The sequence below is a fragment of the Takifugu rubripes genome, chromosome 1, assembly GCF_901000725.2.
Source record: "Takifugu rubripes chromosome 1, fTakRub1.2, whole genome shotgun sequence".
NCBI classification, from domain to species: Eukaryota; Metazoa; Chordata; class Actinopteri; order Tetraodontiformes; family Tetraodontidae; genus Takifugu; species Takifugu rubripes.
In genome coordinates, this window is record NC_042285.1 from 9,557,268 (window position 1) to 9,620,492 (window position 63,225).

The 63,225-nt window shown below is 43.4% G+C and overlaps 6 protein-coding genes, 2 long non-coding RNA genes and 1 other non-coding gene across 11 annotated transcripts; 6 read left to right on the forward strand and 3 right to left on the reverse strand.

The window, feature by feature from the left end:
* Window positions 1-472: 472 nt before the first annotated feature.
* Window positions 473-543, reverse strand: trnag-ccc (transfer RNA glycine (anticodon CCC)). Its single transcript has one exon. It is a non-coding gene; the product is annotated as a tRNA-Gly (tRNA).
* Window positions 544-5,857: 5,314 nt separating this feature from the next.
* On the forward strand, window positions 5,858-7,952 carry LOC115252008 (piggyBac transposable element-derived protein 3-like). Its single transcript, XM_029846168.1, has 3 exons — window positions 5,858-6,124; window positions 6,245-6,385; window positions 6,553-7,952. Exons 1-3 carry the CDS (start codon window positions 5,941-5,943, stop codon window positions 7,950-7,952), a joined length of 1,725 nt encoding a protein of 574 aa, XP_029702028.1. The 5' UTR covers window positions 5,858-5,940.
* A 7,835-nt stretch (window positions 7,953-15,787) lies between these two features.
* Window positions 15,788-17,167, forward strand: LOC115252010 (serine/threonine-protein kinase pim-1-like). The gene is made up of 6 exons (XM_029846176.1): window positions 15,788-16,205; window positions 16,278-16,372; window positions 16,464-16,511; window positions 16,625-16,831; window positions 16,941-17,093; window positions 17,156-17,167. Exons 1-6 carry the CDS (start codon window positions 16,001-16,003, stop codon window positions 17,165-17,167), a joined length of 720 nt encoding a protein of 239 aa, XP_029702036.1. The 5' UTR covers window positions 15,788-16,000.
* A 32-nt stretch (window positions 17,168-17,199) lies between these two features.
* Window positions 17,200-17,735, forward strand: LOC115251196 (uncharacterized). The gene is made up of 2 exons (XR_003889759.1): window positions 17,200-17,383; window positions 17,501-17,735. It is a non-coding gene; the product is annotated as an uncharacterized lncRNA (long non-coding RNA).
* A 7,971-nt stretch (window positions 17,736-25,706) lies between these two features.
* On the forward strand, window positions 25,707-29,020 carry LOC101074463 (bone morphogenetic protein 2-like). Of its 2 annotated transcripts, XM_029842332.1 has the most exons (6): window positions 25,707-26,017; window positions 26,277-26,685; window positions 26,903-27,042; window positions 27,239-27,355; window positions 27,451-27,610; window positions 28,491-29,020. In XM_029842332.1, the coding sequence occupies exons 2-6, from the start codon at window positions 26,370-26,372 to the stop codon at window positions 28,901-28,903; spliced, it is 1,146 nt and encodes a 381-aa protein (XP_029698192.1). In that variant the 5' UTR covers window positions 25,707-26,017; window positions 26,277-26,369; the 3' UTR covers window positions 28,904-29,020. The 2 variants fall into 2 exon arrangements, with proteins under 2 accessions (XP_029698192.1, XP_003961590.1); XM_003961541.2 differs by having other exon boundaries at window positions 25,924-26,685.
* A 10,730-nt stretch (window positions 29,021-39,750) lies between these two features.
* LOC101074239 (eukaryotic initiation factor 4A-6-like) lies at window positions 39,751-40,807 on the reverse strand. Its single transcript, XM_011605858.2, has one exon. It carries the CDS (start codon window positions 40,770-40,772, stop codon window positions 39,861-39,863), a length of 912 nt encoding a protein of 303 aa, XP_011604160.2. The 5' UTR covers window positions 40,773-40,807; the 3' UTR covers window positions 39,751-39,860.
* A 5,033-nt stretch (window positions 40,808-45,840) lies between these two features.
* vstm4b (V-set and transmembrane domain containing 4b) lies at window positions 45,841-53,625 on the forward strand. Of its 2 annotated transcripts, XR_003890981.1 has the most exons (9): window positions 45,841-46,003; window positions 47,051-47,458; window positions 51,430-51,483; window positions 51,652-51,759; window positions 51,929-51,962; window positions 52,058-52,182; window positions 52,776-52,831; window positions 52,958-53,149; window positions 53,243-53,625. XR_003890981.1 is itself a non-coding variant. In XM_003961364.3 (8 exons), the coding sequence occupies exons 1-8, from the start codon at window positions 45,952-45,954 to the stop codon at window positions 53,081-53,083; spliced, it is 963 nt and encodes a 320-aa protein (XP_003961413.2). In that variant the 5' UTR covers window positions 45,841-45,951; the 3' UTR covers window positions 53,084-53,625. The 2 variants fall into 2 exon arrangements, 1 of the variants encoding a protein (XP_003961413.2); XM_003961364.3 differs by having other exon boundaries at window positions 52,958-53,625.
* A 2,228-nt stretch (window positions 53,626-55,853) lies between these two features.
* LOC115251129 (uncharacterized) lies at window positions 55,854-56,512 on the reverse strand. The gene is made up of 2 exons (XR_003889690.1): window positions 56,322-56,512; window positions 55,854-56,180 (listed from the first exon to the last, which is right to left on the reverse strand). It is a non-coding gene; the product is annotated as an uncharacterized lncRNA (long non-coding RNA).
* A 799-nt stretch (window positions 56,513-57,311) lies between these two features.
* On the forward strand, window positions 57,312-60,642 carry lrrc18b (leucine rich repeat containing 18b). The gene is made up of 4 exons (XM_003961540.2): window positions 57,312-57,338; window positions 58,537-58,739; window positions 58,884-59,130; window positions 59,508-60,642. The coding sequence occupies exons 2-4, from the start codon at window positions 58,732-58,734 to the stop codon at window positions 59,955-59,957; spliced, it is 705 nt and encodes a 234-aa protein (XP_003961589.2). The 5' UTR covers window positions 57,312-57,338; window positions 58,537-58,731; the 3' UTR covers window positions 59,958-60,642.
* The last annotated feature ends 2,583 nt before the right edge of the window (window positions 60,643-63,225 follow it).

Sequence of the window (63,225 nt, forward strand, 5' to 3'; positions counted from 1 at the left end):
GACGCTAAAATATGCACAGATGGCAGCTGGGACTATGAAACCCTTCACGTAACAGGGACACAAAGGAGGAACATCAGTAAAAACTCATTATCACAGCTAGAATCAAAAATGCTGAAGAATGAATTTGTTTTGACATGACAAATGAATAAATGAGGGAACGCTTCTGGAAACACAGTATAAGTTACCCAAAAAGGATAAAATCTCATGTAGGGGGTGTCCATAACTGATGTCAGCTTGGCTAACATCCTCCTCTCACCCACCTCATCAATGGAGTCCAGAGAACAGTTCAGGAGTGAGCCAGCCCTTCTGACCAGTTTGTTAAGTCTCTTCCTGTTCCTCTCTGAGCTTCCACAGCTCCAGCAGACCACAGCATAGATGCTGATCGATGCTGCCACAGAGTCATAAAAAGCCCTGCACACTCCAAAGGACCTCAGTCTCCTCAGCAGATGGTGACCAAGGTCCTCGAAAGAGCTGCGCCGCCCGGGAATCGAACCCGGGTCACAAGAATGGGAATCTTGCATGATACCACTACACCAGCGGCGCTCTTTTTGAATACAATTAAAAAATATGTTTGTTTGAGATCTAGATTCAGAGCTAGCAGTGCAAGGATTCAGTTGGAAAAATAAGCTGGGTCAGTATGCGTCCCATTAGGGACAAGCAGAACAGTAAAGAAACTAGTGGAGAGTGAGGAAGCAAAAGGGATTTGGTTCACATGCAGCTCTCTCAGAGAGCTACAAATCCAGATTAGGTTTGACCACAACTTCGTGTTTACACCAGAGGTTTGTGTTTGAGGAAAAGCATTGTTGCATTAACGAGAGCTTATATGAGCTCGCCTCACCGAGAAATTACCATGGAGACACGTGTCTAAAGAGGAAATTAACATGCAATGAGTGTTTAATCCATGAGCACCTGAGCTTCATCATCAGCTTCATATCTGCTTACAGAATCAAACTTTCTTCTGAAACTGATGCAAGAAAACCATCTGGTAACCAGGTCAGACTTGTTGAGGCAAGGCAGCTTTATTTGTGAAGGCGATTTAATGTGCTTTACACCATCAAATGATTCAACAAAACCAAATAAATGATTACAATCATTTCGATTTGATGTATAAAAGTGTATTTTTAAAAATAGTAGAACATGAAGTTCTCAACCTGGATTTAAAAGGATTCGCATTTCTGATCTCAGATCTGTGGAGAGTTTGTTCCATTTCTGTGCGGCATTAATGTGAAATGTTGCTTAATCTTGTTCAGTCTGAACTCTGGGCTCGAACAGCTGACCTGAGCAAGAGGAGTTCAGTGCTCTAAAATGTTTAGATTATATAAATATACCTTAGCCACATTTGCAGACCAGTAGGAGAACTTTGAAATCTTTTCCATATCTGATGGGAAAGTGCCAAATAAATATGTGCATCATCTGCATAACTGTGAACCAACAATAGCTTTCAGTAGAATAACACCGCAAGGCGTATACAAACTAAACAGAAGAGGCTCAAGGACCGGCTCCTGTGGGACTCTACATCCGCTCCATTTGATAAGATTCCTGACCTGTTCCATTCGGTCCTTGACTTATTACCACCCTCTTCACAGTATGTTTCAGTCCACACTGTCAAATGCAGCACTTAGATCCAATCAGACCAGAACTGGCACTCTGCAGGTGTCACTTGCCGGTGTCACTGGTCAGCCACCATTAAGTTAGCCTGTGCTAAACTGATTTCTAAATGAATAAATTATAAAATATGCAGTAAAGCCCAAATTTTTAGCTTTAGATGAATACCGATTGCTCATTCTCACACATTTATGTTAAATGTTCACCTACCCAGGCAAATAAAAATACTGAGGTTAAACAAAGTCCGAGCCATTTACACACTCACATGATGTTGATATGAGCTCATCACCACCACCCTGTTGCATCAAATTTAGTAAAGTCTGTGTGACCGACTGCATTTCGTCTGAATTAAGATGCTTTTTTCTGTTGTACGCCATGCAGCTGGACCTTCCTGGTTTGGTCCAGAATGAATTTGGGGCCGAAGCCAACAGCCTGCTGGAGGACGAATTGAAACAACTCCTATTTTCTTTTTCTTTTCCCTCTGAGTAAAATCATCGCAGGGTTGTGGCTGAGAGAAAATGGACCGGACAAATTGAAGCAGATAGGCAGCCATCCAGCTTCTCCCCGCACCATTTGTCAGAAGAATTTTTCAAACTGGTGACCAGTTTATTCAAATAAAGAACACACAAAGGCAGCAGCCGATGCGTGGGTCAGATAGCAGGCCTCTGCGTGATGCATGAGCCAATTTAAATACCATAAACCTTCATTTCAGCTGGAATCTGGACACACACCCACGTGCACGAGTATATAAATACACATATGTACACACTTACAAACATGCGCTCGCACAGTGGAGCCACACATCTGTACTCCATGTGCGAGCTTCTTTGAGAACTCCTTTGGTCATAAGAACATTAGCTGGTCACATCTGTCAGGTCATTCCTCCAGAATGTTGTTGAGGTGCATGAATGTGCACAAATCTATTCGATTTCACTCGGAACATGACATCTGTCCACATGCTCATGTTTCATTTTATTATCGCATCTTTTTTCAAGAGCTGGAGAAGTTTGTTTCCAAATCCCAAAATGAAGTCTGTTAGAGCCAGCTTGGCTGCCTGACTACAGTAGTTTCGATGACCTCATGTCGGCTTTTTTTCCCCTTTTTTTCATTTGAACACCAAACCGTCAGCCCACAGAGAGACCAGCACCCCTTTCAAACAGGGTCAACATACAATCCAATTTAAGCCACATAAGGGCAGGATCGAGGGAGTCGACCCTGCGCTCGGATGAGACCTGAAACATCTCCAAAAAACAAAAAAGAGGTCTAAACCTAGTGTAAACTGGATGACTGAGGGTCTTCACCCAGAGCAAAGTCACATGAGTCTGCGTGCAGTTTGTTTGTTCAATGTGGATATATTTAGAAATGTGAACTTACAGTTCAGTTTTTTTTCCAAAAACTGATCTAATGTTATTTAATCAATATTTAAGTTGCGTTCAAGGCTGTCAACTGTTCCGATCTACTGTAGAGCAACCGGGGCTTTAGTCACACAGGCCTCTCACATGATTATCACGCCATAATTACAACACATTATAAAACATTCTGTTTTTGACAATGGATGATTCCAAAGGGTACCATCAACAGCATGCCTGAGTGAATTGAGCTAACTTTCTTCTGAGTGTAAATGTATTTGTGTTCATAAACATGACTTTGCAACCGAAAATCTACTCGAAGAGGTTGTTAAATGACTATGAAGCAAATATGTGATAAACAGGAGGGAAATGTTGGAACCATTATAATAAAGTTATCTCTTATTTGCTTATACCTTGGTATATTCTTTATTCTTGTTATATTGTTTCTCATTACTTAATGTTTCTTATTATTTGATAATGCTTAATATTCATGATGCTTGATGTGTGACCTCGTACTTCTCTGGTCAAGGGCGACAGAAATGCAGCTGCTGTGGGGAAGTGACATTGACTAGAGATAGCGCTGCAGGGCATGACCCAGGAGCTGTTCTTTTAATCTGTCTGATATGGAAGAATGTGCTGTGTGCGAGCTAAGCTAATCAAATCAGTGAAGACCTACACTCACCATTATGATTTACAGTATTTTGCTTTGTATGGGACCTGTTATCTTGTGTTTCCCCCTCCCTTAGACACATTTGATATCTGTGTAACTAGGGACTTCCTAATTTCAATAAAAGAAGGATGGCGGAAGTTGTGCGTCAGGACGTGTTGGAAATCTGTAACCGAGCACATCTCTCCATCCTCCTTGCTGCAAGTAAAATTCAAAACTGTTGTCTTTGCCTCATTTGTTTCTCTCATGTTTTAGGTCGTTTGAACCCAACAGGATCATATTTGAATCTAAGCTCACCTACGGTCACAGCAACACCGTGCAGGTGGCGGCCATGATAACAAAAAACATAAATACTGCAAATACTGGACGAACGAGGGGCGAGGGCACATGCAGCGAGGCGAGCAGTCGCGTACTTCAAATCAAGAACATGATCTAAACCACAATCATTTGAGCGATGAAGTAGCGTCTGGCTGGCTTAATGGCAGAAAGGTGAGGTCGCAGAGCAGGAGAGGTTTTCACAAAAAGGACAAATACAGTGACGTGAGATTTAGACAGTGTGGGATGTTCTCAGAAACCGTCTTGCAAGAGTTGTGATCACATCTGCTCTTTTGTCTCAGGTCCACATCTCTCACTCTCATCTCTCTGTGTCAAAGTCTCTCTCTTCTGCCATTATCTGTAGATATCTGCTAGTTTGATGACCTTTCATCTCCTAAGCAGCCATTTTGGGCTCCTGTTACTACGCGATGTCTTAAGCCTCGTCTTCAGTTTTGAGGTTTATATCCAGCAAAGACAAGATGGGGACTAGATGGACCTTAAACAGAGAAAACTGGGTAACAATGAAAGTTCCACATCCTCAGTTCATTCACACCACAGGAATTATCAATGAATGAATTAATGAATCAATCAATCAATCAATTTTTATTTATATAGTGTCTTTTACAGTCAAAATTGTTTATAGGCGCTTTCCAGAATCCCAGGGCCTGACCCCCAAACAAGCAACAGTGGCAAGGAAAAACTCCCCTTTAACAAGAAGAAACCTTGAGCAGGACCAGGCTCATGTAGGGGGACCCTCATGCTAATGGCCGGCTGGGTAAAGAGAGAGGAGAAGGGGGAGGACAGGTAGAGGAGAGGAGAGGAGAGGAGGTAGAGGAGAGGAGAGGAGAGGAGAGGAGAGGAGAGGAGAGGAGAGGAGAGGAGAGGAGAGGAGAGGAGAGGAGAGGAGAGAATAGACAGAGATCATAGAGAATACATACAGAAGTACATTATATTAAGTAAATTGTGCTGCCAGTGGAGTCAATTTGAGTGGGTCAGCGGGGTCGGAGATCAGTATGCAGCTCTGAAGGCGGCAATACCTGTAGATGAATACAGAAGGGGGGGCAGAAAAACTACACAAGAAATAGCATCACTAGTCTACTTGATGAGGAGAGGAGAGGAGAGGAGAGGAGAGGAGAGGAGAGGAGAGGAGAGGAGAGGAGAGGAGAGGAGAGGAGAGGAGAGGAGAGGAGAGGAGAGGAGAGGAGACCATTTCCCAGTGGGGTGACAGAGGCCTGTTAGGTGATCATGTTTCTGGACCACGGCAGCCTTGGCCTATAGCAGCATAACTAAGATGTTAACCTAATGATTAGACAACCCCCTAAGTATTATAATCTGTCCGTCTAGGATAGTAACTGGGACTACAGAATTAATGACAGTAAGCTTTTTCAAAGAGAAAGGTTTTAAGCCTAATTTTAAAAGTAGAGATGGAGTCAGCCTCCCGTACCTGGACAGGGAGCTGGTTCCACAGCAGGGGGGCCTGGTAGCTAAATGCTTGGCCCCCTATTCTACCCCTGGAGACTCCGAGGACCACAAGTAAACCAGCATTCTGAGAGTGGAGCGGTCGATTGGGATGATAAGGTTTCACTAGCTGTGATGGGGACATCTGGTGGACAACCGAAGCCATAGAAACCTCCGAAGAGCACGACTGAAGCACCGGCACTGTTTCAATCCCATGACGCTAATAAAAGTTCATTGTGTGGTCATCCAGGTGTTTTGTTCATTCATACCAAATAATGATTATATTTCCATTACAATAAAATATGCAGATACTCTAAAGATAAAGATAATGGTTTGTCATTTGTCTTATGTTTGATTTGGAATGATTTTTCACAGAAGCAGAACAGTTATTTGTCCTCACAAACTCTAGAACGTCGCTTATTGGTGGTACTTGCCATGAAACTTGCCAAAATACTCTCACTCTTCAAATCTCTATCTCCTCACAAACCAACAATTTTATTTCCAGAGCGATTTTCTCTTCAAAGAGCACTTGAATTGCTCAGTGCAATGGATGGGGACACGTCAGAATTAGATTTATCTGACAATGATGACGACATCCTGGATGCCAGTTATCAACCCCAACCTCAGGAGCAGAGCAGCACTGAAGATGAGAGCAGTGGTGATGAGTACCCCATCCCACATCCCACTGAACAGAGCAGGGGACGTAAACGTCTCCGTGGCGAAGATAATGGTTAGCAAAGACTTAGTGGATATTTGTTTATTTTAGGGCTTTAGGGCTAAGTAAATGTTTTAGAGGAGTACATAAAGGTACAGCACCATTCAATGTTTCTAGCAAAATGCCAATTTTCAGGTTCAGGCTCTGGCGCGGCCAGATCCAACACTCCCAGGAGTAGCTGCCGAACTCGGCATGAGGCTGATGGCTCAAATGATGGCCCAGAAGAGCCAACAACAGGACCAAGCCCTAATCCCAAGCAGGGACAATCTTATAAAGGTAATAATAATAATGGTTCTTATTTTGGCATGCCTTGAAGGCAAATCATAAAATTTCATATAAATGTTCACTCAGATTCAACTATGTTATGCACTAATACACCTCAGTGAATTGCTTGTGTGAGTCACTTCGCAATAAGCACAATTTGTATTTTGATTCTTGTGCAGGACGTGGAATGCGCTGGAGGGCAGCTCCATTTATGCCCAACCTCATGGATTTTACGAATGAGGATGAAACGGAGCATGATCGGAATGGCTGGACCCCACTGAACTATGTGGAACAGTACATAGATCACAATTTGATAAAAAACATAGCTGATTGCACCAACGCTGTGTCACTGAGTAGGAGTGGGGACCTACTCAGAACATCAATAGATGAGGTCTACCATTTTTTTGGTGCCTGTATCCTAATGTCCTGTCTCCCATACCCCAAAATAAGGATGTACTGGTCCAGGTCCATCAGTGTCACTCCCATAACGGAAAGATTCACTCGGGACAGATTTTTCAGGCTGAGGCAATCATTAAAAGTCTTGATTGATGATGGTGTGCCAGAAGACCTCAGGAAGCGGGACAAATTTTGGAAGGTGCGACCTTTCGTCGATAGGATTTTGCAAGGCTGCAGGTCTCAGGCTCGGCCTGAATCTGTATCCATCGATGAACAGATGATTCCCTTCACAGGAGCCTGTCCATGTAGGCAGTATTTGCCCATGAAGCCAAACCCTGTTGGTATTAAGAACTTTGTTTGTGCCACAACAGATGGCATTGTGCTGGACTTCGACCTCTATCAAGGTTCAGCTGCATTGCACGAACAGGTCGAAGAACCAGAGGGTCTGGGTTTGGGAAGTTTGGTTATGGCGCGTCTGTGTAAAACCCTGCATCGTGGCACAAAAGTGTACTGTGACCGGCTCTTCACCAGCATCCAAGGTGCGGAGCAAATGCTGAAGAAGGAGCTGTACCTTACCGGTACAGTAATGAAGAACCGGGTCACTGCAGCGGTGCAGAAGTTACCCACAGACAAAACTATGCAAACTTCCGGAAGAGGAACTTCCAAAGAAGTTTCTAGTGAAGATGGACAGTTGTGTGTCATTAAGTGGTTCGACAACAAACCAGTTCTAATGATCTCAGCTGTTCATGGGACACAGCCTGAAGATATCTGCCAGCGCTGGGATAAAAAACAAAAAAAATATGTGTCTGTCTCCCGACCATGCATTGTTCGGGAGTACAACATGAAAATGGGTGGAGTTGACCTGATCGACAGAATGATCAGTTATTATCGCATGAGCAGCCGTACCAAGAAATGGACAATTAGGATGCTCATGCACTTCACAGATCTGGCTTTAGCCAACAGCTGGCTACGTGTGGGGCACCAAGGAAGAGCATCATGCAGTTCCTGGAGTTCCGAATGGACGTGGCCAGGACCTTCTTGGCCCAGCATCATAGCCAAGAAGAGGATGCAGACTCTCCAGAGCTGTCAGAGGGAGATGATGACTCTTCAGAAAGTAAAAAACAGGCAGTGCCCCATGTGTCTGTCCGCAGGAGGGCGAATGCACATCTCCCAGAGATGGTAAATATGAAGAATGCCGCACGGTGCAGAGCAGCAGGCTGCACAGGGAGAACCCGAGTGCGTTGCGTGACCTGCAAGGTGTTCTTGTGTGTACAAACCGAGCGCAACTGCTTTTTAGAATTTCATAAGTAGCTATGTTTGTATGTGTTAATGTGTTATTATTGTCATTGTTGTTCAAAAAATGTTCAAAACTATGTTTGTATGTGTTATTAATAATGTGTTGTTATTATTGTAATTACAGTATAACTTGTTCAAAAAATGTTCAAAACTATGTAAATATGTGTTATTAATAATGTGTTATTATTGTAATTACAGTATAACTTGTTCAGAAAATGTTCAAAATTATGTAAATATGTCTTATTAATAATGTGTTATTATTGTAATTACAGTATAACTTGTTCAAAACATGTTCAAAACTATGTAAATAAAGAGTTTTTCATTCTATTACACAAAAACTGTATTATTGATTTTATTGTGCTTTATGGTGATTCAGACCCAGTGTCCACATATGTTTTCTCTAAAACTACATCATGTAAAAAGATGATGCTTAGTTTTTATACTTATTGGGTTCCAATAAGTCCAAATAGCAAAGAGAAATAAAAATTGCATATCAAAACAAGAGCGTGGGTCTTAAGAGGTTTTAATGAAAACCATAGCAGATTGCACAAACGCTGTGTCACTGAGTAGGAGTGGGGACCTACTCAAAACATCAGTAGAGGAGGTCTACCATTTTTTTGGTGCCTGTATTCTGATGTCCTGTGTCCCATACCCCAAAATAAGAATGTACTGGTCCAAATCCCTCAGTGTCACTCCTATCACTGAAAGATTCACTCGGGACAGATTCTTCAGACTGAGGCAATCCTTAAAAGTCCTAATTGATGATGATGTGCCAGAAGACCTGAAGAAGCGGGACAAATTCTGGAAGGTGCAACCTTTCCTGGATAGGATTTTGCAAGGCTGCAGGTCTCAGACTCGGCCTGAATGCGTATCGATAGATGAACAGATGATTCCTTTCACAGGAGTCTGTCCATGTAGGCAGTATTTGCCAATGAAGCCAAACCCTGTTGGCATAAAGAACTTTGTTTGTGCCACAACAGATGGCATTGTGCTGGACTTTGATCTCTATCAAGGTTCAGCTGCATTGCGTGAGCAGGTCGAAGAACCAGAGGGTCTGGGTTTGGGAAGTTTAGTAATGGCTCGTCTGTGTCAACTCTGCATTGTGGCACAAAAGTGTATTGTGACCGGCTCTTCACAAGCATCCAATGTGCGGAGCAAATGCTGAAAAAGGAGCTGTACATTACTGGTACAGTAATGAAGAACTGGGTCACTGCAGCAGTGCAGAAGTTACCTACTGATAAAATAATGCAAAATTCAGGAAGAGGTACTTCAAAAGAAGTTTCTACCGAAGATGGACAGTTGTGTGTCATGAAGTGGTTTGACAACAAACCAGTTCTAATGATATCTGCTGTTCCGTCTGGCAACTTGGCTGCATCCTCCTCCAACTAATGAGTAAAATGATTGACTTGTTCGCAACAGGGATGCAGCACTGCGAACATTTCCTCACGTACACCATAATGGAGTTGGAAGTGTCTGAAGGATGCTACTAAAAAGATGCTACTGCTTGAAGTTTTTGAAGAGCTGTTTCCTATTCAACCCGGATCAGCGTATTACCCTGGAACAGATGAGGTGCCACCCATGGTTCAGTTCAAGTGTCCTGCCAGAAGCGCACCCCTGAGGTTATTTGAGAGCCGATGTCCCTCTTTTTTACTTTTATTTTCAGGAAATGTGAACCTTACAATGATATGTACCGTATTTTCACAACCATAAGGCGCGCCGTATTATAGGGCGCACCTTCAATTAACAGCCTATTTTAGAAATATTTTCATACACAGGGCGCACCGTGTTATAAGGCGCATAGCATAGAAACTGCGTAGTGCCTGTGGTTTCATGACGCGTTCACTAGATCGAGCTGCGCTAAAAGGAATGTCAATAAAACAGCCAGATAAGTCAGTCAAACTTTATTAATAGAATACAAACCGTCGTTCTCACAACTCTATTCACTCCCAAAACGAATAAACAGCTGTTTTATTATTTTTCCCGAGTGACGTAGTGTTTTCGCGTAACACAGTTCGTTTAATAACAGCGAGTTATAACAGGCAGTGCAACATTTTTATCACAAGTGGATAGTGGAGTTTAATAAATCTTCGATTTAGTGCAACATTTTTATCACGTAGTACCGTTGCGGTAAATCAAACGTTAGTGCAAACACAATATACGGTAACTCGAACTCTCGAAGTAGTGCAAAGCGATAGCAATAGCAATATAACAACGTTGTTCAAACGGTAATTTCCATATTCACAGTATGACCAGCCTTGTTAAGTTGTAAACACACAAAAGAAACACGTAAAGATCACTTTATCAGTTCATTCCTCATCCAGGAATCCCTCGAATTCTTCTTCTTCGGTGTCCGAATTGAACAGTTGTGCGAATACGGCGTCCAACATGGCCGGCTCCGTCTCGTCAAAGTCGTCATCAGGGTCGGTGTCGCTGGTGTTGTCTGGCATTTCAGTGACAATCCCTGCCTTCCTGAAAGCTCGGACCACGGTCGATGCCCAGGCATTTACGATCCACTGGCAGATAGTGACGTATGACGCTCGGCGCCGTCTCCCCGTCTTGGTGAACGTGTGTTCGCCGTTCGTCATCTACCGCTCCCACGCAGTTCGCAGTCTAGTTTTGAATGCCCCGTTGACACCAATATCTAGCGGCTGGAGTTCCTTTGTTAATCCACTTCTTGCTTTGTTTCCTCGGAAGCTCCGTTGAGTCTTCTTTACCTGGCGCAGGTCGTCTTGTTGCTTCCTCCACTTCCGCACCATTGATTCGTTCACGTTAAATTCTCTTGCCGCTGCTCTATTTCCGTGTTCAACTGCGTGACTGATAGCCTTCAGTTTGAACTCTGCGTCAAAAGCGCGTCTCTTGCAAGGAGCCATTTTGGGGTCTTTACAGACAGAAATGGTTTGGGACTGAATTTACTGCTGTTACCTCGGCCACGCCTACTGACTACGGTAGCCGCGATTAACCAATATTACCGTAATCCATACAAAAGGCGCTCCGGGTTAAAAGGCGCACCGTAGATTTTTTAGAAAATTCTAGGCTTTTAGGTGCGCCTTATAGTCGTGAAAATACGGTAACCCTTTATCACTACTGTCTAAATATAAACACTATTATCCTACATGTCACAATATCGGAGAAAATGACTGGTGTCTGGTCTCTGCTTTGTTTCTAAGTAACTATTTTTATTATACACCCAGCCCAGATGGGCCAACATGGGGACCATGTGGTGGACTTGGGCCTGGGTGTATGGTTTTAGAGGTTGCTCAACAAATGTTACCCATGTTTTGGTGTCTAACTGCTGAAAAAAACAAGTCTTCCAAGTCTGAGGCTCTGAACCAAAAGAAACCCAGGTGGCTTTGACAGACATTCATTTAGTGTAAATTTTAATAACACGTCATTATTTATTCTCAAAATTCAGAAGTAAAACAAATTCAGGTACTCAGCAGCTGAAAGAAATACAATAAAAACACATTAATACAGAAACAGAAAACAAAAGCTTACACCAATTAACATAACCAAACTAACCTAAAACATACTAATTAATTAAAATACCGACCTAAACCATTATCATAAAAATTAATGATGTCCGACCATGGTTCTGGATTCCCTCAATCCGTGAACTCAACACAACCAGAGACCCACAATCGCTGTCCAAGGGATGCAGCAGCTCCAACATTCACCACCCAATCCGGTGATAAATCCCGCCACCAAAGAGGAGGAGGTGCAAGGAGCCCAACGATCGCACCAGGTCCAGCAGGAACGGCAGCCACCAAGATAAGGAACACCCGGCGTCCGAATTAATCCAGCTGTCACCTCCGTGCCCACGGGCCTGGAAGCCACCGAGCCAGCACCAAAGCCCTCCGCGGCAGTCCCACAGCCACCAAAGATCCACACCACAAAAGGCAGCACTCAGCCGGCAGCCACCCGATCAGGAGCAGCGAGCATCAATGAAGCAGCCACCCTCCTGTGCTCACCTCGCGATGGACTCCACCATACGTCGGGACCAAACCCTCGGGAAAGAAGCACGTACCCAAAGGCCAGCGGTCAAACAATGTCTTTCCTGCTGTGACACAAATCAGGAATGGTTTAACGACCCGCAGGACATTGTCAGTCAGGGACCAAAATGGGATGCGGCAGCCAGAAAGCCAACGGAAGCAAGCACCCCACAGTAAAAGACAAGCCTTTGGAGTATTTTCAAAAGAAAAAACATGAACATGAAGGGCAGAAGCAGTTACTGATGGCCACCACGTCAACAAATCCGAGTGCACTGACAGCATCATATTTGGTGGCTAACCATATCGCTAAGGCCAATAAGCTATTCACTATTGGTGAAGACCTTATCCTACTCGCCGCCAAAGACATTTGCCGGGAACGTCTAGGAGAGGCTGCTGTTAAAAAGATTGCACAAGTGCCTCTTTCAGCGAGCACAGTCACTCGGCGCATTGAGGAGATAGCAGAGGACATTGAGACACAGCTGTTGGAGAGAATTAATAATTCACCATGGTATGCCCTCCAGGTTGACAAGTCAACAGATATTGACAACAAGGCACTACTTCTTGTTTATGTGCGATATCTTTATCAGGAGGATACGCACGAAGATATGTTGTGTTCACTGTCGTTGCCAACTAAAACTACAGCTGCAGAATTATTCAAGTCGCTGGATGATTATATGTCAGGAAAACTGAAATGGACCTTTTGTGTCGGCATATGCACGGACGGAGCTGCTGCCATGACTGGACGGCTGTCTGGTTTAACTTCTCGGATCAAGGAGATTGCACCTGAATGCGAGTCTACGCATTGTGTCATTCCCACGGAAATGCTGGCTAGCCCAAAAATGCCACAGGAACTAAGAGGCGTGCTGAATGATGGGGTTAAAGTTATCAACCACATTAAAGCACACGCCCTTAACTCGCGCCTGTTCAAACAGCTTTGTGAAAAAATGGATACGGACCACAAATGCCTTCTCTTATACACAGAGATAAGATTATCCCAAGGGAGATTGCTGGCCAGAGGATTTGAATTATGAGAGCCGCTGCAGAGATTTCTCTCTGAAAAAAGGTCACCGCTGGCACCACACTTCAGTGATGAGGAATGGATCGCAATACTGGCTTACTTGTATGACATATTCAACCTGCTCAATGAACTGAACTTGTCACTTCAAGGGAAAATGACAACTGTCTTCAAGTTAGCAGATAAAGTAGCTGCTTTCAAAGCCAAACTGGATTTGTGGGGATGGCGTGTGAACAGAGGCGCATTTGGCATGTTTCATACACTGGCGGGGATTTTGGAAGAGACTGAGCCTGCGCCTTTGTTCTCCCAGCTGGTGCACGAACACCTGTCCCTGCTGTCAGAAGAGTTCGAGCGCTACCTTCCAACCACAAAAGATCCACGAACTGCCAAGGAAAGGATCTGTGACCCATTTGTCAACAAACCGGGTGAATCCAGCATGTCGATGTGTGAAGAAGATCAACTGCTGGAGATTGCAAATGACGGACATTGTCTGTGACCGGTCAGACCGGTCCGTGGTACAGAAAAGGTTTGGGACCACTGCCTTATGCAATAGACGGAATTGTCTACACAGGGAGGCAGCCACAAGAGGAGATTAAGAAGAAGCTTGGGGAGACTGTTGTCCAACAATTGTGCAGTGGGATCAGAGGGACAGGTGAATGAAGATTATCAGTTCTATCCATGTTTACAGTCTTTCATGTTGTGTAATTTTATTATTATTATTGTAAAGGCTTCTTTGTAAGCAAAATAGAATACAATAAATAAGAATGAAAAAAAGAATTTGAGGTCAGTGAATTTATTTTTTAATTCTATGTTGTATACTGATAAAGTGCAACCTTTTTTTCCTCCCATAGGCCGCAATATCACGATTGACAACTTTTTCACCAGTGTCCCTTTGGCTGAGAAGCTCCTTGAGAAGGACCTAAAAATTGTAGGCACTCTCCGACAGAACAAGGCTGATATCCCACCTGTGATGAAGCCATCCAAACTGCGTGAGATCTACAGCCCAGAGTTTGGATTCAGAGGCAACATGACCATGGTGAGCTACATCCAAGAGCACACCCGTACTCCAAAAGCCCATCCTAGAGGCTATGGGAAGATGCGGGATCATAAAATAAAAAAACAGGGACCACACAGCAACAGGAGGACATCAGGCAGGCCGGCCAAGGGAAGAGGAAGAGGAAGAAGTGTGCAATCTGCACAACTTCCAATGACAGAAAAGCCAGCAGCTGGTGTTCCCAGTGCACCAGGCCTGTGTGGAAGGAGCACAGACATGTAGTGGTCATTTGTGAGGAATGTAAGAATTGAATTTATCTGCTGTGATCAGATGTGTTATGTTAGTTTAAATTAAATCAAATTAGTTTAAATGTAATCAAATCAGATTACATTGTTAAATTATCAGTTCAATTTTATCTACTGCACTGTGATCAGTTGTTATATTTTATTTGGTCACAAATCAGATGTTAAAATATCACCTGTTCAACTCTTATCAGAGGTATGTGTCTACAGAATGTTCATGTTTGTGTACGACAAATAAACACATTTCAAATATAAAATATATGATTATTTAGCCCAAAGCATTGCTGGAGTGATTATTTGAAGCAAATTATTGTTATAGTTTGAAGTAATTTAATTCAAAATCACACTTGGATAAATGGGTCATTTTTTACCCATGTGGTGTATTGTGGTGTCCAAAATCTATTTTTATTCCTAAAAATATAATCAGACAATGGAAGCATTGACCTTGTACTAATCCAAAACAAGATATTAAAATTATACAGCAAAGAAACACTCGCCCAGCCTGAAAACACATGGGAAATGAATGCGCATTAGGGGTGTTCATATGTTGTGCATCAAGGGGTTAACTATGGTCGCTGGAGTCGCCAATTACCAGGGTCGGTTTCTCAGCGGGTGTGTCGCCGAGTGGGGAAAAACGATTAGCCACGGGAAGCGGGTGGTGGTGCACCGCGGTCCTTTGGTTTGCGAACCGTCACCCAGCCGCCCTGGCTAGCCGGCTGCTGCCGGGGGACCGCTAGCTGTAGCTACGCTAGGCAGCTCCGCCGCAGCTAGCTTCTCCTGGCTACCTGACGCAACTCTAGACAACTCCAAGCTGCGGAACAGTGTCTCAAGCTCACTAAGTGTCACCCCCAGACCCGTTAATAAACTACCTTTTCTGCACCTATTCCCTTCACTAAAGGAGGCAGAGGAGTAACTAAACGTTTCACACACTGAACAGACACATGGTGAGACAGACGGTGAGGCCATGCTAATGCTAATTATCGGTCAAATCGGCGGACTCCTGTATTTGTTTAATATGAATCATTTCTCCTTGTTGTTATCGAGTGACTAGAATTTCCCGAGAATTCAATTTTAAATAAAATGAATCCAACACACACCATGCACAGTACACCAACGAATTCTATTGAGAAGACGGGAAGTGACGCAATACGTTACTCAACGGAAAGGGGGCGAACATGGGCATAGTCTAGCAAAAGCATAAAGACTTTGTTCAGAGTCAAAACATAAAAGAAACACCAAAGCCATTTTCAAAGATATACACGAATATGTCAAAGCCAAGATTAAAGCCAATGGCATTAAAGAAAAGGTATAGTCAAGAAAGTTTCTCTGCTAAATATAGTAATACATTGTTCAACATTGGCTGTTGAACTGTGGTACAAAGTAGAAATGGGCATCAATTCCAATAAACGCAAACATGAGGAATCCTCAAAATCAGGTGACTACACCATCAGAAAAGCCAAATCCACGTTTTTCATGCTGGTCTGATTCATTTAATACAAAAGTTTAAAGCAGACTGCTTTTACCTCACAATCAGAGAACAGCACCAGTCCATCCACCAGCGCAGGGGACCACGGTAGGGTGTTGAGCAAAAAGAGGAAGGTCAGCTCTGAGTGCAGGCGAACGGCAGCACACAGAATGGTTTGCAGCGAACCCTCTACTCGAGTGGGACCGAAGGAGGTGTATAACCCAGGCAGAAAACGAAAGGCCCAGTCAGACCCAGAAGCTCTCAGGAAGAGACAGAAGACTGGATCAGTGACGGTTCCCCTTGTGTCCCCTTTTCCTGAGCTGCAGCCATCTACCCTACCAAAGACCAAGCATGTCTTGGTGCCCATCAGCAGAGGTGAGCTTATTATGGAGGGTGTGTGCATGTGTGTTTGTGTGCACTACAGCTGTAGTAAATCTGTGTTTGCAGAAGAATATCAGAAAAAGTATGCAGAAGTTGACCAACTGGGAGAAGGAGGTTTTGGAACAGTTTATTCTGGTTATAGAAGGGACGATTTATTTCCAGTAAGTATTTTTATTTGAATCACACCAAACACACACATACGCATAATTGTCACTCACACACTAACCCTTGACACATGATTCTTTCCTGCAGGTGGCAATCAAGCACATTGATAAAGACTTGGTCAAATACCAGTCAGTGGTAAGGCTAACTTTGATCCTACCATCGGCTGTTGAACTTAGTGTGGAGCTCTTCCTTTTTCATTGATGACCAGCAGTAAACCATAGACGAGCATGTTGTGTTCCTCTCTTCAGGTGATAAACAGTGAGCTCCACTGCGTCCCACTGGAGATGATGCTTATGGTGATGACAGCAGGGGACTCTGTAGGGGAAAATGCCATCATATCACCATTGGCATGGACCAGCCTGGATGATGAAGTCCTACTCATCATGGAGAGGCCAAAGAATTGCACGGTCCTGTTTGACTACATCGACCGGCAAATAGACGAAGACCTGGCTAAGGTAATAATGCTGGCTCGTGATCGTGTTACAGTGGACCGCCTCCCACTGCTGCAGAGCTTGGACTGATAATATCTTTGGATGTTCTTTAACTCTTCTTTCTGTCCATCAGGAATTCATGAGGCAGCTGGTGGAAGCTGCAATTCACATCCATAAGGCAGGCGTGTTCCACCATGATCTCAAACCCGAGAACATACTAATCGAATACGATGAAGCTCGGCTCATTCCTCGAGTGCGCATCATTGACTTTGGTTGTGGCTGTTTTGTGACGCCGGGATATCACGGCTACACTGAACTCATGCTGACGTCTGATTGGAAGATTTTCAGTGGACACTTTAATTCAAAACCGTTTTCTTTCTTTCACAGGAACCTCTTGCTATCAGCCTCCAGAGTCTAACACCCAGGGAACCTATGAAGCTGGCCCGACCACCGTCTGGCAACTTGGCTGCATCCTCCTCCAACTAATGAGTAAAATGATTGACTTGTTCGCAACAGGGATGCAGCACTGCGAACATTTCCTCGCATACACCATAATGGAGTTGGAAGTGTCTGAAGGTAAAAAGATGCTACTGCTTCTTTTCTTCATTAATATTTTGCAATTGTCTGAACTTGTAATTAATGAATGCAGCCTTTGTGCTAAAGGTCACATTTCTCTCCGTCTACCCTCCTCAGACTGTAAGAAGTTTCTGAAGAGCTGTTTCCTATTCAACCCGGATCAGCGTATTACCCTGGAACAGATGAGGTGCCACCCATGGTTCAGTTCAAGTGTCCCGCCAGAAGCACACCCCTGAGGTTATTTAAGAGCCGATGTCCCTCTTTTTTACTGTAATTTTTAGGAAATGTGAACCTTACAATGATATGTAACCCTTTATCACTACTGTCTAAATAGAAAAACTATTATCCTACATGTCACAATTTTGGAGAAAATGACTGGTGTCTGGTCTCTTCTTTGTTTCTAAGTAACTATTTTTATTATGCACCCAGCCCAGATGGGCCAACATGGGGACCATGTGGTGGACTTGGGCCTGGGTGTATGCTTTTAGAGGTCGCACAATAAATGTTACCCATGTTTTGGTGTCTAACTGCTGAAAAAAACAAGTCTTCCAAGTCTGAGGCTCTGATCCAAAAGAAACCCAGGTGGCTTTGACAGACATTCATTTAGTGTAAATCTTAATAACACGTCATTATTTATTCTAAAAATTGAGAAGAAAAAAAGTTCAGGTACTCAGCAGCTGAAAGAAAAACAATAAAAACACATTAATACAGAAAAGAACAAAAACTTACACCAATTAACATAACCAAACTAACCAAAAACATACTAATTAATTAAATTACCGACCTAAACCATTGTCATGAAAACCGTCATCAGGTGACACAGACCTGCACCACAAATTCACACACTCAAACATCCAATGTCCGACCGTGGATCTGGATTCCCTCGGTCCATGAACTTAACACAACCAGAGCCCCACGATCGCTGTCCAAGGGATGTAGCAGCTGCAACATTCACCACCCAATCCGGTGATAAATCCCGCCACCAACGAGGAGGCGGTACAAGGAGCCCAACGATTGCACCAGGCCAATGTCCAGCAGGAACGGCAGTCACCAAGATGAGGAACCCCCAGCCACCAAATGAATCCAGCTGTCACCTCCGCGCCCACAGGCCTGGAAGCCACCGAGCCAGCAACAAAGCCCTCCGCGGCAGCCCACATTTGTCAGATCCGCAGCCAAAGATCCACACCACCAAAGGCAGCACTTAGCGGGCAGCCACCCGATCAGGAGCAGCGAGCATTAATGAAGCAGCTACCCTCCTGTGCTCACCTCTCGATGGACTCCGCCATACGTCCGGACCAAACCCTCGTGAAAGAAGCACGTACCCAAAAGCCAGCGGTCAAACAATGTCTTTCCTGCTGTGACACAAACCACGAATGGTTTAACGACCCGCAGGACATTGTCAGTCAGGAACCAAAACGGGACGCGGCAGCCAGAAAGCCGATGGAAAGAACCACCCAGGAAAGGAGAGTCATGGCGAGAGCAAGAGAGTTCTCAGGGCGCGCGAACGACATGCAAAGGCCTATTATAGCCTCCCCCAAAGACTATTAGGCTAGATTGCCAACTAGAGGCACCTGTCTGGCCGAGCTGGGGGCAGGTGCTCAATCAATCAATCTTTATTTATATAGCGTCTGTTACAATCAAAATTGTTTCTAGGCACTTTACAGAATCCCAGGACCTGACCCCCAACAAGCCACATGGGCAAGAAAAAACTCCCCTTTAACAGGAAGAAACCTTGAGCAGGACCAGACTCATGTAGGGGGACCCTCCTGCTGATGGCTGGCTCGGTAGAGAGGGAGGAGAAGGCGGGAGGACAGGTAGAGGAGAGAATAGGTAGAGAACATAGAAATACATTGTATAAATTAAAATAAGCTGCCAGTAGAGTTAGATTGAGTGGGTCAGCGGGGTTGGAGGTCAGTAGGTCAGCATACAACTATGAAGGCGGCAATACCTATAGATGAATATGGGGCAGTGGGTGAGAAGCAGAAAAACTACACAAGGAATAACATCACTGATCGACTAGGAGAGGAGAGGCCCATAGCCACATAACTAAGATGGTAACCTAATAATTAGAGGACCCCCTAAGTATGATAATTTGTCTGTCTAGGATAGTAACTGCAACTACAGAATTAATGACAATAAGCTTTTTCAAAGAGGAAGGTTTTAAGTCGAATCTTAAAAGTATAGATGGTGTCAGCCTCCCGTACCTGGACAGGGAGCTGGTTCCACAGCAGGGGGCCTGGTAGCTAAATGCTCGGCCCCCTATTCTACCTCTCTCTGGGTCTCTGGGGACCACAAGTAAACCAGCATTCTGAGAGCGGAGCGGTCTATTGGGCTGGTAGGGTTTCACAAGCTCCTCCAGGTAGGATAGAGCTAGGCCTCTGAGGAACTTGTAGGTCAGAAGAATAGTTTGAAAAATTATTCTAAATTTAATGGGCAGATAATGAAGGGATGCCAGATCAGGAGTTATGTGATCTCTTTTGTCAATACCTGCATTTTGGATCATCTGGATGCTTCTTAAAGAGTTGTTTGGACACCCTGATAATAAAGAATTAAAATAGTCCAGCCCGGAAGTAACAAATGCATGGACTAACTTTTCAGCATCATGGTGCGTCAGTAGTTTCCTGATCTTTTAGATGTTCCTCTGATAGCTAGAACTTTATCAGTGAAGAAGCTCAGGAAGTCTTCACCAGTAAGGGAAGAAAACACTGTGACTCTTGGTTAATTTGGCCACAGTGCTGAAAAGAAACCTGGGGTTGTTCTTGTTTTCTTCAATTAAAGAAGAAAATAAGTTGTTCTAGCCTTACGGAGGGCCTTTTTGTAAACTACCAGACAGTCTTTCCAGGCTACATGATAGCTATCTATTTTACAAGAATGCCACTTCCTTTCTAGTCTTCGCACTTTCTGCTTGAGGGTCCTAATGTGTGAATTATACCACGGGGCACAACTCCTCTGATTTACTATTTTCTTTTTCGGGGGGCAACAAAATCAAGCGTGATTCTCAGTGAGGCTGCTACACCTTCAGCAACAGAGTTGACATCGGCAGGCTACGATTACCGTATTTTCACGACTATAAGGTGCACCTAAAACACTGAGATTTTCTCAAAAATCGATGTTGTGCCTTATAATATGGAGCGCCCCGTGTGTGGACTGAGTTCCAAAATCTGCTGTGCGCCTTTGGTGGGTGCACTACGGTAAACGCTCCGCCAATCAATTAGCGGCACACCTACGCGTAAGGATCCCCTAAAATGGCGCCGGTCAAGCGAGACGCATATGAATGAGGCTTACTTTAATCTCTCCATACGCGCAAGTTATGCCACCATATGCGGGTGGATTGTAGATGCATGGGCTATGATACCGTCTTCTTGTATTGTAAGAGCTTTCACAAAATCAACGCTGAAGCGGAACCGGTCGGTGAGTCCAATTCAGATGATTAAGAAGAGGAATTCGGGATGTTGGACATTGAAATAGGGCAGCTGTTTAATTCAGATACAGAAGATGAAAACCTTGATGGTTTTGTGGTGGAAGAATGAATATTTTGTTCAATAAATGTGTCGAAACTCACTGTTTTACTTACGTTGTCATTTTTTACTGTATGTTTCAGCATGCGCCTAATAATACGGTGCGCCTTATGTATGTTTTAAATATAGAAATAGCACCCATAACTGAGACTGCGCCTTTTAATACAGTGTGCCTTATGGTCGTGAAAATACGGTGTAATGATTGATCCCTGTAGAAGCACACAGTGCTCCTGGGATTAGCACAGGGATCACTTCCTTAAACTTAGCTACAGCATTATCTGAAAGACATCTGCAATAGTAAGACTGTGCTCTGAGCATAGGAGAATCCTTAATCATAAATGTAAAAGTGATCAAAGAATGATCTGACAGAAGGGGGTTCTGAGGGAATACTGACACATGTTCTACCTCAACACCATAAGTCAGAACTAGATCTAAGGTGTGGTTGAAGCTATGAGTTGGTTGGTTTATCTGCTGGAGGAAAGTAACTGACTCAAGTAATGAAATGAAGCCATTTCTAAAGCTGCCATTTACAACGTCTACATGGATATTAAAGTCTCCAATGATAATGACTTTGTGCGTTCTAAGGACCAAATCAGATAAGAAATCAGAGAACTCAGGCGGGAACTCTCAATGTGGCCCAGCAGGGGGCCGATATACAACTACAAACAAAAGTGGCTTTTCTGCCTTCCAGTTCAGATGGGTGATGCCAAGAGTCAGACTTTCAAATGAACTGGAACCATGTTTTGGTCTGGGATTAATTAATAACTTGAAGTGATAGATTTCCGCCACTCCCCTTCCTCGACCAGTAACACGAGGAATATGATAATTAAGATGGGTAGGAGGAGTAGATTCGTTTAAGCTAACATACTCCTCCTGAAGCCAGGTCTCAGTAAGATAAAATAAATGTGATGATCTGCTATCAGGTCGTGTACTAACAGGGATTTACACAAAAGAGATCTAACATTTAATAGTCCCCATTTAATTGTGATGTTAGTTTCTCCAATTTGTGCTTTTGTATTAATTTTATTAAGATTATGGTGATTGATCGCTCCCCTGGTCTGTGCTTGGTGAACTTTTAATCATGGAACAGAGACTACCTCTATAGCATTAAATATATTATTGTTGGTGGATGAGGGTTCTATGGAAGCAGCAGTGTGTAAGACTACAACTCTGCTTCCTGGTCTGGACCCTGGTTTGTCAGGTCACTTTGGGTCTAATAAAATTAGCCAAATTACTAGAAATGAGAGAGGCACCATCCCGTGTGGGATGGACACTGTCTCTGCTAATCAGACCAGGTTTTCCCCAAAAACTGCTCCAATTGTCTACAAAGGCCACCTGGTTTTCATGGCACCACCGTGACAGCTAGCGATGAAGCGACAACATGCGACAAAACATTTCATCACTGACCAGATTGGGGAGGGGACCAGAGAATGCCACAGAGTCCGATATCGTTTTTCGTAATTGCACACAGACTCTATGTTAATTTTGCTGACCTCCGTCTGATGAAGCCGGGTGTCGTTTGCTCCGACGTGAATAATAACTTTAATTAATTTACGTTTACTTCTCGCCAGGAGGTTTAGATTGGCCTCTATGTCTCCCGCTTTTGCCCCGGAATGCACTTAACTATGGTCGCTGGAGTTGGCTTAACGTAGCACAAAACAGAGTCGCCAGTTACCAGAGTCGGTTTCTCAGAGGGTGTGTTGCCAAGTGGGGAAAAACGGTTAGCCACGGGAAGCGGTTTGGTGGTGCACCGTGGGCCTTTGGTTTGGGCTACGCTTCCAGCGAACCGTCACCCAGCCGCCCTGGCTAGCCGGCTGCTGCCGGGGGACCGCTAGCTGTTGCTAGGCAGCTTCGCAGCAGCTATCTTCTACTGGCTGCCTGATGCAACTCTAGACAAGCTGCGGAACAGTGTCTCAAGCTCACTAAGTCTCGGGTCCATAGCCGTTAATAAACTATACTTTCTGCACCTATTCCCTTCACTAAAGGAGGCAGAGGAGTAACTAAACATTTAACACGCTGAACAGACATCGGGTGAAACAGACGGTGAGGCCATGCTAATAATCGGCGGAGTCCTGTATTTGTTTAATATAAATTATTTCTCCTTGTTGTTATTGAACTTTGACCAAAATCTCTCCTTCAACTCACACATTAAAACAATCTCCAGAAGTGCCTTTTTTCACCTGAAGAACATCACAAAGATCAGGAAACTACTGAAGCGGCATGATGCTAAAAAGTTAGTCCATGCATTTGTTACTTCCAGGCTGGACTATTGTAATTCTTTATTATCAGGGTGTCCAAACAACTCTTTAAGAAGCCTCCAGCTGATCCAAAATGCTGCAGCCAGAGTTCTGACAGGTATTGACAAAAGAGATCACATAACTCCTGGGCTGGCGTGTCTTCATTGGCTGCCCATTAAATTTAGAATAATTTTTTCAAACCTTTCTTTTGACCACAAGGTCCTCAGAGGCCTAGCTACAACTTCCTGTTAAAGGGGAGTTTTTTCTTGCCCCTGTGGCTTGTTGGGGGTCAGGCCCTGGGATTCTGGAAAGCGCCTTGAAACAATTTTGATTGTAAAAGACGCTATATAAATAAAGATTGATTTGATTTAATCTGATTTGATTAGATCGAGTGACTAGAATTTTCCCAAGTTTTCAATTTTAAGTAAAGTGAATCCAACACACACCGTGCACAGGGTACCAAGGAACTATTGAGAAGACAGGAAGTGACGCAATACGTTACCCAACGGAAAAAATTATCAGAAGCTTCTCTCACAGGAAGGCCCTCTGGGGGCCTCATACAGCTCCTTTTTCATTGCAGGGCCTAAAACATGTGTCCGCTGGTTGGGGCCATTTGCTTTTTTTAAAGCTCCCAAAGATTTTTTTCTGGAGAAGATCCCTGGAACCACGGGAGGCTGAGATTAGGCCTTCTGTCCTTAATGGAGATACAGATGTTGGTGTCAGGCTTATCAGAGTTATGCAGCAAACCTGTTAATGTCCTGATCTGCCCCCAACCCCCAAATTCCCCCGGCAACAGAACATGTTCTTTCCCAGCGTGTTGATTTATTCCTGTGGACGCAAAGAACTGATGCAGCATACGTGATGAGATGATCTGAGACGTTTCTGACAGTGTCCCAACTGTCCTAACCTGAGTCGTCGTCCAATGGTGAAAGATGGCACATCTCCCCTACTTGAAGTGGACGTGTCCAGAACTGAGAAGACGGCTTCATTAGCTCACCAGCAGGTCGCTGGAGTTCTGAAATCACATTAGATTATGTCCCACTTTGATGGTGTTCATGTGTTTCCACTTTTGCTGTGGTTATATTCCTCTTCATTACTTGGTGAGCAGGGTTCCAGCAGTGGTCAGCACTGGCAGCAAATGCCTTCCATGTGTCTCTAATTGCGTGAGCATTTAACACAAGATGAAGACATTAACACGTGGACGCGGTGTCAGATGCGGAGCCAGATGGACCCGACTACCACAGCATCGTCCACAGGGCCTGTGGGTTTCTTACCAACAATAACACAGGTTAAACAAAAATCCAGAAGTTTCTTCTAGGTTCCGGTCCACAATGATAGCTCAATCAAATCGTTTGTCCTACATGTCCATGTCTGCTCCACCATTGTCCACACATGATTGTAAAGGCTGCGTTTACACTCTGTGTCCACGAAACTGCATCAAATGTAAGTTCCTGAACCTGGAAAAGAGCCTTAGATCTTATAACAGAAGTGACCAGTCTGAATAAAATGGAAATGACTGGAAGTGGATGGCATGAATGATTCTTTGGTGCAAAGTCAAACTCTCCAAATTCTGCTGACGAAGTACAATGGCCAAATTTAGAGAATATCTTGAAAAATTATAATCTAATTCATAATTATTGTTTAGAAATGATGTATTGATCCATGCTCTTTTTGACGTAAAATGAATAAAAACTAATTTAATCCCCTGAAAAGCTTAACCCTCATACCTGCAACAAGGTCTCCATCTGCTGTTTGAATTAATGTACTGCATCAAAAAAATAATTAAGAAAACATTTACTGGTATAAAATTAACTAAAAGCACAGCACGTTCATTTATTTCACTATATTGATGGATTTTACAGGATTCGTGCAAATAAAAATAGATCACATTAGTCATCTGAATACAAATGTAACAAATTAATAATGTTTCTGATTTTTTTCTCAGGTAGCTTTTTGGATAAGGATAAAGAACATAAAAGAAAAATAAATAAAAACTAATAAAGAGGATTTACAGGCAGCCGGCTGACGTCACCTCGGGGCAGCCCAGCATCTCCCAGGTGTCCCCCGCGCGCGGGCCTATCTGCAGCAGCACATGGTCACTGTCAACATTGGAGGACCCCTCTGCGCACGAGACAGATACCCCCGCATGGATCACGTGCCAAGTGTCACGCAGTGCACGTGCACACGCGGAGGACCACAAGGGCTTCCCTACGTTCTTTTTTGTTAAGTAAAAAAAACGTATAATTAAAGGAATATTTCTGATCTCATGGCATATATATATAGATATATATATATACTAAATTTACTTTCATATATACTTTCATATCCATTTCTTCATCAACCGAGTTGAAAGTGTGAGAAGAGCTTTCAAAAAGCACGAAATGTTTTGAGCAAATCCAATCATCTTGATCTGATATCTTGTTTACACTGTTTACAGCCATAATCCCGTGGTTCGTCTTTAAGGCCCCAATGCACCCCGTCATACCCCCCACCAAATGAGTAATGGCCCCTTAAATGAGGGGATCATCGTCCCTGCGTCATTTGATTAATAATAGTTGTTAGACAGCAAGTCGTTGATCAGCGCAAAGTGCGAAGATCTTGACAATTTGATCCCTTTTGTTCGAGCTGATTGATTGAAGATAATCTCGGATTCAATTTTTTTATTTGATTTTATTTTTTGGGAGGGGGTTAAACACTGAGTCACTGGCTGCGTGGAAATGTGCGCATTAAACTCAGACAAAGCGCTGGATTTGCGTCACGGCCCGGCTCTCCGTTTGCTCTTTCACCAACTGGCCTCGTACTGATAACAGACCACCAAGACAAAGCATCATCTATGTGTTTGTCTCATCTGGATAAAACTATTCAAGTGGCATTAAACGGTATTTACATCTACAGTGGCGCATGTTTTTATCTAATATTTATCAGTTTTGTATATTCATTATTAATTTACTTTTACGAGGTCGCGGGGTTTTTTAATATAAAGTTGTCTTCATCTGAAAAGTAAATAATAGTTTTCATATATTTAAGGGAAATTGGTCTTTTGGTTTTACAAGTAAGCCATTCTCGGTTCGTTTGCACCTATGCTTTGTGTTTTCCGTCATCATCAATCACATCTCAGTCATCATCTCCACGGGTCAGGCGAACACAGGCGCGGGCATAATCAAAGCCATCAGACCGCCCTTATCACCGGGCCTCCCACGGGTGCAGATCTCAGTCACCCTCGAACCAGAAATGTCTGCGGGAGCGCTCTGCCTCTGGCTCGTTCTCGCTCTCCGGCACGGCTGCGTCACGCCACTCGTCGTTCCGGACCATGGGGGGCCAGAGGGACGACAGGAGCGCCCGGACTCAATAATAAACGCTGCCACCGTCAAGCAGGAGGCCCGGTTGCATCTGAAGGATTTACCTCGTGGTCCAGCAGTGGCCCCTAAGAAGAAGCCGCCGCAGTTTATGTTGGATCTTTTTAACGCGGTCTCGGTGTCCCACGACAATCCGAAAAGCCAAAAGGAGATTCTGGAAGGAAGGATTGTGCGGAGTTTCGAAGATAAAGGTACGAAATAAAACCATTTACCGACTTCAGAGATATAATTTTTTTTTAATTAAACAATATTTTAGATAGCAGAATATTTTTTTTCACAGCGGTTATTTCGGCACGAATTTCCAATTACGCACAATTACGCACGCAGAGACTCCAATATATGTTGGATGTCTTCTTAGAATCACTTAACTCTTTCATAAATATGTTCTTGGCTCGCTCTTGTCTGCAGGTCACGCTGGAGAAAGGTTTCACTTTTTCAATCTTTCGTCTTTCGGCAGAGAAGAGAGGATGATTAAAGCGGAGTTCCGTTGGTTAAGAAAGAAGCAGAAGATTTATCTGGGAAAGTTTTACGCTCTTTATTTCTGTAAGGTAAGCTGGTACACCGTTTAATCTAATTTCACAAAATTTACACATCTCCAGCTTTCAGAGACTAAGATTCTGAACATTGATAATACATTGATATTTACATGACCAAACGGATTCAGTGATCAATCAAATACCTTTGAGATTAAATGAACTAATAATAATAATAACAGCAATGACGTGAACTTATTGTTGTGTTTAGGTTGATATGTACGAGGTGCTGGACAGCCGAGTGAAACCCTGGAGAGGAAACCTCATCACCTCCAGACTGGTGCCCCTTTACACACAGGGATGGGAAGTCTTCAATGTCACTCAGACTGTAGGATCTTTTTTTTTGACTACACTGTGTTAACACTTCAATCAAATCTGCAATCTCACATTGAAGGTGTGTTTAATTACGAATTATTCTCTTAGGTGTCAAAGTGGATCCTCGACAGCCAGGAGAATAATGGCATCCTCATGGTGATCACGCTGCCCTCTGGGAGCTGGATGGAGTCAGTGGCGGACACGAGTGCCTATCTGGTGATCTTCTCTGATGAAGAAAGGACAGTGGAATCACATCAGTCGTACCTGGGTAAGAGCCGAAAACACAAGGTGGGAGTCAGACGACCACTGCGAATGAACTATTTCAGCCTGTATACTTTATAACAACTCAAACTATCATGGTACTATTGTAATCAGTCAGTCAATCTTTATTTATATAGCATCTGTTACAATCAGAATTGTTTCTAGGCGCTTTACAGAATCCCAGGGCCTGACCCCCAACAAGCAACAGTGGCAAAGAAAAACTCCCCTTTAACAGGGAGAAACCTTGAGCAGGACCAGTCTCATGTAGGGGGACCCTCCTGCTGATGGCTGGCTGGGTAGAGAGAGAGGAGAAGGGGGAGGACAGGTAGATGAGAGAATAGGTAGAACATAGAAATACATTATATTGATTAAAATAAGCTGCCGGTAGAGTCGGGTTGGGTGGGTCAGCAGGGTCAGAGGTCAGTAGATCAGAATACAGCTTTTGAAGGCGGTAATACCTGTAGATGATTACAGAAGGTGGGGGGGTGAGGGGGGGGCAGAAAAACTACACAAGAAATAACATCACTGGTCTACTTGGAGAGGAGAGGAGAGGAGAGGAGAGGACAGGAGAGGAGAGGAGAGGAGAGGAGAGGAGAGGAGAGGAGAGGAGAGGAGAGGAGACCATTTCCCAGTGGGGTGACAGAGGCCTGTCAGGTGATCATGTTTCTGGGCCCTGGCAGCCTCGGCCTATAGCAGCATAACTAAGATGTTAAACTAATGATTAGACGACCCTCTAAGTATGATAATTTGTCTGTCTATGATAGTAACTGGAACTACAGAATTAGTCATAATAAGCTTTTTCGTAACAACATCAATACGGGGATATATAATAGTGTATAAATAACTAAGGCCTGATTGATGTTAGACCTTCTTTCCTATTTCAACAGAACGAGCCCAAAGAGCAGAACCCACTCCCAAGTTCCACAACGGCGGTGGCAGAACCCGCCGTGCATCTCCAGATGTATGGCCCCGTGACCACTCCCAGTCCTGCCAACGGGTTCCGCTCTTTGTTGACTTCGAGGAGATCGGCTGGTCTGGCTGGATCATCTCCCCCCGCGGTTACAACGCTTACCACTGCACCGGCTCCTGTCCGTTCCCTCTGGGGGGCAACCTCAGAGCCACCAACCATGCCACTGTGCGCTCCATCATGCACGCACTCAAACTCTCCAGCGACGTTGGGGCGCCCTGCTGCGTTCCCGAAAGACTCCAGTCCATCAGCCTACTGTACTTCGATGATGAGGAGAACGTGGTCCTGAAGCAGTATGACGATATGGTGGCGCTGAGCTGTGGCTGTCACTGACTGGCTGTGCACCTCCTGCACTTTTAAATACTGAGACAGGAAGAAGTTTGCTTTATTTAAGTTATTTCCGCGCATATGTTTTAAATATTTTATTATTTTGACAAATAAAAGATCTATTCCTCAAACAACAATGTTTATTAAGTATGTCGATAATTATTTGACTTTGATCAAATTAGATGGGCTTGCCTGTGTGGGACAAGCATGAATGTGCACTTTAATACAAAAACAACTTTTATTCCATGAAACCTAAATCAAGCCAGCTGACAGATATTTTAAACATAGTAAATATAAGCCATCTCTTCATGAGGCTCCACGATTGACACCATATTCAAAGGGTTGAACACACAGACCAAATAAACGGCCAATGCAAAGATTTTATGGTTGCAGCCGTTGTTTTACTTCCAAGCACCAAAGCATTTTTAAAAACTTACTGTCATTTCTGATCATGAATGCAACTATGCTGAAAAATCGATCCTCTCCTCTCTTCCCCTCCTCTCCCCTCCCCTCTTTTCTCCTGTCCTCCCCTCCCCTCCCGTCCCCTCCCCTGTTGTGGAAACAACACTTTCTGTCCACCTATGTTAATATTTACATAACTATCTTACTTTTTAGGAAGAAAAACATGTTTGGAATGCTAAGATTATTACACATTAATAACAGAGAGAGGCTGTAATTTAATTCAATCAGTCACAGGCTTTTTATGAAAGCAACAGTTATCTTTATTGGAATGATACAGACACTACAGATCTGCTTTATTCTGGTAGTTTAAAAAATATTGCAATGCATCAAGCCGTCTTCGAGTTCATCCAATCTGCTCTTGAATATGGTGTAAATAAAACTTTTGGGGTATCACAGATGCCAACAAACGAACTCCGAGCATGTACGTGATCTGGCATGTTTATTTGACATTGTTTTCAAGTGTGAACTTAAGAAATTGGATATCACACAGTATAAGAAAGCCTCTAAATTTACTACAAATATTCCACATTTACATTCAAGCTTTCCTTCTGTGTTTTCACTTAATGAAATTATGTACATAACATCAAAGAGCAACCATAATTTTTACACATATTCTTTACCTCTTGTCAGTTTCTGCTCATAAATAAAAGGTGCACACTCTCCATCTCTAGAATTCAAGTCAGGGAAAGAAAGAGCTCAAAACTATTAAACAATAATCCATCCTTGAAACAAGTCAAGCACGCATGTCCAGAATGGCTGTAACGGCATCTAGATAGGGATCAAATGATTTAATGAAGCTTCACGACACGCAACTAAATTTAAGTGAGTGATGAGTTTGATGATGATACAGTAATGTAATAAACCAAAACAGATTTCCATTCAAACATCATCTTGAAACAGTTTTTAAGTTGATTTTTTTAGCATGACAATAAAGTTGAAAACATAAATTGTCCCTGGAATGCCTCAAATGGCACAACATAGTTCATTTAAAAAAAAAAAAACATTTGCAGAGGGCATGTTGTTCCAGTCTAATCATGTGGCCTATCAGCTCAAACAGTCCAGTTCTTCAGTGCCTCTGAACTCCCCTAATGTGTGGTCATGTTGAGCATAAACTGGCTCTAAGTAGAGTTGTCTGTCCTTACTGTGCATCTGCTGAGACTTCTCTGTGTGTCTCTGCTCAAAATCCTGCGGTGCTGTGTGAGTGGCTTGGATGGTGCCGTTCTGGGCCAGTGGAGACAGCGGCACTGGGACAAAGCTGTGGTAAACAACTACAGGTGGGGTCAGAACCTCCAAAGCCGATGCCTGAGTAACAGCCCCCTCTGGTGGCTGCACTGGCAACTGCAAGTAGCTCCCAGTTTCAGGATCAAAGAAAGTCTTTGTTTTGACTTGGATGGGCATGTCTACAAAGAAGTACTGGCCTGAATCGGGATCCTGGAGGAGCTTCCGTTGAGTCACTGGGAAAGACTGAGTGACGATGGCGTGTTCAATGCTAGGCTGCCTTGAAAATTTACTAGTGTGGCTTGACTGGCGGGACAAGGTTGAAGGATGAGCTACATCGCTGCCGTACACATCAATACTGTGACTCCTTCTTAACGGGTGCTCTCTGCTCACTTTGTCTCTTGATCGGCCTCTCTGTTGAAACCCCTCCATGATGGATTTTTCGTTGCACTGTGTCCTCGGGTCAAGCTTCTCGTTCGCTAACATGTCAGTGCTCAACCTGCGCTCTGCTCTATCTGCCATGTACCTGTCGATGCTCTGTGATCTCTGGAATGTCCTGTCCGGCGTGCTCCTCTGGCTGCTATGTGCCTTGTACACAGGGACATTACTGATGACCCTGTCGGTACTGTAGTGTCTCTGCTGTGGCTTATCTGGAACATGTCTGTTGCTGCTACGACCTTGCCTCTCCGTTGCACCTCTGAGCAGCGGGTCACCGGATTGGCTACTGCCTTCCACCGAATCGGTGCTCTGTCTCCGAGTCTTGGGGCCAGTGTCGTTTGTGGCACGGTGGCGTGTTTCACTGCGTCCTCTTCTGTCATCACGTGAATTCTTACCTTCATCCTTAATGTTTTTGTCGCAGCTTCTGTTGTGATGTTGGCCGGCTTCAGTCTTTTCCCTTTCGGTATGTTTCCCACCATTTTTGCTGTTTTTAGTGTTGCTGCTCTTGTGCTCAGTTTTGTCACTTTGGTGTCCCTCCGCTCTCTGCCTGCTGCTGCTGCTGCCGCTGCTCTGGGCTGGTTTGTGAGTGGACCTCTGCACGTCCTTCTTCATCCTTCTGTTTGTCAGCTTGATTGCTCTGAGAACAGCCTTTTCAGACTTTGGTAAGACTGCCGGTGGTTTAGGCAGACCTATTTGGCTGTCATTGCCGCTGCAAGTGGATCCAGACCGTTCACTGGGGACCTTTGAAACTCCTGAATTTAACCCAGTCTCATCGCCCGTGTCAGCAGCGCTGGTCGTTAAACTCTCCAGAGCTGATGAAGGACTCACCCCTGAAAACCTGTCCTCCTCTTGGGGCACGGTGAGAAAACCTTCAAGCTTTTCACCTTGTGGCATTGAAGGAGTGTGCAGTAGGGCAGTGGGGATGTTTGAAGAACTCTGCTGAGCGCTGAAGGTGTCATCTACAGTTACTGTGCTGTCAGCGACGATGGGTTCATTTATCAGAGGGAGATCTGGGTTTTCTTTGAATCGATGTGTTTCCTCCTCTCCCCTCTCTGAACCACTCAAACTCCCTCTTGGAGACCAGGGATGTGTAGTGTTCTTCTTATTCATTGCTGTATTATCTTTGACCTTAAATAAGGCAGGAATCTCCAAAGGTGGGGAGAAAGTGGTGGGGGGTGACACTGGTATTCCACCTTGGTCTGGAGGTCTGGTTTCCCCATCTGTGCTCTCCTCTTGGCATAATTCTTTCTCTTTTTGAGGTGTAACATTTATCTCTCCTTTTGTGTCCTCAGATTCTATTTCAGGATCACTTAGACAGTAGTAGTCTAGAGCAGTTTTCATATTTTTTGGCATGTTTCCAGGTTCCTCAGTGAACTCTGCTTCTCCTGTTAAGTTCTCCAGGGACTGGTACACATCAGCCTCGGCGTTTCTGTGCAGTGCACTTTCCACCGAGAAGTAGGAAGACTTTGACGACTGGCTGGATTGATCAGGTGGATTTTGAGTAATGCCAGTTCCATTTATGGACAACAAGGGTGAAATTACATCTCTTAAGGTGTCCTTGGAAGCCTCCGCACCTTCAGTTGTTCTCACATTTTCTCCATTCATTTTATCAGGTTCTTCTGGCACCAAATTCTTAGTGATTGTGTCATCCGATGCGTTTGGAAGGAAAGGAGCGTTCTTCTTTTGACTGCGTGTTCTCTGCATGTTCTCATTAGCATTTTTAAAAGTGGTTTCTATGGTGTCTGCTTGCAAGGCCCTTGACTTATTCTTATTCTGACTAATGCCCTCTGAAAGAAATTGAGTTTCAAATTTATTTTCAGATTGAGGGCATTGTGAAGGTAATTCAAATGCTTGTTTTAGGTCAGCTGAAATCGTGAACTTTGTCTTGTCTGTCCCGTCCCCCCTCTCTTTATCAGAATCTGTCTTATTTCGACTAAGCAGAGCTTCATTAGTGGACTGCTGAACTGCTGCTTCCGTTTCCCATTTCTCACCCATGAATTCTGCCAAGTGGACCTGGCCATCGTAGATCTCGTTAGCTGCTACGCTTGTCATACTGTCCACTTCCATCAAAACACTTGAATCTCTTCTATTTCCTGCCTTTTTGCTGCGAGGAGGAACAGGAGGAGTTTCGCCTTTGTTGTCTTCAGGCTCCTGAAACAGATTTCTGCCACTTTCCTTTTCCTCTGATCCACAGCTGGGATCAACAGGATCATCATCGAGAAGCTTGTCTCTGCCAATCAGGACTGTGTCTGGATTGTTGTCCCTGCCAGGACAGCCTGGTATGTGAGTCTCCCTAATTAGAGGTTCAGTCTGAGACAGCACCTGTATCATGGGATTGTGGTCTCTCATATCACCTATCTTCTCTTTTAGGTCTTTTTGCAGCTGAGTGCCCACATTGGGCTTCTCATCTTCTGACGCGAGAGAGTCTTTCGCTTGTGTAAGTCTCTGTACGGCACTTTCATCTGACAGTGCCAAATGATTCTTTTTCTTTTCTCGTTCTGACATAAAGTCTTCTAGTGCTGTTTTGGCTTTGTCATAATTCTCATTAACAAGTGCCTTGTTTCTGATGCCATTGTTGTCTGTCTTTGTAAAAACATGCTTGTTTTGCTCCCTGTCTTTCTTTGCAAATAGGTCTCTCTTTGCTAGCGTATTGCCCCTCATAGACAGCATCCCTTTCTTAATATTCTTTAGCTCCCTAGAGATTAAATCATTCTTGGCCTTCGCCTCCTCATCTATATTAACGAGGCCTAACTTAACACGATCTCTGCGTCTGGCTCTCTCTAACGCCTTCAGAGCATGCAAATCGTTAATTATATGTCCGCTATCCTTCATTTCTCCAGGCAACAGCCTCTCCTCATCCACCTCCGTTCTTTTGTCGACTTTCCGATCACCTACATCTAACTCTACTCTGTTCTCATCATCCACCAGGGAATATCTCTGAGACTTTATATAGCTGTTCTGTCTGGTTGAGAATAAATGCTTGGCTTTATCAGGTTTCTGGACATATTTTTCCTCATCTGGTAGTAAATCTAGGTTGGTTTCTGAGCATTTACCATTAGAGAGCTTTTCAGCATTATGTTCCTGATGTTTGTCAAGTGAGAGATGAACATCAGAATTAGCAAACCTTTTCTTTGGAACAGGTGGGGGTGCTTTCTTAACTTTTTTGCCAGCCAGCATGGCCTCATTTGCACTGTCAAATTTGCTGTTTTCTTGTACCGAGGTCTTCCTCCTGCTGCTCTGTGTTTCTCCTGAATGTGCCATCCACCTGTCTGCCTCTCTCTCCCTCACCTCTTCTCTGTCTGAAATGTTGACACTATCCACCTGGATTGCAGAGAGAGCTTTACTTTTGGCTGCATGAATTGCTTCTTTTGCCGCTTTGGCCACATCCCTTGTGCTCATGGGCTGCCTGTTACTATCCTGTCTGCCAGAGCTATCTAGCTGCTCTCCAGAACATCTTTCTCTGTTTTCTTTGGCTAATTGTTGGGACTGTTCTGGTACAATTGGGAGTATTTTTCCGGCTGATAGACCTAATGATTCTTCTGAAATCATGGGTAAATAGTCTTTGTTGTTGACTTTTAAAACATTTGGTGAAAGTGCTGTGTTTTTTCTTTGCACTTTTGGAGAAATTTCACTGTTTATCATGAGCGACAAGAGTCCATTTGACTCAACTTGTTGGGTTATTTGTAGAGGAGCTTTACTAGATGGAGAGACTTGAGGGTAATTCACATCGGTGTCACCTTGGATAGCTTTCCTGTACAAATTCAGGGTAGGGTAGTTTTGTTTTTTTGCTTTGGCATTTCTGGTGTTGGATTGAATAAAGGGGAGAACTGGATTATTTTCATCAACACCACTGTTACTTACAGCTTCCCTTTTGCTTTGTAGAAGATTTGATAATAAATAATCATCTAAAAGTGGCATTTCAGTGTGATCTATAGGAAGGTTTTCAGTTGGGGTGCAGCTAGATTCAAAAACAGGACTGCAAACTGTCCGTCCATCTTTTGGAATAGCAGGAGTGCTCAAGCCAGACGCATTTCCTTCAGAGCTCACTGGAAGAAGTTTAAGATGGTCTGATTTTGGAGATTGAGTCTCACCCCCAGAAACCTCTGATGTTTTAAATTTGGGTGGGCTGTAGCGGCTTTTAACCCTTTTTCTATTATCCTTCAGATTAAAGAGGATGCTAGAGGCAAGCGACTTGTAACTGTCCCGTTTGATTGGAAGTTCAGGGGTCAGTTTGGCCTCACAGTGTGGTCCTACCGGTAGGTCCTGGATAGAAGGTGAAAGAATACTTTGGAGGATTTCTGATGTTTCTGTGGGTTGTCTGGAAGGAATAAGGGGCGTCATCAGCTGGCAGATGCTGAAGGGTGTAGAAGCTGTGGAGCTGACCTCCTCAACTGCTTTCACCTCCACAGACTGCACTTGTTTTTTGAGGAAAGGCAGACCATCATCCATTGGTTTTGAACTGTTTTCCTGTGGCGGTACCCCAGACTGACTGTTTGGAATCACACTCTTTGTTCTGGGCCTGTTGCGCCTCCAGGGGGCAGCGTTTTCATCCCCCCCATCTGAGGAGCTGCTCTTTTCAGCCTGAGTAGCTGTGGGCTTTTTTGGGATCTCTGAAGGAGGAGAGGGAGGGGTGGGTTTGGGAGCAATGGGAGAAGGGTCAACTGTCACATTCTGGCATGACTGCTCCTCTTTTCCATGCAGAGTGTCTTTTCGGTGAGTCTCTGTCAGTTCTTTGTAAAAACGCATGTCATACCATGTAGGAATATTATCTGTGGGAAGGACTGTGCATTCCGGGCCAAAATGGAATTGGTTCAAATCTCTCCAAGTCTGGAACGGGCTAAACTCACTGTGGAAAAAAAAGTTTCTGATGTTGAGTTTTTTTAGTTTCACTGTGGATTTCCCATTTTTCTTCTTTGAGCACTTTTCTGTGGGAAAGCCAGCATCTTTGAGACTGCGGTAATCTGAGGAAAATTCCGACAGCTCTCTTTGGATGCTGCGAAGTGCAGACTTATCCCAAGATTCCCCCTTTGAGTCAGCCACGTCGCCATTTTTGATCAGCATCCCTTCGCAGCTTTCCCCCGTTGCACTTAAAGCTTTGAGAAAAGAAGACATGTGGGACAAACTCTCCTGATGCTGTACAAAATTCTTGTCAGCTTTGCTGTTGCCTCGCTTTTTAGATTCCTTGCGACGGGTCGTTTTAGGCTCCCCCGCCAAAGGTTTGTGGCAGTTAAAAGGCGAGTATCCATACAAGAAGTCATCATTGTATGCAGCGTCATCTCCAACGCAGAGACTCCGAAAGGCCCGGTCGGTGAGAGTGCTGACCTCGCGGTCGTTCTCATCCATGAACAGGTCAGTGAAGCCATTGGGGAAGCGATGGTGAAGCATGCTTCCCATACGATGGTTCATGTGACGCTTTTCCACACAGCTCATGGCACCGACAACTTTCAAACATCACAGATTGGTTCTTTGCAGGTTCTTTGGTTGTCTTCCAGATCACATGTGCTTAAGTGACTTGATGGAATATGGAAGTTCCTGAAAAATACAAAAGCATTGAAATCAGAATCAGTGATCAAACGTGTTTCTTCTTTGCGCTTTTAATATTTTTACTGTCAATACAGCATTAAAGTTAGAAAAAACTAGCAGATAGCAAAAGCATGACATGTCCTTCAGAGCAGATGTTCTGGGACTGATGGCTACAAATCAAACCAATCCAAAGAGCTGCATAGCCACCACCCATAGTGTTGACAACAATTATCCAATTTAGTAAGGAATGAATGGCCACAATCTTACCCTTCCTTCTTCAAAAGACTCACATTAGCCCAACTATATGCAGCAATAACTAAATATGCAGCAGCACTGAAGTTCTTTAGGACATATTCTGAACTTTATTACATAGTTTACACACAATGATTCCACACCTCCAACATGTTATTCTTTCTATAAAAGGCTGCGAATAGTGACCTTTATGTATATGACATGTGCCAACTTCAGCCGTGCTCTCTCTGTGCAGACAAACACTGGCTATTTTTAAGCACAGCAGGATACCTGCTATGCTGGCATGCTGTTAGAGGCCATGAGAACCACTCCAGGTTAATTTTATATCCTATTATTTCAAAACTGAACATGTGCATTTCCCATCGAATGAATTGATACAGTTTCTAACTATAGAGACTTTCTACCGAGCATTGTAGCATGAACAGGTTCATGCTACAGAGGTCAGGAAGTGTAATTAAATCATGAAATCACCCCAAGACCGCCCCACCTACAGCTGTTCTACTATATCTTACTTCAGCTATCTGGGTGAGTTCCTAGAATAGCTCATAATCCCATTTATATGCACTGACCCGTGAGCAGAGCTACAAATAAATAACTCTTAACTGTCAGCAAAATCCATATCTTTGTCAGCAGAAAAGGTTCTAAAAGTACTATATGATGTGTTTTCTTCAGCAATTCTAATAAAACATTTTCAATTATAAGGACAGAAGAAAGAGGCAGAAGATGAGAAAACTTTTGTTCCAAGTTTTATCATCAACATTACTGAGTAAAGCAGTATAATTACGAGACCTGGACTGTATTTTCTAGATCATATGGAATCTTGTATTTCTGTGAGAGATGTCAACCATCTCGTAACTAGGTATCAGTTAGCACCATCGGTACTTTCCCAGCATCTGCTTGTGTATTTATACTCAAAGAAATGTGGTAGCCTAATTAATCTACTGTTTTACAGTGCGCCATGTGAAGAACTTAAGACTTTCTTCATAAGCTCAATGTTAATAATAATGTTGATGATATGTTCATCTGAAAACATTCTTCTTCTAAAATAATCCATTAAAGGAACCATTTAGGTTTAGGACTTTCTCCAAAATGAAAACAATCGTCACTCTGGTCATAAGAGTTTATGAAAAAATGTCTCATCTCATCCATATACACTGCTCCCTCACCTTGGTGATGGCTATTTCATGCTTAGGTCCCTCTAGACAGCCGTGGCAAACACAAATCCTCAGTGTGGGACCCGGGAATCCAGCGTCTGAAAGTAAAGTCAAGTGAGTTTTTGAGGTAACCCAATTTATTTTTCAGCAGAAAGACACAAAAAAATCTCACCAAAGTAAGTCAAGTCCTCAGATCCATGTTCAACTTCACTGGTGTGTCCACAGTCCAGCTCAGAATGGACCAAAATAGATGCACACGTCTGTGTGGCCAAACCAAGCAGCAACACAACTAGCTAGCACACTGGAATAACTAAAGGGTGTCAAGTGGCAGGGAAGGACAGGGCAGCAGGATGAAATAAACACGGTCATTGGTTATTTTTGTAACCAAGCAGTCAGGGCTGATAGGCTCCTGCTTGAACCCTCTCCCGACTGTTCGGCATCATTTGTGAGATCACAGTCTCGTTACAGACAAAAGAGGGTTGTGCGGGTGCCGAACACGAAAGGCCAATATTTAGGTTGTGACTCATTATGACCGTATCACATGGAGGAAACTTGTCTCAGACAGTTAGACTGAAGGTCCCTGAAGTGGACAGTGGGAGGCATGCGTCCTCTGACTGATATATGTCGGGTTGTTGATCCAGCTCTTTACACGAGTTGTGGACATGGATGTGTAGTCTAGTTTTAGGACAAGAACAGCTGTTGTTGTGAGATTAAGCTGAAACGCTGATTTGTTAACCTCTGTAACTCAGAGGAAGTTAATGGGTGAGGTCAAATGTGACCAAACTTTTGGCAGGATATGTTGGTTCCTTCAATGATAGTCCTCAGCTCACACACATATGTGTTAAATGCTCATGTATGCAGCCATGGCTTATAAATGATTACACTGAAAATCATGTAGACCATTAAATCTTATCATGACAGCTTGACTTGTTATTAAAAGTCTACTTTTTTTTTACCGTAAACAAAAGGTGAATTTAACAAACACACCTATTTTTCATTTTTATATTTATAATTGTGCACACACACAAATATATACATATAGAGAGAGAGAGACAGACAGACATATAAAAAGAGATATAGATAAAGATATAAACATTTTATGACTGGTCAGTCTGCTAAAAGGCTATTTGATTCAACTATTTGAACCATTTTATCTCATTGATCAGTGAATTCAGCAGTGGAGGAAGTAAAAAGAAGGTGACAAGACCCAAGGGGCAGAACAAATGAAAAACAGTCTTGATGACAAGTTGCTGGCAGAACAATAAAACCATTCTGCAGCCCTCAATCATTGTCTATCATCCATTGTAAGGGAGATGGGACACGGGCCATTGCTGTATCCACCAAACAGCTGGTCAGCATCTTGTCCCACCGAGTCAACTGCTCCAATTACTCTTGGGAAGACAATAACGGCATAAAACCTGTGTTTGGTTCGTTCAGGGCGTCCGGTGTGGACAGCTCTTTAATGGACCTGCCCTTTCTACATTGAATCATCTAACAGCAAACCTAAAGACACTCTGAGATGGCCTGGCCCAGGTGATATGTCACAGCAGCCAGTGCGTGAAGCGATTTCCCCCTGCCCTGCCAACGTGCTCTATTTAGTCACAATCAAAATTGCTATCGTCAGTGCACGTTTTGTGGATGATGGTACGTCATTTACTTCAACCTGATTTTATGTGACGATTTGAATTTGCTTGCTGGTTGGACCGACCTTTGCTAACAAACTCCTGTCAATAGACTTTTGGCATTGTTTGGCATTGGCATGTTTGTCTTAGTAAAGTCTTGTGGAACCAATTCTGACACTTTTGAACAGCAACAATCAAAACTACATTTCATTTAAATGAATGTAATTCCAATAATGTATAGACTTTACTTATATATCAGGCATGTACCAAAAAGGTTTTGAATAACATTACACTTCACAAAATATGGATATTTAGGATTGTCTTTTTTAGTTTGTATGTAATACACAGTTTATTCTTCAGGTTGAAATGTTTGACTTCAAAGGAGACCAGCCACAACTCCTCAATTTGGATGCTGTAAAACTTTTGGATTTCTAAGAGTGTGTGCTGGCTGACTTCTGTCACCATGGTTATGGTCACTCCCTTCCTACCAAATTGACCACCTCGACCAATTCCGTAGATGTAGTTCTCCACGTTGGTGGGGAGGTCGTAGTTGATCACCACTGACACATGCTGAACATCGATTCCTCGGGCCATCAGATCAGTGGTAATCAGCACTCGGCTGGAGCCAGAGTGAAACTCCTTCATGACAACATCCCTCTCGCTCTGCTCCATCTCTCCATGCAGGACAGAGACTGTGAAATCTTCTAATGTCAGCCGCTGAGCCAGCCACTCTGCTTTCCTGCTGGTGTTTACAAAAATGACAGCTTGGCTAATGGTGAGAGTCTCATACAGGTCAAACAGGGTTTCCAGTTTATACTCTTCTTTTTCAGTGTTAACATAGAACTGTCGAATCCCCTCCAGGGTCAGTTCCTCCTTTGTAACAAGGATTTTCTTTGGATTCTGCATAAAAATCTTTGTGACCTCCAGAACATCAGGTGACATGGTTGCTGACATTAGGACCACTTGGATATTAGTTGGCAGTTTAAGGAAGATTTTATAAATTTGGTCCTTGTCCTGACCCAGCATCCAATCTGCTTCATCAAGCACCAGCATTTGTATGGCCCTGGGAGAGATGACCCTGCACATTAACATGTCAAAGACACGTCCTGGTGTTCCCACGATGATATGAGGACTCGATGACTTCAGGGTATCTATCTCCTGACAAAAGCTTGTCCCTCCAACACAGGCATGGCAACAGACCCCCATGTAGTCCCTCAGACCTGGCACCTCTTCCCCTGAGAGGTGCCAGGTCTGAGGGACTACATGCAGGCCATCTGACGTCAAGACAAGCGTGACCTGTGCAAAATGTGCAAAATTCATTTGCACAAAGCACAGTGTGATGTCACTGGTGTGCTGTGTAGATGTACATACAGACACACACACCTTGTTCATATTGCTATTGCTTGTTATATTGTTAATTCATGGTTTACAAATAGTGTATATTTGTATAAAAATAAAATGTAAATGTTATGTTTCAATGTTATGTAAAACTATTGCGTTTTATATGTTGGTCTTTCAGAAGGAATGAAGTGGTGAAACAATTTTAAAAAAGGTTGAACATGTATTTTTTTATTGAAAAACGAGTGAATTATCCTAATTGAACCATTCCTTTTGAAAGTTAAGGAACACCATTGCATGAAATATTGATAGAATAGTTAGTAATGGAGTTAGTAAGGAAATATTAACAGCGCTTGCTCGGATGTTTTTGGATTCGGACATCTTTTTGATCAAAATGACCTTGGAACATTGTTGCTGTTCCTCAAAAACTAACATAACAGGACGGTTGAGAAAAGTCCAAGACTATCTGATCCTGTCTTTTAATTTAAATGCAAAACAGATGTTTACTGGTTTCCATCACTGGAAACTGTCATCTAGACAGTGAATTATTACCTTCACCATGGTTCAATGAGCCTGCAATTACCTTTCTGTGAACAAAATAATGAAAAGTTCTGAAGGGATTATAGTGAAATTTTCAGGGAATGACAATGGTAAGGAAATTATTAAATTTGGCAATGTTCTGGATCCCTGAGGGATTTTAACCTTTGATTTTCCATCGATCAAAGCCACTGGGTCTTAATTGGATTTGATCATAAAGCAAACCACTATGTTATGTAGCCTTGTACGACTGCTGCCTGCGTATATACCGTTCTGCAGGTCTAATTCATATGTGGCTTAATGACCTGCTTATTTTTACATTAAACCACCTCCATTAAAGGAAAACAACTCAGTTCTCTCAACAAGTGCCTGCTTGGCAGAGGTCTGTGCTCTCCAAGTGCTTTTTCTAGTTATGTAAGCGGCCATCGTCCAATCGCTGAAAACATTATGTTCTATCAGCATGTTTAACTGGCAATATCACACATGACTGCAAAAAGAGCCCCTTGTGATTATTTTAGCCACACATCTTCAGAAATACCTCCGAGAGGCCGCTTGTTTCCCCACATATTACACCCCTAGCGTACTATATAGGCAGTAGAGAATACGAAATTACGTAACCTGGCAGGCTGCTTAATGATCATAAGATTAAGATTTACTTTATTCATCGCCGTAGGGAAATTCAATTGTAATAGCAGCATAGATACGAAGAAATATAACTATAATATATAGACACAAATAACAGCAGGTGTATTTACAAAGCATAGAAACAGAATAAAAATAAAATACAAATAAGATTAGAACGTAGGCATAGAGATAAAAACAAGATTAAATTATAAACATATTTCCTTAATTAAAATCCATTTATAGCTTTTCTAGTTAATTTGTTCAGATAAATGCTGTCTTTTTTTCATTATGGTAAGTTTGTTAGAGTAAACTGAATTAAATGTCAGCACTTACAGCCTTAGAAATGGACAGCAGTGGCTTTTATTTAGTCATGACATTCTCAATTGCATCACTTGTACTTACTAGCATAATCTACAGCCCACACTATAGTAAAAACTCCATGTTCCTACTTTAAAAGTGGGTCCTCAATCCATAATAAATACTGTGAAGTAGGTCCTCTGGAGTAAAAGGCCCCATAAAGACAGCAACCCATTCTGAACCCCTTCTGAAAACGATTCTTTAGCAGCCTCACGAGGCTCACGCTGATCTGGACACAAGTGGATCTCAGGATTAAATTACACTCTCAATTTTCAGAAAGCATCACGACGCTGTAATTGAGGTTTCCATCGCGCGCAGAAAACAGGTTGAGAAATCAGATATTTTGGGGCTCATGAGCAGAATCCTCCCCAATCTGGCCAGCGATGAGATGTTTAGCCGCATGTCGTCGTTTTGTCGCTGGTTGTCACGGTGGTGCCCCGAAAACCAGGTGGCCTTTATAGACAATTGGAACAGTTTTTGGGGAAAACCCGGTCTGATTAGGCGAGACGGTGTCCATCCCACACGGGATGGTGCCTCTCTCATTTCTAGTAATTTGGCTAATTTTATTAGACCCAAAGTGACCTGACAATCCAGGGTCCAGACCAGGATGCAGAGTTGTAGTCTTACACACCTATCTGCTGCTTCCTTAGAACCCTCATCGACCAACAATAACATATTTAACACTATAGAGGTAGTCTCTGTTCCAGGGTTAAAAGTTCACCAAGCACAGAGCAGGGGAGCGGTCAATCACCATAATCTTATTAAAATTAATACCAAAGCACAAGTTGGAGAAACTAATATCACAATTAAGTGTGGGCTGTTAAATATTAGATCTCTTTTGTGCAAATCCCTGTTAGTGCACGACCTGATAGTGGATCATCACATTGATTTATTTTGTCTTACTGAGACCTGGCTTCAGGAGGAGGAGTATGTTAGCTTAAATGAATCTACTCCTCCTACCCATCTTAATTATCATATTCCTCGTACTACTGGTCGAGGAGGGGGAGTGGCAGCAATCTATCACTCCAAGTTATTAATTAATCCGAGACCAAAACATGGTTCCAGTTCATTTGAAAGCCTGTCTCTTGGTATCACCCATCTGAACTGGAAGGCAGAAAAGCCACTTCTGTTTGTTGTTGTATATCGGCCCCCTGCTGGACCACATTCAGAGTTCCTGCCTGGTCCTGCTCAAGGTTTCTTCCTGTTAAAGGGGAGTTTTTCCTTGCCACTGTTGCTTGTCTGGGGTTAGGCCCTGGGATTCTGGAAAGTGCCTTGAAACAATTTTGATCGTAAAAGACGCTATATAAGAAAAAGAAAGAAGATAAGCTCTTTAAATGTTGCCTCTTGTTATTGATGCCTGCTGAACTTTCATTACATGGGATGTTTACTCCACTAGAAAATATTGCTGAAAAAACAAGTTTTAACATTATAGCTTCATTCTGATTTATCTGTCACAGATTTGAGTTCTATTACAAAGTTCCGCTGACCTCTATGAACCCTACCACCCACACAAACCCACATTGAGCAGTTACAGCAACACCTGGTTCGCACTCGGTTTCCTAGGATATGTGATGTCAAAGGTCAAACGGTGTCATTCGCCAGTTGATATGAGGGCTGCGTTGTGACGTCTAGGTGGAAGGTCAACCAGGCAGCATGACAGCCCTCACGTTTTGTTGGTTCTGTTTTCCTGCTTGTGGTAATTCTTAATTTTCTACTTTGTGATTAGTCTGAAGTATGTGAAATGTGTGTTTGTGTTCATTAAACTGTTTTAAAGACACTTTTTTTTACTGAGGTTATTTCAACTGCAGTCAGCTGGAAATGAAAAGCCTGTCAGGCACTTCCCTGGCCGACCACAAGGGGGGGATAAATTTCTTGCAAGTATAAAATGTAGACAATTATCAAGTCTGAAGAGTACAGCAATTTTTTTGGTAGTTACGATATACAATTTTAAAAAAACTAACTAAAAAAATTGAGTTTTGAGAAAGGATACTGCGGAAAATAATTACAATTCATGGTATTGTTTGGATCAGTTGTCAGGTTCAGAACTGACTTGTCTCACAAGTCCAGACACAAACCTAACACTGATCTAACAGATTAGTCAGTGTAATACATTTTGCCATCTAGCTAGCGTGCTAACAGGTTGGGTGGTTGACATTGCAGCTATGCAGAAAGCACAGCGGGCCAAGTGGGAAAGGAGGGGGCACTGTCAAAATAAATGAGACAGTCCAGGACTCCAGGACAAACACCTAATCAGAACTTCAGTGTTCCAGCTGCAATATGTCAGTGATGAAATGCATTGCTAACATTGCTGACCTGCGTTTGCAAATTGGGGAAGAGATATGCATTCACATTTGTCTTTCTCATGAGCAAAGGCTCCTTTGGAGAATCTCACTTTCCGGTTGCATCGTCATGGCAACAGCCAGGTTTTTCAGCAAACCTTCTACACATACGTACAATGCTAAATTAAAGTAATCGTATCAGGGGGTCCAGGGTGGCCACAGAGCTGCAGACAGGACAAAGATTCACTGTGGGATACTGTTGCAGGACACAGGAGACACACATCAAACCCTCAGACACAACAATTCAGGATCCACAATGCTGGGGGAGGGATCAAATTAGAAAGCCGGACGGAAGGCTGGGACACACAACTTAAAATGTAGAATGTTGAGTCACTGTGTCCTCCTCACCCCCCCCCCCCCCCCCCCCCATCCGTCCTTCCTTCCTTCCTTCCTTCCACCTCTCATGTATGTTCTTAAATAAAAGACCAGACTCGACGGTCGACCTGTTGGCCCCCACAGCTGGAAGTGTGATTGGCTCAGCATCAATCTCAACAACCTCCACACACACACACACACACACACACACACACACACACACACACACACACACACACACACACACACACACACACACATCCTAACCCTAACATTCCAATGAAGCCTCTGGCTTTAACCCTAACATAAGTCTAACCTCATCCTTAAAACCAAAATCTTCAGTCGTTGTGAAAAAAAGCCAAAATGTACTCACTTCCAAAAAAAGGGTCCTGACTTTGTTATAAGAATGAGTATAATGGTCCTCAAAATGCAGCAAATACAAGATAGCTCGCCCCCCCCCCACCCCACTTTCTCTCTCACACACACACACACACAAACACACACACAAGCAGACACACACCTGACCTGTTTTCCCACACACCTGCATCCTGTTTGGAAAATTATGTTTCCCCATCACATGCCAGAGGTTAGTGTGCATGTGTATGTGTTCTTGCACACACTCACCTGTCTGTGCTGTGTTCACGTGTGCAAGTTTGTGTGCTGCCATGAGCCAAATGCCGCTGCCCCTGTGTGTGACAGGAGGGAGGGAGGGAGGGAGAAGGGAAGTTCTAAGTAGAACCAGAGTGCTCGGGTGTTTCGTATTACACTCTTTTACTAGGGAGAGAGGGAAGAAGAAGGGGAGAGGGGGAGGAGGAGCACATCTGGGGCTTCAGAATCATTTAACTTGGAGTTTATGGAGGCTGCAGTCGTGGAAAATGAAGATCTCCTCCTTGGTCTTTGCTCTTCTGGCTCGAGCACTGCTTAAAGGTGAGAAAAGTGGATTTGATTCAGTAGAATAAGAAAGGTCAGAGATGATTGTCAGGGAACAGGAGGAACTTTCCTCTAGATGAGGGGTGCTTGTGTTCCCTCTTGTTGAGTTAGGAGAAGAGATCCTCCAGCAAGTGTGGCACAGTTGACTGCAAAGATGGGAACACATTCCTGACCCAAAGCTGGACTTCTACTTCTGTGTGTTTCATGCTGAGGAGATTAGGGAGAGATCTGCGACAGCTTCACTGGAGTCCAGGAGGAAGCGTCTGAGCTGCATGTTGCTCAACGATGGAAAGAATCAGACGTGTGATTTATCGCAAGTTTGTTGCTCAGTGCTCACCAGACACATGTCATCAGGGTGCCAGTAAAAACTGCCTGTCAGCAGGACGGGTGGAAAAGAAAAAAAGGCTGCAGAGAAATAACAAAGCCAACTGGAGCTGCTGTTCTGACAGGCTGCCCCCATGATCCAGAGGCAGGGTTCTAATCAGAAACATCTCATAAATACAATTTTAAAGTATCAAGTATGTTCACATCTATGTTCTCTGAAATCTGAAACTCTAAAAACAGACATTTTAAGAGTTTTATGAGATTCAAATCTTTAGTTTAACCCTAATCCGATCAGCCCCAGCATGTAAATGTTATGTAAATGTAAATGATGATGAAATTTGATAATTGCAACTGCTAAATGAAACATTTAATGAATGTTATAGATTCATTGAAAATGACACAATCTATCTGACTTGATCATCATCTCAAAATGAAACACAAACTTTGTGTTGTTCTGTTCGAATTCTTCAACCTGAAAATGAGAAGACAGCCAAATAATGAGGGAAATGGTCCATCTTCCCCTTTTTAAACTCTCATTAAAAACTGTGATATAAATAGATTAGTCCCTTTTAGTTCCTCGTGTTGTGGGTCAACTATGTGCAGCCGTTTTTATCAACTTTCCACGAGAAACATCTTTTTTTATTAGACGCACCACACAGCAAAACGTTATTCACAGCACTGATAAACCTAATGAATGTGAACTAACTTCCTTCCTTCCAGATTTGTGCTTGGCCCTCAACGTCACCATCACGCCGTCCCCCTTCACGGTGGTCCAGGAGGGTCAGAATATCACGCTGTCCTGTGTGGTGTCCCAGCGGCGCCGCAACACCACCCTGCCTGTGGTCAAATGGACCTTCCTCCCGGCCGGCGCGGACGGGCCCGGAGGTGAACTCCTCATTGCTCGTGTCAACATGAGGAAGGCGCGTTTCTACGGCAACTACACAAAGAGCTTCCCATGGCCCAAAATAAAGCTGACGGTGGTGAAGCAAGGGAAGATCTTTGACCTCCTTATCATGAAAGTGTCCGAAAAGGACCAGGGGCGCTACATGTGCCGGGTTCAGGAGTTTAAAAAGCACCAGGAGCGCTGGAAGGCCTCGACAAACTACACCGCCACCACTGAACTCCGAGGTGAGGGCGCAGTTTACTGCTTTGTTCAAATTTGACCTCTCCGTCACACAAAAAGTCAGGTCGAGACACCGATAATTCAGAGTTTGACGGGAATTTCCTTTGCTCCATCATTTCAATGAAACCCCTCACCTTAACTCTAATGCTGCAAATACCACAGATTCAGGGCACTACTTTTTGGATCCTGATTTCAAACAATGGCGCAAAGCAGGCACAGAAAATCTCTTCCTGCCATGCAGTCAACAGTCATTTTTGCTCGGGTCCTCGTCCTCAGCAGACAGTAGCAGCAGGTTTTTGCACAGAGTGACATCAGCGCTTCTGCTGGCGCAGGGCGGCGACCTCACAGCTATTCCTGCAACCACAACAGATGCAACGGAGACTCTGTAAAAGTGCTTTAATGGCAGGTTTGTCTGAGCTTCCAGCCGCTTCCAGATGTGGACACGTGAAAGAGTTCGACGCTTCAGCTGGAAGCGGAGTTCGGCTCTCCAACACAAACTGTGTGATGTGATTCCCGTGCAGAGTCCAGTTTCACATTTAGAGGAGGGGGTGCCAGTGTGGGGGGAGGGTAATCACAATCAGCCGAGGCTGTGACTCCTGCTAACAGAGGGAGGTTTTCAGTGACTCCGCCGGCACAAGGCTGCAGGGCAAAACAAAGGATCAAGCTAAGATGCTGCTCAGTTTAATGAAATCACAAACCCACACCACAAAAAGCATCCAGCTGTGTCTCGTTTCAGATTTGACCGACAGCAGTGATGTAATGGTTGATTTCTGTCTCTGTCTTGCTACAAACTTTCTAATTGTTGCTTATAAGTCAGAACAGAACAAATATGACTCCTGCCTTGATGACCAATAAGAGCTAGAGAAGGTTTCTGTCATGTAGGACCAGCATCATCACTTCATAACCTTCATTAGTGTGTAAATGGCTCAAACTCTTTCATGCACATCACATATCTGCCAGTCAGTACATACTTTGAGGTACACACTTACTGACTTTGGTATGGCTCCTGGTCAGGGGAATTGTGGGATACCTACAGTTGCTGTCCCAAGACCCCGCAAGTCACGATTGATGCGTACTTGAGGAAAGGGGCGGAGCAAGTACGCTTTCAATAAGATTGGAAGGAACTTAGCAGGTTGCAAACTTTGGATGCTTGAGTGCAGATTGATGACCTTTTCACAACTGCACAAGGACGTAAGGAGCGAGGGGTCCAGAGAGAAGGTCAGAGAAGGTCAGCCTTTATGGCATCAGAGGGATTTATCTTCAAATAGATGTGATCACAAAGTTTCTCAACTCCAACCATCTTCAGGGGCACTGCGGCTCTTCTGTCGGTCTTCAAGAGTTTCTCACCACATTTTCCATGGGAGCATTTTTGCCGTGACTTCCAGGTTGTCCACAGCTCAGACGGGGCATTTAGAGACCTGAGGGTGAGCTGCTGACGTTGGGCCTGACACAGAGTTTCCCTCCCAAAAGTAGAGCGGAGGGAGCCCGGAGAGTTTGGACAGCGATGGAACAAGAGCCAGCTGTGCTCAGAACAGTAAAGTCGGAATGTTTGCTTGAAGGGGCATTTGTGTGGGGAGCCGGCTCGTGTCTGGCGCGGCCTTTTGTGGTAAAGGATGTGGAGAACTATTCTGGAAGAGCCGCGGAAAAGCCAGTCCCACTGGCAGAGGTATTAATCGGAATGGTGGATTCTTTAGGACAGAAAAGCAACAATTCTGAATTACACAAACACCTGAAGGCAGTTGAGTAGCTTTGAACATCTAGAGGAGCGTGACTTGAGGGAGATCTCCAACAGTACTGGTGCATTTTAATGTTTCCCCTGGGATCAGGACTCGGGAGAGAGCTTCATTCGGAACAACTGAGAACTAACACTTGGTGTAACAGAACTCTTTTGATAACATCATGTAACCTGTGCATTACCCCTTAATACAGCCTTTCCCAAGGTGGTCATGGAGCCGGGCTTTATGAGGAGCCAAGACCTTATGGATTCATGATTAAGCTCATTGTCTGTTCTTCCCTCACTTTTCTAAAACTCTATTTGCCCAAAGGCATCAGATCAGTGACAAAGATTAAATTAATAGTCACATTTCTTTTTATGCAAGCTGCTTTTCTCATTACTAGTGATGCTAATGCTAGCAATAATGCAACGCAAGAGATTCTCATTGCTGGTTTTCAAGCCTCAAATAGGCACTTTAAGTGCAGAAAGCAATGTTCCACTGCTAGTTTGGTTGCAAACCTATCCAAATATCCAAAATATGATTAGAAAAGAGACGCTCAAGATGCCAAGAGAAATGTGCCTGCAATGAAAGACAGAATATGCTAATTTGTGGGAAAGACAGGAAAAGAACAGGAGAATTATCAGAGACATAGAGTGTCGCTGTGCTGCGCTTCTATTCATCACTGTTCTTTTATAATCCAACAAATGAGAGCAGTGGCTCACAGAGAGGATCTTTCTGTCGCCTGCTCACATCTGTGTCCTGATGTTTACAGCGCTGACTAGTTGGGCTAAAAGAAAAGAACCACAGCGCGGCCTGAAAAGTCTGGAGGAAAAAAGAAATCGTTTGTTTGGATGTTTCCATTTAAAAGTGGCAGTTAAAGGAAGACATTTACAAGAATCATCATCAGTGAGAGTTAAACTGTCTTAAAGAGTGACCAAACTTTTAGCCAGTCTCGATAATGTCGATAGATTTCTTTTAAAAACAATTTTATTTTCCGCAACATTGCAGTGAAAAAAGCTGTTAAAACAGTTTAAGTACAGCAAAGAAATCCAGTCGTGTCTTTTCTTGCCAACTTAATTATGTACACAAGTTTTGACATTTTTGAGACGTGTCAAGTCAACCGCAGAGCAGAGTTTGAAGACACTGAAATCATTGTGGCAATGTCATCATACACTTCTGATCTGAATGCAATAAAATGGACTTTCATTCCAGGCCGCTTTTGTTTCATGGACTGGGATGAAGGTAAATGGCGAATTCTTGATTTCAGGTTTTAGAGGAGCGCAATAACGGAGTTATAGTTAATTAGCTGGTGTCAATTCAACATGAACATAGCGTGAAGGCAGCTAATTAGACGGCTGGGGAAGATCACATTGCTTAATGTGGGTGGGTGAAACGTGTGTGGTCTTCTGTTTTTTACAGGTCTGAACCCTGTTATTAGTGTCTATGTAGTGACGTGAAACATCCGATAAGTGTTGCCTAACAGAAAGAGTGATGTCAGAAAGTTTTTATTCATTAGGCAACAGTTTTTTTTAGTTTTGTTTTGTTACCGCTCGTGATGGTCAGTCATGCAGATTTCACAGGCATTGGCTGCATTTCTTGGGCTTTTCGTATTTGCAAATGCAAGTTGATAAAAAAAATTCTCTGACAGAACCCTGGAGAAAGCAGAGCAGCTGAACGATTCCTGAAAACAAGCATTTTAAATAAGTTTACTCTAAGGAAGGTAAATTAGTGTTGGGTCATTAGTTTAAAGCAAAAAAGAATACAAAATTAGACTTTTGCGCATGTTTGTCCATTCTGGGCTACTGTAGAGACAAGGTGGATTACATTCTATCCTCACGCCGGGGGACCCACTTAAATACTAAAAAAAAAACACTACTAAGACGCTAATTAGTATTGATGCTGCTGTAAAATAAGTGTGTGTGTATTGAATCAAGTTTCTCACAGAGGTTTATGGTCATATACTATATAAATATATTGTGGACGTATAGAGGTACAAAACAATAAAAATCGTCACCGACTTATTTATCATTTAAAAACCACAAAATGCGTGATGAGACTTACATTTAAAGTGGTTATTTCATTATTTTGTTATGCAGTTTATCATTTTTCCTCCAGTAAAAGTCCAGGTTGACAGGATTCCCCCTTCATTTACCTCCCACACGTGGCTCTGTTTAAGCCCCAGGGAGGGATCAGCCTTCAGGGAGGCCACGACGAAGACTCCAGAGTTCACGTTTCTCGTCTCTCCTTCTTTTCCCGTGCAGTGCATGTTGTCCCAGCCGCCGAGGCCAAAGACAGCCTGTGGAGCCTGTTTGAAGGTGAGCGCTCCTATTTTTAGTGTGCTGAGTGTGTGTGGTGGAGGCAAAATATAGCCCATTCCAAACAACGTAGTAGAGTCGGTGAAAGGGAAGGGGACAGGACGGGGGGGCGGTTCGTGTGAGTGTGATGAGGTTTAATATTTGTTCTGGTGTGTTTCTGTGTTTCAGATGTTTACCTGTGTGCGGTGCTCATCTGCTCAGTGGGTCTGCTCTGCATGTGCCTGTTCACAGTGACGGTAACCTGCCAATACGTACAGAGGAAGCAGAGGTTAAAAGGTCAGCTATCACACTAAAACAGCACCATTTTGACCCGTTCCTAATTTATCACACATTTATATTCCCTGTGTTCAGTCTATAATGTTCTCTAGCAGTTCTATAAGGTCCTCCGACATTAGCCGTTAGCATAACGAACATCTGATGTTTCTAAATACATGTTTCCCATTAGATAATTACCACCTGGTTAAAAGTCCACAGAACAGGTAAGATTAGAATTATAATGAGGTTTATTTTTAAATAAAAGCCAAGCTGATGCTGCCAACTGCACTGAACCTCTGATAATCTGTTCTGGATTTAGCTCAGGCGAGACGGTCACCAGTTTGGTCAGTGTGTCTCCAGCTCTGCCCAAAAAGGAGAGGAGGTACAGGAAGAAAAGGAGCAGAGAGAACCAGGAGGAGGTGCCCCCAGAGATACCAGTGAAAGGTACACGAGAGCTTCTGGTCTCAATCTTTTGGGCTTTGATTTCTTCACTTGTGTCCAGTCACATTGTTAGCCACATCCAAGCATCGTTCCAAACTGAGGGTTTCTCTTTCCCTGGTCCTCCTGGTGCAGGGTCGCCTGTGGAATGTTTCTTTTTCTTCTTTTTTTTCCCACAGACAGAAAAAAAACACCAGTTATTTTTGGTGCAGGTTTTAATGCTCGCTGTGTTGCGGCAGGCCACAAATCCCTGCATTTACTCCACGACTGAGACGATACTAACATTAAAATGGAAATTGTGTTTCAGATTCTCTTTGTGTTGAGTTTGATGGCGTCCATGAAGAAAGAGGCAAATAGATGATAGTGTTGGCATCGGCGTGAACTGAGCTTTAAGAAACACAAGACATATGAAATTGGGGTTTTAGTAGTATTTCAAGAGTTCCTGTATTAGAGTGTGTTGTGAAGTTGCCATTGGTTTTATTAAGGTTGGCATATCGATTTATCCAGATTGTTTTTTGTCTTTGCTGTTAAGCCAGAACATTTTTTGTTACCTTATCTTAGATCTCTGTGCATTCCTTTACGTCTGCTCTGTCTTGCAGCTCCCAAAGCTCAGAAACCCAAACTTTTAAAACCGCAGCCAAGAAAAGTTATGTTGGTGAGTATCTCAACTGTCCTTTTAATATATATGTATTTAATTTATTATCACAGATTCAATAAATTAAGGTGAATTTTATTGGTCTAGCCAAATGATGACATCATTGTATTCTGTCTTCATCTGCAGCCAAAGATAGTGGAAGAGAATTTAACCTATGCAGAGCTGGACTTGGTGAAGCCCATTCCTGACGCCGCGGCAAAGCGCAGCGGCACCGTCTATGCTCAGATACTATTTGAGGAGCAGCAGCTATGAGACCAGACCTATCTTCTCTGTTATGTTAAAAAGAAAAAAGACACAAAGCAAGAAACCATATTTATGGTTTGTATTGTCATATATGCAGAGGATTGGAAAAGGGGTGGTGGGAGGTGCGATTCTAACAGCATTAGCACTAACCTTCCTCCATGGTTACAGATGAGGAGTCCTCTGTGCTCCAGGCAGTTGTTGCTGGAAGGCAAACAGCCAAAACCTTGATCCATGAGCTGGTCTTTGGTCGAGGACGCCGTCTCAAAGCTCATATAACTTGTTTTTTAATCCTAGCATTTTAGTTTTAGCTCTTTAAATTCCTTTGGCACTTATTTGACGTGTGTTTGTGTTGACTGTGCAGACAGAAGTGAATATTTTTGTATTCCACCTTGTTTCTACCTCTCTGGCATATGCATTTCAACTTCCTGGACGGCTACATCAGTCAGTTTGTGGCTATTACTCTCCATATCCGTATTTGTGAGTGCAAGTATGTAAGTACTGAATATGAGTAACTGTGAGTCAAATTAAAGATTGTTGTTGTGTTTTGTATATCACGTGTGTCTAATTACAACATTTTAAAAATACCAAAAAAGACTAAATTGCCCTGATTCTGACCTTGGCTAAATGATTTAGTGTGCTTATTGTTGTTCGATGGGCTAAAATTTTTAACTTATTCTAAACCTGGTCTTTACAATTAGCCCATATATTCTTTTCATTTGCCATCATGTCACTTTTTAAATTATTTATGGACAAAACACATTTGACACAGTATAGAAATTAGAATACTCTCTGTTGTGGTGTTCTTGCTGATTGATCTGAATTCAGGAAGTTAAAGGCAGAGAGAGCCCCGATCCTTTCTGCAAACACTGAGAAAGAAAATTGAACTGCCGTGTGCTCCCAGCATGCATTGCAACGCCTTCGTTCCCTCACTGTGTGTTTGCCGTGACTCTCCACAGCAGACGATGCAGAAGAGATTAGGCCTCCCCTAAACCAGCAGGCAGTTGTGGGAGAGCCCGGAGCCCCTTTCATCTGGTTCCAACATCAGCTTTACAAGGGTGGAGTTAATGTCGGTCCTGCACCCGTCTACATTCACACACTCGTCCTTTAAGAGCCCAGATACTTGCAAACGACCTGTCATCTGCTCTACTGGGCCCGACCTGGACTGGATTGTTCCCATTTTTGTTTTGTTTGAGACGAGAGAAGCCGTATCAGCGTTCTCGTGCTTCCTGTGTGCTTCAGCCTGGTTTTCCATACAGTAATTCTCTGGATTCAGGCATGGAAAGGCAAACGAAGGTTTTATTTAAGCTGAAACCCAGACACAAATTCTCCCCAGCTCCCCCCACTGACCTCCAGTGTCTTTACTCATCCCTGAGGAGTGAGGACTCCCAGATATCACTGGACATTCTACAAACCCAACAACAGCCAATTCGGATATTGATCAGACCTCTATTTAGACGGAGATAAAAGGGAAATGTTTATTTTCCACCATACCTAAAGCACACCTGATATCTAGACCTTTTTTTTCTTATAATGGTTTGTTTTAGAATTTTTACTTAAAATTCCACTTAAAAAACTTTTAAACCTTTATTATTGAGGAAAAATATATTATTTAATGCCATCCTCACAGCAGAATGAGGGCTGTGGATGTTTAGAAAGCATATTATACAAATTCCAGTTGACCTCGATCTGGTAAGATGGCAGCATGTGTGTTTTGCCGGCGTGACACGACTAAATGTGATGGACAGAGTGTGAAAAATGCCATTTAACTGTGAAAAGTAAAGTTTGTTCCAAACCCCCTTCATGGGATTCTGCTAACTAAAAGCACATGTGTGAATCAGTCTCTCTGCTCTCTCTTTACCCAACTCTGACCTCTGCATGCTTGAACATTGTGGCCGTCTTTTTGTGATTCAGAAGACGTAAAAACAGCTGAACGGATCTATCATCTGCGAGGTTTAAAAACAAAAAGATGGAATTCTCCATCAGCGACAATAACGGGAGGGAGAGATTACATTTGAGGATTTAATGGCAACCTTCAAATAATAAGGAAAACAGACATTGTAGATCTGAAGGGAAGCTGTACCAGAGCAAGCAAATCTGATCATTTGGTTAAACAAAACTAAAGAAGGTGGGATTATTGGATAGGGAAAGGGACTATAGAGCAAAAACAAGGCTGTTTATAGTAGAGGACCTAAAGGAATGTGTGTGGGAAGTGCTGAACTTGGAGGTGACAGCCAGACTGGTTTCCTGCCTGAGCGACGCACAGCAGCTTCTGCGGATGCTCTCTCAAAAAAGAACCAGATATTATCACCAGTCAAACCATTCAAAACCAACCTATTGTTAAAGATGACCTACCCACACCCCCACCCCACCTCACGCCGCCCTCATCTGGAGCATCGGCGCTCGCCCTGCCCCGCGCACGCCATCGTGTCCCACCACAGAAGCACAATGCATAGTAAACACGGCGCGTAACCCACACGTCCACTGTGGTTATCAAAATGTGCAGCTCCACTGGCCCGGAGGCAAAAAGGTTCATAATGAAAGACTTTAGCAAGCAGACTTGGTCGGCAGCGGGGAAGAGATGAAGCCCAAAGAGCGGTTGTCCTGTAAGCAACTCAGCTTTTTTCAGCACCAGAACAGTGAGTGTGCGATCGTAGCGTGACCTCATCCGTGGTTCGCAGCTGTAGGCTTCAGCAAATAAATCACCAAAGGGTGAAACGCTGAGGTCAAGGCAGGCTGTCATCGACTCCGGCAAATATAACAAAAAGAACAACTAAAAGGACAATTTGCCACAGCTTTATTGTTAGCAGATCATCCCGACTGTTCTTGAAGGCTGGGAGGCTCCGTTTTTGTTGAGTCCAGCGGGTTTTACTTTTGTTTTTCGTGTTTGACTCCCGACTGGATTCGGTTTCTGATGAGGTATTTTGTGGCGCTGTTAATGGTTCGGCAGCGCAGGCGACCGTCAGTCTCCGTCAGCGCTGAGAGAAAGCGATGTTGCTGTTGTTGTTCAGAGCAGCCAGCCAAGCGGGACTGATGAGAAACAGCTTGTCTCAGACTCAGCGGCTGCCTGACTCCCCTCGCCCCCACCACCACCATCACCACCACCACTCTGTAAAGGATGACATCATACAAAGAGGAAAGGATGTTGGTCAGACGCCAACGCCTGACTGCATACAGCATTAAAATGTTGCAATAACACTGATGCAAATATTGTATTGCAACCCTTGTATTTTTTAATACATGAACGCACATAAAGTTGATTGGGCGTCCACACATAAGCAGCAAAGTTCTGTTTTCGGATGCCTAAAAAGGCATCATAACATCGCATGATAAATAGGTACCAGATTGATGTCGACACACCTGTTTTCTACTTTCTTAATAAATTTCAAATATTCACTGGCCGTTTGATTCTTAACATATTTAGAAATTAGCATCATAGTTAGCCCCATGCACACCGCAAAGGATGATGGGATATATTGTTTGGTGACGGTCGGTCGTCCATTACTTTTCACAATGCATTATTGGATACATTGGATGCACCGTATAGGCTACGGGGGTGATTTTGGACACTGCTTTATCTAGGTCTAAAAGTCAGGTCTGGGATCTCGTGTTATTAAAATGATCTACCAGTGTGGAGCATAACGTGTTACTCCTAAAGCTGCCTAAACATGAGCTCTAACAAAATGCTAAATTAAATTTCAGTTATACCGTTGATATGATGCTAGAAATGATTATAGTCATGGTAGGTGCTTTGATCTTGTTTGTAAGGAACTCATTTGCACTCCGGACAAAATGTGCTTTGCTTTGATCTTCTTTGCGAAAGAGCTTAGAGAAACATTTTTACATTTTTGTGTCTAGTTTTAATGCCTGAGAACATCAAATCTGCCAGGCCGTTCTTTCACAAACATCTTTGTCTAAAGCTTAAAACAAAATATAGTTACAAATATAACAGAACACAGTGTTAGTTTTAATATAAATTGGTAAAACACTTAAGAAATGCAGAGAAATAGGAGAAAAACTGCATGTTGCATTAGTTCTGTACTATTTAGAGCTAGGAGATATAGATGGAAAATGCAGTTTAAATTTTTAGATAGGAGTTTGCCATTATTTATTCAGATTTAAAAGCAGGTTGATGATTAAAGCGAGACCAAAGCCAAAGATTAAGCTATTAAACAAAGGGGAACTAAACTTGTAAGTAATTAGTTTTTCTCAGTAACATCACATTTGCTTAAAGGAGAAAAAAATGACCAGCTACTGCAGTTATGAGGTAGGTTTAACACAATTCAATAGTGCTGACGCTCGACATCTGAGCAGCAAGCTAACAGTAAAGAGAGGAAAACACAGCGAACAGCACGGCAAAGCTTGGATCGTTCACTTTAGAATGCAGAATCATGAAAGCCCCCCCACCACCGCTATTACCTTGCACACATACACGTGCACGCACACGCACACACACACACGCAGCTCATGTTTCTAATCACCAGATGTAATCTGAACTGCTGTCTGCATCACCAGTCGCAGGTCAGCGCAGTTTCCGTCCATTTGACCTGCATAATGTCCTGACCTATATTTCATAGTGGAGGGATTCGACGGGATAAGAGGCCACGGCATATCCTTGTTTACTGATGGTGAAGTTTTAAAAAAAGGTCTTTGTGAAAGACATAAGCAACAGGAAGGACCTAAATTTGGCCATTTTGTGGCTACTTTTTCCACATTCCACAGTCCTGTGGTGGTTTCAACATCAGACTTAGTGTGGACTCCTGAAGCACATTTTTTGTGTGCATGTAGGGTCTTTTACCCCCTAGTCTTTGCAGACCGTGAATAGTTTATTTTGTGCAAAAATTCAAACCATTGAGGTGCTATGATACAAATTTTTCTACTTGGAACTTAACTTATATCAGCTGCTGATGGAGTCATGAGCTCTGGTGAAGAACAGATTAGCTTGATCGCCTCATAGCAAAATGGTTCAGTTTACTTGTCCAGGGGGGGTTCCTGTTTCTCACATAGTGACTGCTGATCCTGATTAGTAATTAACTGTGGATTACAGAAGATGGATGGATGAATGGATGGATGGGTGGGTGGGCGCACAGGCAGGCAGGCAGACGGATGGATGGATGGATTATTTTATGTAGAAAAAAGTTTATTTGATAAAATAAATTATCTCAAAGCAAAGAGCTTTTCTGTTTTGTTTTTTAAACCTTGGAGCAAATTGGAGTTCAGTGTTGGCGCATTTTCATTTGTTCAAAGGCAGCGTCATCTATTGGCCAAAGCCGGTACTGCGTAGAGCTATTCAGATGGCTGAGTTCAAATACAGTGCAGGAGGTGGAGTTCATTGCTTCCAACCATCTTTTTTTTTTCTTTTTTTTCCCCATTTGGGGCTTAATGGCACTGTAAGGAAATAATATCTAGTTTTCACTGCTAAAAAAAAGACAATGTTAAAGTACCTTTAAAGTTTGTTTCACCAGCACGCGCCACAGACTTCTGTCCTAGAGCCTGCAGAGAGCAAACAACTGTTGCTGGGGAACAGAACAAAACAAATCCCATGTGCAGACAAGTGAACCCAGCGGCTGGATGAGAAACACTCATTTCATCCATCTTTCTACTTTGTTTTGTACTGTGTATTGATATTTTTGATGGAGATGCACTAATCCTGGTAATTAATGGCGAGGTAAGCCTACGACAGAAATTTGATGTGAACACAAGTAAAATTTGTCTATTTCAGCAGATTTAACGCATCGAGTTATATTCCTCTGTCTCGATTGTGCATTTGTAGATATCCTGTCACTCACCCTTTTGCATCTCTCTTCCACAGCAGTTTGACCAAACCAAAGAAAAAGAAGGCGATGACCTTGAAAGGGGTTCAAAACTGCCTGCAAGTGACTTTGGAAAAGAAACGGTTCCTTGACCTGAGTCGCAAACAACTCTCAGTGGTGCCAAAGTGCTTGCAGAAGTTGTGCGACATTGATGAATTGAACCTGAGCGTGAACGAGATCAAAGTTATCCCTAACTTTATTATTGAATTCAAATCCATCAGCGTTTTGGATCTGCACAGCAACTATGTGAGTATCACTGAACAGCTGCTTTTCTATGTTTGGAACATCATTCTGTCCCTGTTTGAGTCCACAGAGGCAAACATTTCATTGACAGAGGGATATTTAACTCCATCTGGTGACCTCCAACCCAATTAGTATTGGGCCCAAACACTCATTGTTACCTAGCAAAATGGTTGGTTGTAAATTTGTGAAAGTAGGCTGCCACTACCTGACCACCCCCTCCTCAACTTTATTTACATAGCGCCTAACAATCAAGGCTGTCCCGGGGCTTTTCACAACCCCAGAGCCTGAGCTCTGAACAATTCCCACTTCCAGACTATTGTGTGTCAGAAACAATGTTTGGGACTGTGTGTGTTGTAATCTATTTTGTGCTCTTCTCCCAGCTTACACAGCTCCCTCCTGTCATCTGCCAGCTGAAAAACCTACAAGTATTGAACCTGTGTAACAATCGCCTGACCAGCCTCCCCGCAGAGTTTGGCATGTTGGCCAAACTCCACACACTCAGCCTGGCTGTCAACCAAATAGAATTTCTTCCCCACTCCTTCACTTCCCTGAGATCGCTCCGGAAAATCAGCCTCGCTGACAACCGTTTCAGCCGCTATCCTGGCTGTCTCAACAAGTTAAAGACCCTCAAGAGCATCAGCGTGGAGCGGAACCCCTTTGATAGCACAGCCCCAGTTTACGAGCCACCTGCGAGAGTGGAGCAGTTCCACATGGTCAGAAAGAGTCGTCTGTGTCGCAACTGCCAGAGTAACTACGAGATGCAGCAGAACAAGTTGAATGATGTGTCATGGAGGCCGCCAATGATACCGCAAAGGACCAAATTTCTTTAGCCTCACTTTTGAGACAAGTACTCGAAAGTCAGGTGTGTCTAAGAGCTGCCGAAGCAGAGCCCAGACACTGCTGAGCACATCTGCAAGACTCGTTGATGAAACAGAACCGTCCACCCATGCTTCTTCTCGCCATACCTCCCTTGAGAGGGGATAACCATGGATGAGTCTCCAGCTCATCGCAGGGCCAACAGAGAATGACAGACATTCACAGCTTAGTTGGTTCTTTTAGCTTCCTTTGGACTGTGGGAGACAGACGGAGCGGCCCAAGAGAACCAGCACACAAACGCCACGCGGAAATTCAATTTCACTTAAAGATGATCTTTGGCTGTTTGACACAATCCCAGGGCCTGGACAAGCCACCGGGACAAAGAAACACTTCCTCGGAACTGGGAGGAACCTTGAGTAGGACCAGGAAGAGTGATCTGTGCGCAGAGACTTTGTCAGACAAAACTTGCGAGACATCGCAAGAAAGAAAACAGAAGGGAGCGAAGGCAACGTCGGAATACCGAACATGGAATCGGCCTTGAAGCTGATTTTAGTGTGGCAACAACACGCCGGGGGTGTGCTCGTTGCTGACGCAATGCATGTGTATAATATACGAAACAATCGTGTGTAAATAATAAATACATTCTCTATTCCATGATTTTAAAATCTACATTATTTTTATCAACTGTAATCATCATTTCAATCCCGTGTCAGCAGTTTGGACGAACCCCTTCCTCATTTGCATGCTACAAAGGCTCTGTAATCTTCATGTTCCTGATGTACAGCAAATTGCTACATTATATTGTCTTTGCATTTTAAATCCAGTGTTACAAACAATAAATAAATAAATACATTTTTTGAACATAATGTCTCCACCTAGTGGTGACTAGTTTTAGTTTCTCCCTCTTGCCCCAGGGCAACAAAGGAAGTTTGCCAAGTTGTCTGCAAAATGTCCCAGAATTCCTTTCTTTCACCCATGCTTCCATCCAGGCAGCGTTATCACCAGTGCACTATGACAACAGCCGCCCTTATTTCAGTAGAATGACATTTAATCTTGTCTTGTCCGATCTTCCCTTTAATCTGTTATATTCTATATTAAGGTTGAGGGACATTTTAATGTTTAGGTGTTGTGATTTTCAACTGAAGAGATGAAGAACACAACAAGATAAAAACGTGTATGCAACATGAAATCCCGAAGCAGCCGATCATGTTTGAGAAAGCACGGAACAACTGCGCCTCTCACATGGAAATCATCTGTTTGAGCTTTGAGCTAAGGGCTGCGAGTCTAAAGGATTACCTGAAAGACAGAGATTAACCCAGGTCTCCCCACATCACACAGCCTCTTCCCAAAAGAAGGGCAATGAAATTATTCCCGCAGCTCTTGAAGCTGCTCCTGTCACAACTGTGGCCCAGCAGCCACTGTGAGGGAAGTTGGCTGATCCTGATCAGATTCTCCACTTTAGGACCCCAGGAGTAATGGTTAAAATTCCTTTTAATGAGGCCATAGATTAAGTCTGCAGTGTTGGGGTGTGACAGCTGTTACGGAGCCCTCTTTCAACGTGGGACTAATGAATATGGAGAGCTGAGAGCCATTTCAGGCTCACTGCCTCAGAGACAGCAGAACAGGCTCTTTAGACTTTAGACAGGCTGAAGAGAGAAACCACTCCGATCAAAACACTAAAGGCACTTTCTTTTTTACATTCCTTCTGGGAATGTTTGCTTCACAAATGATTAAAATAATGACTTTAGCGAAAGGAAGGTCTTTTGATTTATGATCTGTCTTTAGCTAGACCCGGTATGACGGATGAATCAAGCATCCATCGGTACGAGCTGAACCCAGGATCAATAACTGGCTGATTAGGTTGTCCAGTTCCAAAGATAACCAAGTGCAACATCAGGAGCTGCCACCTGGCTTGGATATAGTCTTTAGCATCACAAAAGCTGCAATGTTGACTCATCTTTCTTGTTCTCCTCCTTTGTTGAGACTCCTGGTCTGAACTACTCCACACGTGCTGCCATCCAACCTCTTCTGAAGGTTTGAGCATCTTGCCAGCTGCTTTGCCGCTAGCGCATGTCCAGTAGGATAAAACCTGCCGCCTGTGTATGAAATTACAGGCAAGGAAGCAGACAGGCAGACAGTTTCCATCCATAATCCATGTGCACAGTCTGATATCTTGTCAGCTCCTCTCATAAGCATTAGCGGGTGAAGTCATAGCTCCGTGATAATTGCCAGTGACAGAGAAGCACCAGAGGGGGCAATACAGGCAGAACAGCAGGAGTAGAAAAGCCTTATGGGAAATGGAATCTCTTCATTTGCTCTCTCTAATTAAAATGTGGAAGATTACTGAGTTAGTACATTTGTATACCTTCATTCAGATATATGTTAATATAGCTGGCAAACTGGATCACACAAAGACACATTGGTATTATAATCTCCGACTTGAGTGTTTCAGTAGCATCGTTTACAGCTGCGGACAGCAGCCATAGCAGTGTTGGGGGGTGGCTGATCAATAAGTGATGCTCAGTCAACAGTCACGCCTTCCGCGACCACCCACACCTCCCAATATCAAAAATTAATCATCCTCCATATCAATATTTAACAAGGTTTTCTAAACACCGCGGAGCCTGTCGGCATTTGGAGCACAGTTCCTCCTCTGCGCTGACGGAGGATAAACACAAGCACTCACAAGAGGAACATCGATCGCTTTGTTTTTACGCCCGTCTGGAGGTTGATAGCGCTTAGCTCCTTCATGATGTGGATTTTGCACTTTTGATCTCATGTGAGCCACAACATGTCAAATTTAAAGTGTCTGTTGGATCCCAATGTGAAAAACAGAAAAACTGAATTCTTTAAGAAATGTAGCCGTCCTGAAGCTCAGCTAGCATGGTAGCATGTTTTATGGGACCCTTGTGGGTCAATAACTTGTCTAATGATCAGTCAATATTTCAGACAAATGTTTTGTTAAATGGTACCGACACAAATGGGAGAAAATGCAATAACACACTTATTAGACATTTGATACTCTGCCCCACGAGTCCTTACTGGTCATCGTTTCCACTGCATTATCTCCACTGTTTCATATTCCTCTGACCAAACAGGCAGATTTTGAAAAAACTTTCTGTATATCTTTAATCTTTAGGTATTATTTAGCTCTGGCTGCTTTACATTGTGTTTTAGTAATAGAGATTAGGGTCTGAGGGGTCCTGTCTCGGCGCCGGACTTATGGCCAAATACAGCAACGCTACCTTTTAGTGGTGCTGTTGTTTCCTCGCAAACATTTGA

What these genes read in the sequence shown, in the direction of transcription:
- LOC115252008 (XM_029846168.1), top strand. Translation starts at nt 5,941, where the DNA reads ATGGATGGGGACACGTCAGAATTAGATTTATCTGACAATGATGACGAC. An exon ending in TCTCCGTGGCGAAGATAATG is followed by an intron (nt 6,125 to 6,244) that starts GTTAGCAAAGAC and finishes GCCAATTTTCAG; the next exon opens with GTTCAGGCTCTGGCGCGGCC. An exon ending in GCAGGGACAATCTTATAAAG is followed by an intron (nt 6,386 to 6,552) that starts GTAATAATAATA and finishes ATTCTTGTGCAG; the next exon opens with GACGTGGAATGCGCTGGAGG.
- vstm4b (XM_003961364.3), top strand. Translation starts at nt 45,952, where the DNA reads ATGAAGATCTCCTCCTTGGTCTTTGCTCTTCTGGCTCGAGCACTGCTT. An exon ending in GGCTCGAGCACTGCTTAAAG is followed by an intron (nt 46,004 to 47,050) that starts GTGAGAAAAGTG and finishes CCTTCCTTCCAG; the next exon opens with ATTTGTGCTTGGCCCTCAAC. An exon ending in CCTGTGGAGCCTGTTTGAAG is followed by an intron (nt 51,484 to 51,651) that starts GTGAGCGCTCCT and finishes TCTGTGTTTCAG; the next exon opens with ATGTTTACCTGTGTGCGGTG.
- LOC101074239 (XM_011605858.2), bottom strand. Translation starts at nt 40,772, where the DNA reads ATGGGGGTCTGTTGCCATGCCTGTGTTGGAGGGACAAGCTTTTGTCAG.
- LOC115252010 (XM_029846176.1), top strand. Translation starts at nt 16,001, where the DNA reads ATGGTTTGCAGCGAACCCTCTACTCGAGTGGGACCGAAGGAGGTGTAT. An exon ending in CTTGGTGCCCATCAGCAGAG is followed by an intron (nt 16,206 to 16,277) that starts GTGAGCTTATTA and finishes CTGTGTTTGCAG; the next exon opens with AAGAATATCAGAAAAAGTAT. An exon ending in TAGACGAAGACCTGGCTAAG is followed by an intron (nt 16,832 to 16,940) that starts GTAATAATGCTG and finishes TCTGTCCATCAG; the next exon opens with GAATTCATGAGGCAGCTGGT.
- LOC101074463 (XM_029842332.1), top strand. Translation starts at nt 26,370, where the DNA reads ATGTCTGCGGGAGCGCTCTGCCTCTGGCTCGTTCTCGCTCTCCGGCAC. An exon ending in ACGCTCTTTATTTCTGTAAG is followed by an intron (nt 27,043 to 27,238) that starts GTAAGCTGGTAC and finishes TGTTGTGTTTAG; the next exon opens with GTTGATATGTACGAGGTGCT. An exon ending in ATCACATCAGTCGTACCTGG is followed by an intron (nt 27,611 to 28,490) that starts GTAAGAGCCGAA and finishes CTATTTCAACAG; the next exon opens with AACGAGCCCAAAGAGCAGAA.
- lrrc18b (XM_003961540.2), top strand. An exon ending in TGGATCTGCACAGCAACTAT is followed by an intron (nt 59,131 to 59,507) that starts GTGAGTATCACT and finishes CTCTTCTCCCAG; the next exon opens with CTTACACAGCTCCCTCCTGT.